At 39.2% G+C, this 72,089-nt stretch overlaps 1 long non-coding RNA gene across 1 annotated transcript; it reads right to left on the bottom strand.

The window, feature by feature from the left end:
- Positions 1-51,819: 51,819 nt before the first annotated feature.
- LOC135457814 (uncharacterized) lies at positions 51,820-65,857 on the bottom strand. The gene is made up of 3 exons (XR_010442773.1): positions 65,742-65,857; positions 53,919-54,002; positions 51,820-52,048 (listed from the first exon to the last, which is right to left on the bottom strand). It is a non-coding gene; the product is annotated as an uncharacterized LOC135457814 (long non-coding RNA).
- Between the last annotated feature and the right edge of the window lie 6,232 nt (positions 65,858-72,089).

Below are 72,089 nucleotides of genomic sequence, written 5' to 3'. Positions count from 1 at the left end.
TTTCAGCACTGGTGAGGCCACACCTCAAATCCTGTGCTCAGTTTTGGGCCCCTCACTACAAGAGGACTTTGAGGTGCTGGACCACACACAGAGAAGGGCAATGAAGCTGGGGAGGAGTTGGAGCATGAGTCTGATGAGGAGTGACTGAGGGAGCTGGGTTTGTTTGGCCTGGAGTAAAGGAGGTTTAAGGGAAACCTTTTTGCTCTTTGCAATTACTTGAAACGTGATTGTAGCCAGGTGGAGCCTCTTCTCCCAGGTCACAGGTGATAGGATAAGAGGAAATGGCCTCAGGCTGGGCCAGGGGGGTGGGGTTGAATTTCACATGAAGTAAAATTTCTTCACTGAGAGGGTGGTCAAGCATTTAAATAGGCTGCCAAGCAAAGTGGCAGACTAACAGTCCCTGAAGTTTTCAGATAAAGTGCAGATGGGGCACTTTGGGCACACTTAAGGCATGGTTTAATGGCGAACTTGGCAATGGTGGAATAATGGTTGGACTTGTCACGTTAGAAATCTTTTCCAGCCTTAATAAGTCTATGAATAATAGCCTCAAGTAAAATTAAGTAACTCTGTTAAAGCTCTTAACACCTATGGAGTCATACCCTCCAGCAAGGGAAAATTATATGTTTCTGTCTTACTACACTGTGGAAACTCGTCGTGCATTGCTGCAGAAGAGGACTGATTACGTGTATGAATATGATAACATTATTGAAATGTTGGACCCTTAGATTCTTTTATGGACTCTTATACTGCTTTATTTCAGTACTTTACTATTTTACAGTGATGGTGATGAGCATTATTACCAGTTTTTAAGACTGTGCTATATCTTTAATATATTTAAAAAGTACATATATTATCAGAGAGCACCAATGCAACCAAAGTCAATGGGGAATCCTTGTTAATCTCAGTGACTTGGGGTCACACTGGGACAGAATTACATTTTCGTATATGTGCTTTCCAAACTGAAGTGAGACTTCCTCTCAATGGTCTCACTTCACAGCTCATAAGCACAATAATTTGAAAAGAATGGCTGCTATACTTATGGAAGGAAATTAAACTAGTTATTACCTCTGGTAAGTACTTTCTATTTCACATAGCTTCAGAAACATAGTGTCCATTAAAACCTTTTATTATGAACCTGCTAATTAAATACTTCACAACTATTGTTTACAGTTTATTCATCAGGAGGCTGATGCAAATTTGCCTTTGTTTCCATTAATGCTCTTTGATGGTAAGGTAGGTCTGCGTATATCTGCCCAAATTAAAATTTAAATTACTTACTTGTGTTCTCCCATTTTAGTTGTTTGGTGAAGCAGATTATTTATATGTGGATTTCAAATGGTAAAAAAATAATTTAAGTGCATCAAAATCATAGGAAGGAAATGCATTCTGAGACACTCAACTATACAGAGATCTTGAATCTCTTGAAAACCTGCTATTGTCTGCAAACAGAAAAAAATACCATTGTATTAAAAGTATTGATAAAATGAAATAAGTTCATTTCAATTATTTAATAATTTGAATGTCCTTAAGCCTTTCACATCTGTAGAGGGTTTTCCAGTAGTCGGCAGTCACTAGGAAAACAGCTTCTTTTAAGCCCTTTGATGGTAGGTATGTGCATGCAAGAGAAAACTCTTCATATAAATGAGAAAGGAAAAGATACTCAGTCTGAGAAAATAAGATAAAGACAAGGGTTTATAAACCTGAAAAGAAATCTGTAAAGATCTATGCAAAAAATCTTGTGTAGTTACATTAATTAATGTATAATTTTGAAAACTCAAAGTTTTCAATTATCAAAAGGAAATGTATTTAGAAATGGGTTGAGATTTTGGAAAGAACAGCAGAGCAATTTAAACCAGTTCCCTGTAGCCAAATCTTTTTGTCATTTTCATAACTTCTTTGAGTACCCTCCTTAAACCAGTTCAACATAAAACTGTATTAACAACAAAGTGTTCAGAAAACTTATTTCTCAGCTTACTAGCAACCTTATTCTATTTCTCATCAGTTCTCGTACATTTTCCAGATAATATTTTTCTTTTTCATGAGCAGATGTCCTGCCTTTTTGATGTTTACCCAGGTGATCATTCATCAGAGAAGACTCTGGGAATTTCTGCTTTCCAGTAGCTCCACTCTCCAGGAAGCTGCTTCTCATCTCCCTAATTCCATGTACCAGGTTTACAAGCCAGGAAGAGGTTGTGGTTCTTACATGCAGGGAATGCTCTCATTCAAAGGAGAGAGGAGATGGGGCTTATCACTTCTGCTCATGTCTTCTCCCTCCACCTCCCCATGGCACAACTCGTGTGAAAGGAGACCTCAACAAGAATCACAAGTGGCCACCTACTTGATTTCTATTTTTTTACCTGTAAAGAAGAATAATGTCCTCTGGCAGACTTCACAAGGCTAAACAGGCCAAGATCTTTTAACCTGCTCAGGCAAGAGCCTCTCATCACCCTCTTTATTCTCCTAAGAGAGACTCATCAACACCTCATGCCACACTTAACATGTTCTGGGTATAGGAAGGACCCATCTTATTTCATAAAAATATGACCACAGTGAGAGTGCCTTTTTGTCTTATCCTACCCAAAACTAGACACTGAACATGGCCAATAAAATATTCCACATAATGGAAAGAACTCCTTGTTTTCAGTAGCCTTCAAAACAGGATTATTGTCCAGTAAGTAATATTTTTAAAAGTGTTAGTTGTTTCAATTGTTTAACATTTTCCATGACCACAGTAATAAGCATTAAGTATTTCAATAGCATGCAAATAATATAATGCAACTTTCTCATTTTCATAATAATGTACATATCAGCCATAGCCTAATTGCTAAGACAGAACAACATTCCTAATTATATCCATTGTGAATTTTTGCTTTTGGATAGTGTATGAAGTGGCTTTATATATTTATAAATTGCTGGATCCAGGTGTGCTTCAAATTTCTAAAGGCTGATCTCACATTAGTCCTTCGACCTGTACTTTTAATTTGGCATGAAACTACTGTAATCTACGTGAAACTAATTAGGCTGTTGTAATTGTGCAGGGCAATAATCAACAGCTGCTGTTGGAGAGTGTATTAAATCTATGCAAGATATGAACTGAGGAAAGTTTTTTGTTTCAAAAAACCATCTGATGTGTATACACACATTTCCTCAAAAAAATAAAAAAAATATTGTAAACAGACATGATAAATGAAAAAGGGCTAGGATCATCAGTTATTTTGATCTAGTCTTTTGAAAATTAAAAAGAAATAATTCTGCACATTAAGTGCTAAGAGAAATATAAAGCTGAAGTATAATCGACAGTAACAAACAGCAGCGGAAAAACAGCAATCAGTCAACTGTATAGGGGCTTTTCACCATACTAAGGCAGAGCTAGAGCCTTTCTCCCAAGCTGTGATTCCATGCACAAGAAAACAGCTGTCTGTCTTGATACACTCATAGACTGACACAGGAAACCTGTGCTGCAGTGTGACAGAGAAGCCAAAGGCTTCCTAGAAGACACACTCAGATGCATTCACCAATGGCATGAGGGCAAGCATCAAAGTAAAATGTTTATGTTGAGATAAGAACAGTTTAATAATTGAAATTAAAGTAAAATACAGTAATAATTCTAAATAATAATAATAGTGATGATGATGATGATGATGATGATGATGATGATGATGATGATGATGTAAAAAAACAAGTGATGCTTAACACTAGGTTTCACCACCTGCTGACTGATGCCAGACCCCCCTTCCCAAAACCAGACTAACCCCCACTTCTGGTAACTCCCCCCAGTTTATATACTGGGCATGAAATTTTGTGGTGTGGAACATCCCTCTGATCAGTTCCAGTCACCTATAACAGTTTTGTTCCTCCCCAGTTTGTTTTTATGCATACCACCTTACTGGCAGAGCATGAGACAAGAAAAAATAAGTCCTTTACTAAAGATAAACACCACTTAGAAAATGTTGTCAACTCCATTCTAATTCCTAAGTCAAAACACAGTACTGTTAATTACTGAGAAGCAAATCGCTCAAGCCTAGCTGAAATCAGGACAGTGATGATGACTCCAAAGAGGTAAAGAGTGGTTCCAGTTCCTTCTTTTGCTGGTATTTTACCAAAATATCTTTTTTCAGTAACATTATATTAAGCACAATATATGTGGCACCTAGAAATATACTTTGATTCATTGCAGTTATTTGACTCATCAGTTAAAACTGTCGAGATCCGTCTTTCTTCTTTCACAGGGCAGGAAAATTAATTACTAGAAGTCCTAAGTTCTTGTTTTAAAAGTGCTGGTATATAAATTACCTTAGTGTCATATGTTAGCATTTGAGGTAATGCATATGGTAATATCTAGATATACTAAACTATCCACATGGATTATTTTAAGGCTGAATAAATTATTTGATCCCTACTGTCCACATAAGCTGTTAACTAGATATTTCGTTCACTTGAATCTACGTGCTGTTCTACATTGTTATTCCCTGTCCTATTCCTTTGTTCCTATCCATGCCAGCAATGTGCAACAAGTAGGTGTTGAAGGCAGGAAGCAACTGGTCAGGAACACACAGGCAGTGCTTTATCATCTTCAGGGGCTACACCTGTAAAGGCCAGTAATTGAATTCACACACGAATGCGCTCCAATGCTCTCATGCAGTGCTTCTAAAAGAGAGCAGTGACACTCCTGGCCCCAGAGTTTCCCACTCATATGGCATGCAATGACTTTCATTTCTCCTGAAGTGCCATGCCAAGCAATAGTGGTTCCAAGCGCTTAATGAGAGGGGCAGACCAGGATACAGCTGAATGACAGAGGGTTGTATCGACTCAAATCTCCAAGTTATTTAATATTCAGCATTTCAGCCCTGTTCATTGTTCAGACTTCAAGGGAACTTTTTGCAAAGTCATATGTGCTCTTTTCAATTTGCCTTTCAAAGCCAAGTTTCAAATTAAAATTAATGATGCCAAAAGAGTGTAAATGACCTACCCTCTTCATGCTTCCCCTCTGTGATCATCACCCACTGTGTACTGAGTGTACTGTACTTTTAAACTTAGTGACCCCTGTAAATGTATCTCCCTTTATGAGACCTAAGGTACAAGGTTGTTCAGCTACTAAGTCTGTTATCTCCAAAGTTAGCAATAAATAAATGATGTACAATACAGTTTGATGTATATAGTGCTTCAGAGTGATTCTGCCACCTAACAATACCCAGAGACCCAGTGCCCAAAACAGATGCGCCCTCTCCTTCACAGTGTCTGTATTCTGTTGCTATTGCAGTTAAATGCAAAATCATGCAATTACAGTGCATTTACAGCTTTGCCCTTTGATCCCAAAACTACATTGACCTAATTTTTTGTTTGGTGAGCTCAGGTTTTTTTCAAGCTTCGTTTTTTTTAGCACGGAGGTGAGAGGGTCTATTTACTCATGTATATTAACGACAGCACTTTAAAATGTATAATGAATATTTTTTTCTAAGAATTTTTTTTAAGTCTACCAGAGATTATGAAGTTTGTTCACTCTGCCCCAAGTAAACATGTTCGCTTTCTCTTTGTAGACCTATATTTCTGTTCAGGACTGAGAAAGAGAAGCCTCTCATCAGTCTTTTGAACTTGCAGAAAAGAGCAGGGTAGAATTACACATAAAGAGCAATAAAGTTCTTCATATACAAATTTGTGTATATTATAAATTTTTAAGTCTCTTTTATCTACTCCAGAACAATGCAGAGGAGCTTTAGGAATCTGAATGTTGTCCCAAAAATGAAACAGTTTTCTTTTTTATTTCCACTTCCCATTGTTATTATCTATGCACATCATATTAAAAACCTCTTAGAGAGATATTTAATTTTAAAAAAGACCTTAATAAAGAAATAAAGTTAAGTTACATATGACATTATCTGGCGAAGACTCTAGAGTACATGACAAGAAAATAAAAACCATTGTGTTTTAGAGATTTTTTTAAATGTCTAGATTTGTTTCTGATACCACATGCAAATTGTGCATTAGCATACACTTATTCAGTCAGAGTGGTTTCCACTTGAGCCATGACTGTCAAAGAGCAGCATGTCTAACACAGAAAATGTGCCAGAGTACTGAGGAGGACTGAGTTAGCCATGTGTCCATGGTAATTATTAAACCACAATGCTGTGCATTATTCAGGTTATTTAACGAGATTATTACAGGCAAAAAGGGTTAACATGCAAAAACAAAGGAGCACAATGGAGCGATGCATCACTTGTGACTGGAACCACTGCCCATGTGAACAGCTCTTGCATGTGTTGATGTGATTAATTTTTGAAGCACAGAGGATATGTAGCAAGATTATTCATTCAAAATGAATATGAACTTAAATGTGCTACTATCCTTAGACTTTTCTTTTCATTTTCACTGAGGATTTGGATTATGTCATCTATGACAGCATATTTGCTTTACTGAAATGTTCAAATACATGCTATACATTGTACGTTCACTCACATACTTCATAAGATATTGTCCATTTTAGCCATATGAATGGCACAATGTAGCTATACTGAAATGAGCCAAATTTACAAACAACTTCTGACACAAAAGGTGGGGTTTTGGTGACATAACTGAATTCCAACACTGAATGTCTGAAAAAGATTTATTTAATTACTCTCACTTTTCTGGTGTTACCTACAGTGCGCAGATTATACTAGGTTACACAGTCAAATTTTAAAGGATATCTGAGAAGTAAGACAAAATTAAAAACATGGAATATTAGTAAAATGAGTTTCCTGATGCCTTAAGTTTTAGCTTTCATATTTTCCAGATTCTGTACTGCATTAGTGTATAACTGTGAACTTCATATAAAGTGTTGTCACAGACATCTTTTGTGAAAAATCCTTTCTTTAGGATTTTTCCCCTTCTGGGAAGCTGAGGCCCCAGAAAGAGAATGTAAACAATGGTTATCTGCTGCTGTGGAATGTAGCAGGTGCACCTGTGATTGGTCCATGTTCCATGTTTACAATTAAGGGCCAATCAGAGATTGAGCTCTCTCTGGGACAGAATCAGAGAGAGCTCCCTTGTTTATTGATTCCTATTCTATTCTTAACTTAGCAGCTTCTGAACTTTTCTCTCTATTCCTATTAGCATAGTCATAATGTATTATATATCATAAAATAATAAATCCAGCCTTCTGATCATGAAACCAAGATTCTCGTCTATCTCTCTCACCCTGAAAAACCCTTGCAAGCCTTGTAACAGTGTCAGCAAGTTCTCTTCACAGTTTAGTGAGACAAAACAATCCTTTTCCAGCCCAAGAACCAAGGACACCATTGCAGTCTCAGGCCCAAGAAGTGTAAACAACAGGGAATTGAGGAGAGCAATCTGGAAGGATGGGACTTTATAACCTGAAGCTGTAATTGGACAATTAACCCCAATATGTAAATGGACCAAAAGTGGGAAAAGGTGTGACCCAGCACCCATCTTGGGTGTAGCCTTGGCCAGGCTCTTGTACTGCCCAAGGTGTGTCCTTTGAAGGCCTTTTAATAAACACCTACTTTATTCCTTTAACACTGTCTAGCCTCTGTTCTAGATAGCCTCTCAAGGCATCATTCCAAGAAAGCCTGTAGCTTGCAGGAAGTCTATGTGTTATTTAGTGTTACACAGAGTGCTGGGGAAGAAATTAATCAGCCAAACAGCTTGCCTGTACAGATTTATAGGCTACTTCTGAGTAATATGTAGTTTGCTCACTTTCTCTTTGCCAGCCATTATCTAACAGTGCTAAGTCTTCCTAATTAAAGAGATAATCCTTTAACTGTGAAATCTATATTCTATTATTTTTCTCTATTTATTGTTCAAACTCTCTTTTTTAAAGATGAGCCTTGGTTTTCACTCTAGGTTGATTATTAGTTTCATCAAGGGAACTCTTTCAAAGCTTCTCTCTAAAAGGAAAAATGTTCAATAAAATTAAATTACTTATCTGGAAAAGGATAAACAGCTTTTTAATATTAAAGTAGATTGACATAAAACAGTAACACTAATCCTAATGTAAATATAAAGCATACTAAAATTTTCTCTAAATTCTGATTTGACTCTTTTTCATGTATGTTTTCAGGACAGATATTTCTGATCAAAAATATTTTCAAATACTGATGATCAAAGAGCTCAATACTGACAGTATAGTACAATAACTTTGAACACTCTGGAACTTCAACTCTCCCTTCAGGGACAAGTGAAGCTAATTCTAAAGAAGAAATACCTGGTGTCCAGCCTTGCTCTAAAAAAAGGCCTTTTTCTGAGAGCAATGAGTTGCCTGTGTGACAAGAGTGTGCTGAATGCAGCAGGAGATTCACAGGTTCTTCACACTCTCATTCACTGGATAGCAACTTCCAGTTTCAGTTAGGAGTTTAATTAAAATTGAGACTTACACGGTACCTCAGAGATACAAGGGTTATTGAGCCACCAACAACACTTATCTCACGTACCAGGGACATGGCCCAGTGGCTGAGCAATAACACATGTAATGCTTATTCATTGGAAAGGTGAAGGTAAAGCTCAGGCAGCACAGTGACAGTGTTTGTCATGGCTGAAAGTCAGAGCTACAGCCACAGGAAATGTTAACTGACTTGACAATTTGCATTTGCTCAATTCTCTCATGACGTTAACATGGCACGTTTCAACAGCACTTACCAGTCAGGCAGCCAGACAGGCCATTAAAGCACATCTATTCTTCCTCCTGTTTGCACCAGCTGTTTGCTAAAATAATACTAAGTAGTAAGATGAGGCAAAAATAGTGCTTGCAAGTAACCCTCACTAGACATTTCTGAATGAAAATCCTTGCTATTTTTATTTTAGAGTATGTGTTAAAATCACTGAAAATAGATTGCAACTCCACAGCAACAACCTTAGAGGCTAAATAAGTTTTTTAGAGGAAATCTTTGCGCTAGCTGCAAGGCAGGAAGAGAGGGTTCTCACACGTGCTTAAAATCTGTGCATTAACCTTTCTCATCTGTGCCTTATAACTGGAGCAGATAAATATATTAACAAGGCCCGTAAATGAGACACATGTCAGTTTTTTATTTGGGCAGGAGACAGAAAATGAGAAAAAAAAATATATTATTCATGTTGAATTCTGTGTTTGTATGATTGAACCGAAGAAGTAAAGATACATTAACCTTGCTTTCTTTATTTAGGATTTTGTCACTGTTCTTGTTTTTGCCATGGGGGATGAGCTAGTTTTATTTCATGAAGCCATAGTGAATTTCTTCTTTGCAGCGCCTTCTTCTTTTTGTTTTAATGAGAAAATGTTTAGAAACATTTTCTCATGAAACAAGTCTCCTCCTTGTAAAATAAAAGGTTGTGGGGTTTTTTTAGTGAAATTTGATATCTTGTGCCCTGTCTGTTCCATCCTTTAGACTCATAGGTTATTTCACATCTCAAAAAAGCTACTAGGCCTGTTTTCTGTGCATTATTCCAAAGAACACTGTAGCCAGTTGCCACTTCTTTTAAGTTCTTAGTCTTTTGACTAGCTTTCCTCTTATTTTCTCTCACTCTGAATCTTAGAACAGTTTAATGAGCTGTTGTGAGGTGATAACCCCATATGAAAAACACTGTAGGCTTCAACAAGAGCCTTTATTACAAGAGCAGACACCTTAAGTGTATTTTTATCCTCCTGCTCTTTTTTCTTCTTTTTTTTCACCAAAAAACATCTGTTATGTTTCTGAATGAATTGGTAAAAAAAAGTTCTGGCTCCTGATTTTTCTATGGCAATGTAACTCCACTGGGATTTATCTTTTGCTTATGAGCATCCCCTACTGTCCCTATGAGAACTCACCCTATCAGGATTCTGCATACAACAATAATGCTTATTAAGACTGACTCCATAATATACATATATACCATAACAGTCACATGTAATATAATCCATATAATATTAAATTAATTTTACCCAAATCTATGATTATGGACCCAAATGCCAAAGCTGTCAGAGCCAAACTCTTTAAAGGGAAGTAAGAAAATGTTCAGCAAATGTGACCAAGGAATTTATTAATCAGAAATTCAATTCAGGAGCACTGTGAATAAATCTTTCTGTAAGAAATCAATAAACAGTAATAGCTGTGCCTTTCAAGTTTATACTTTTACACTAGTGTCTGTGAGATTCTTTAAATAGCCTTAGTTGTATTTCTTCTGTTAGTAGTACCTCTCTCCCCAGATGGCTGAGATACAGCACATCAAAACAAACTGCTGCCTTCTGGTGCTTTTGCTCTGTCAGCTGCCTACTTTGCAACACTTGCATGTGTATGCCAAATGCCTATCTAACACATATGAGATATGCCAGTACAATACACTGAGATCTGCAATAAAATTTTATTAATGGGTACAAAACCTATGCTTACATTCTGAAAACAGATATCATTAGGCAGCAGGGCCTATATATACTTTCTTCACTTCAGGTTTAGATTTATAATTATGAAGATCCCTGAAAATTTCCAATAGACTGGTATAATATACATAAAAAAAATAAGTAGAGCTGGATCTTACATAATTTTAACAACTCATTTTGATACTGACGAAGAATACTTCAACATTTATTTTGGCTTCAGTTATGTCCTTACTGGGAAGGGAATGTTATGTCATGTTATGTTATGTTCAGTTATGTCCTTATGGGAAGATTATCTTTAATGACACAGAAATCAGTGAATACAGAAATCAGTTTCTCAGTTGCCAGGTAAAAATATCTAGACCAAAACTGACTATTCTATAGTTGTATAATAGATATGCATTACTTGAGTACTAAGATGCACGTCGATGACTTAAAGAGAGTGATTGATTCCAGTGCAGTGAATGGATGTATTAGAGCACAGCATAAATGGCCGGATGACTCTCATTTTCACAATTTTTCTTGACCTGTCAAGTTGTTGTCTTTATGAAGATCAAATATTTATTGTTTCTCATCTTACTCAACATTGCCTTCATGATGCATGCTTCAGCCTAGATATTATCGTGTCATCCTTTGTATCTCAGAGGTCTGACGGGTATAACAATAAAAATCTGAAGATTAAACCATTGTCATGCCTCTGACCAAGTCACCAAAATACAGTTATGAAGATGAAGGTGCCTTACATTACAGCTGAATAAAAATATATAAAGACTTTTTCCTTTCATGAAATCTGTTGAATAATTGATCAAGGGAAAGTTTAACTTGGATTTATCCAAAGGACCATGCAAGATGCTTTGTCACGAAACAGAGTTGTTGTCAGCATTACTCTTTTTCAGTGTTGCTATTATTATACAATATGTGCTTACATAGTATAATGACAGTTTAAACTATTAAGTTTTCCCTTTTTTTTTTTCTTTAGACTTTCTGTTATATATGTCATAGGGAAAATAACAACACGATCAAAGCAGCTGAAATTATTTGAAGTGTTTTTGCCTCCAAAACACACTAATAATTTAAAGCGTCTTTCTTTAAAAGTTTAAAGGTAATATACTGGCACCAGATGTCCCAAAACATAATATTGAGGTTATGAAGGTTTGAATTAGAATGGTTAACTGTAAGCTTAGTTGTTTTCCTTTCACTCTTTTTGTATTAAATAAAAATATTTTCAGTCATACAGTGTCAAGCCCTGTATTCATGTGCCCTAGTTTAGGCATTTAAAATCTTTGTGCCTGAGTCATCTTGGAAACTCCCTAATGCAGGTAAACCAGCACTTTCAGAAGGTGATTCATGTTCTCTATCTTAGACAACTATCAGGAAAACCAGCATACCCTTAAAAAGTGTTAGTTTTTTCTTGATAATTGATTAACATACGTCTCTGGCTGTGTTAGACGTGAAAGTCTAACTCCTGTAAGTCTAAAACTAGGTGAAAATTATTATCCAACCATTCTATCCTCAGTACAATAAATTATCTTCTGTGTGTGCCCCTCTGGAATATCTAAAATGTTTGCTAACATATTCGCTAAAATTGACTTTACACATGGTTAGATAAAACAATAATCCAGAACAAAGATGTGACTGCCTTATCCATACCAGTATTTTTTTAATTCCAAAATCTGCCTTTAAGTGAACTGGGTTTGAAAGATTAGAATGGGAATTTGATAGGATTAAACAAATCCTATATGTATTCCATGTTGTGCTATGGGATTTCAGCTATTTTGTAAAAACATAGAAACACTAGTTGGAAGTTATATCTGTACGTGGCCTAGTTTGAGCAATAATCAAGCAAAAGTTCATCTGTTTCTCCTGCATGGAGCAGGACTGCGAGGGAGCTAGACTGGTTCAGTCATGGCATTGCGTAACGCAGTCTTGAACACCTCAAGCATGGAGGAAGACTCCCTGTGTCTCTCCAGGAACTTTTGCAAAGTGGAAATGTACTTATAGTGAAGACTTTTTTCCTAACCTGCATCCTGAATCTCCCAAGATTCTACTTGTGGCTGCAGCACTCAGCCCCTCCAACAAGAGCTTGAGTTCACCACTTCTCTGGGTCCCCTTCCGTCAGCAGCAGTCTGTGATCAGAAAGATGAAGTCAATGGCAATGTATATGCAGTTCACATGTTTTCTATATACTAGTTAAATGGAGGATATTTCTGTTTCTGCTTTCTAAATTTGGGGCTTCAAGCAAAAGAGTAGAGTAGCAGTTGCAAACTTCTTTCATTTCTTGCTGAATTCTACAATATAAAGTCTTTGCTGGAACAATTTTACTTGAAAATTTCTGATTTTTTCTGATTGAACAGTTCAGACCAATTTAAAATTAAATAAATCCATCTCAGAAGTGACAAAAAGTGCTGAAGTATGAGTAAGTGAGTGAGTCAGTATCAGCTGGCTAAACTCAGCTATACACTCATTTTCTACAACAAAATTCAATCAAATTCCCCATATCCTGAGTAGGCCTGCTGCTATTACTGCTGTTAATTCTACTTCTGATGTAAATAAAGAAGATAAAGGAAGTGTTTTATCACCTCATAATGATGGTGCTGCTTGCACAGCAAGGAGCATTTATTCTAGTTCAAAGAACAGTATTTCAAATGTACAAAATGCTGCTTTTCATAAGAAGAGTAAACCTATATGAAATGCTTTAGCAGATGTAGGTAGTATGTTTCTACTAGATTAGTGTCACACAGAAATACAAAAATAAGAACATTGAATAAGAAAATAAAGGTACGGCTGCCCTGAAATGTAAGTTGATCTTGAGAGCAGCATATTTTTTATTCAAGGATTATTTTGAAAACACAGGATAAATTTTATATGTAAAATAGACTCACATTACACTCAAAATTTTGTCTGTCTTTGTGAACATTGGAACAGTACTGTGTGTCAGAAGTGTTCACAGAAAGGGAGGTTTTAACTTTCATGCTGATAAATATAAATTATGTGATTTTGTAAATCTTTAGAGTACAGAATCTTGAATATCAGACTAAAGAGTTTTGAATATTTTTTCCATTCAAGTGATAGAAATCATTCTAGTTGGTTTATCATACTAATAGCCAACAAATAAAAAATGCTACCAGGAAACCTAACAAAATACAGAAATATATATTTGTTTTTAAAATCATATTTCTTTTGAGTGACTCACTCTTCTAAAAAAACTGTGATCTTTTCATGACATTGTACAAGGAAAGAATTAATGAACTATTGTGTGCTGTTTGAGAAAACACAGATGTGATGTCATAGCTAGAAGAGATGTTTATTTTCACCAAGCACACTCCTCCAGTGGTGACAGGTATTGCTACTGTGTAACATGATTTCCTTCCTAACCAAGATAAAGAGAAATTGTGTGCATGGTCTAGAAAACAAAAACACTAAGTGAGTTATTTCAGCAGTTTGGGACTAAAGGCAGAATTTACAGTCCAATCAATCCTTTTGACCATGACCATTAATAGCTGGCACTAAAATGGACCATGGCTGTCAGCTGGTCCTGAGGGCAAGGAGCACACCATGGCTCATATCCTCGTGGCTCTAGTCTCACCCCTGCCAAAACAACATGGCCCCGTCTTCACTGACTTTGGGAATGCACCCTGGTAAATATTTCTTATTTAAAAACTCAAAAAAATTCAAAGGTGTGTAATATCTTAATGTCAGCACCCATCTGCCACTTGTACCCAAACCACACAGCAAGAAGCAAGTCTACTGTCAGAGACAAGGGCAGGTGCTTTCACTGGGAGCACAAAAGCAAACCCCTGCTCTTCTCCCTGAATTATGAATATCCCATAACACTGTGTGAAAGAAAGAGAACCTTCAGTCATTTTGCCAAGAAAAGCTCGGTTTGGGAAAGTCAGAATTAGCAATTAATGCTATAATTGTTGTATCACCTTTTTTTTATTGAGAATATGTCTTGGAGAAGGTAGAAGGGATAAAATCAGATTGCCAAGAGCCTAAGTAAACCAGACTTGGTCAAAGAAACTTGGATTCTCTAGTCATGTAAGTTAATTGCTCACTTGAGTTGAAAACTTGAGCTGAAAAATTTGCAGGTTTTAGAATATTAAATAAGTGAGATTTTGAAGACTTTCAGACACAAAAGCAGGAAGTTGATGTGGAAACCTAACACCATTTCAGATAGGATTATATGATGACGCTGCCTCCTGTAACAAGGCATTTGGATTAGGATCAAAGAGGTCTCTCACACATCCATGGTTTTTTCCTTTTCTGTTTTTAAAAACACACTTCTATTTCTATGTAGAAAAAAAAAATTCCTCATCTCCCCTTCAACATGAATAGAGCCTGAAATAGTAGGAGCAGTATTTTGGTTTTGATTTTTCTATCAGTATTACCCAATAATTTATGTTTTAAATTATATGCGAAGTGAACAGTCTCTCAAAATTAATGCACTATTTTATTTCTAAGGACTACATTACACATAATGAGCTAAACTCTATAGCTCTTATAACAAACCAGCATTTGCATTAGAAAAATAAATTGTTTCTTACTGATGACTCCCTTTTTTCCTGAGATGATTTGCACACAACTATTTCTTCTAAGGAGAGGAAGATGTAGTTAGCTAATGTAAGCTAAAGCAGCTGGATTTTAAAAATGCACACAATAGTAGACAAAACTTCATTGTCACAGGGTGATTCATTCTATGCTTTATTTCCTTCTAACAATTTTCTAATTAAAGTCTGGAGCTTTAAGAGCATTTTTCGTTCTGAAATTGCATAGCAGTGATGGAGCCACAAGAGGTTTCTAAGGTGAACACTATGAATGGCTCTGTGAACACTTCAAACTTGCATAAACTTGTATAGTCTCTAAACTTACCCTCACCATTCCTCAGCAGTCCTTTGCTCCCTCTTCCTTAAACCAGCAATAGCACTTAAGGAACCATGCAACAGCCAGACTGAGCTAACTTAAGCTTTCCACCACCACCACCTTTTTTTTGCTGGGTTTGTTTTAATCTGGATCTGTTCCTGATCTTGTTCTCTGTCCAGCTACATGGATACCAATCAGCACTAATGAGCTGTAGAAAAAAGTAGGAACAAGCACCAACACTCACAGAGTGCTAATCCAGTTCTTTCAGTATCAGATTAAAAAACCTCAATGAATCCCAGTGTAAATTTTACAGAGGACATGTCTGTAAAAACATGCCACTGAAAATTAATAATGTTGTGTCTCATATGACAGTCAATAATCTTCACATATTCACTAAATTAATAATTCAGTTCATAATTAAAAACAATTGAATTGCATTATGCCCTCAAAAACCAAGAAATTTCCATATTACATTCAAGTATTTGTTCAGAACACATTTCTCCCACATTATATTGATGTATTTCCCTGTGCAACCAATACTCTCCAGAGATTTCTATATGCAGCCAAAGCAAAGTGTGACTACTTGGTGGTAGTCAGAGATGAGAATATTGTCTTCAGATTGTGGTAGAGTTAGAGTTCAGCAGAAAGCTTTGTACTTATCTCCATACCATACATTTTGTTATATTTCTAATTATATTCTTGTAAATTTGATTCAATTTTATATTCACATTATGAAGCTTATTCTTTTTTTCTGTGTGTTTCCTGATTCTGTGGCCCATTCACATAGATCATTTGTCTAAGCTAACACTAATTGTGAGTTTAATTGACATGTATAATGAAAATGTCAATGACAGAGTATTTTTAACACATAGTGGCAGCTTCAGATTTACTCCTCTTCAGTATTAATTCCTGACAGTCATTGTCCCATTTAACTTAGGACAGAATTTTAAATAGAGATGTTATCATCTGATGACTAAATGTTCCTTTTTATCTCATTTGTATCAATTGTCAGTGCACAGAGGCATTACCATGATCAATTCAGATGTATGAATAGTTGTGCCACCCATGAAAACAGTCTCAACAGAATAAAGCACTGATGAAATGCCTGTTCTTTGTTTTAATTTTTACTGACATTCACTGCTAAAGCGTCTTACAGGAACTTGCATTTTAGATTGTGAAGTGCTGCACTGTAGAATAATTCAAAAGTTCCCATTGATTAGAAATCTTTTTTAGTAGCCTGGAGTGGCAAGCTTTTGAATATTATATCTGAGTCACATATTTCACTGAACCATTCTAAGGGGTGAAGATTAGAATTTTAATTTTGATTAATAGGGGAAAAGGTACAAAAGGAAACCTAGGCCAGTATAACAATAAATTCCTTGAATTACAAAGCTGATACAATGATCTAATCTCACTATAATTATTTTAAAGAAATTAATAATAATCTTTTATTTTACACACATTTTTTTCTTTTTTTCCTTTTTATTTTTCTTTTTTTGTACACAGCTCACACCTGTGCCTGTGTGTTCCACCTCACTGCCTGCCCAGCCACTGCTGCCCCTCTCCCCAGGAGGCTTGTTCTCTCTTGCACTCATGAAGGTGGGCAAATTTTATCCTTCAAGAGCTCAGAGACTGAAGCAAAGATTTTTATCGAATCAATTTGTCAGATCCTGGGCTCTCACAGAAAGCACCCTGGTTGAGGAAAGTTGTCTTTTTATTGGCTGAGATGTTTCTAGAACCAAAGTAATTCTTCAAAGGGAACCTTGAAAAGTCCCTGTCTTCTCTCCTCACTCCAACACTGTTAATTTATGTGCCATAGAAAGCTGTCAGACTTTTATCTTCCTGCCCTCATTTTGTCCTCATGGTTCTCTTACATTTGAAAGGCATCCCAAGTGAGCTAGGGAACTGCCCCCACAACACAAATAACAGGCCAAATTTAGGAATTAAAAATGCATTCTCGTGCACCCTTGAGTTTAGGTGTATACCTCAGGATCGTTGTTAGATCTCAGTATCCGTAGTTATTAATAAACAGTTATCAGATACTGGTTTTGTTGCTCTTTGGTTCTTTCAGAATGTGGAAACCTCACCTCATGCACCTCATGCTGTAAAGATATTATTTCTGCTTAGAAGATAAAGATTTTTAAAATTATGTTATAAACAAATAAAAGTAGCTGTTTAAAAAAAAAGAAAAAAAATAAGCATTTAGCAAAAAAAGTGAACTGTTGCTGTTAAAGTTCTACTTCTTTGAAAGCAAAGACTTACTTGCATAATTCATTATATAGCAAAGAACAAGGAATTTCATTCAAAGCTTCCTAAAGTGAGTCCAGCTTGCAACCTAACTGAAGTATGAAAGCTTTATAGTCTGGTTTTTGTTTAATACTGATGTTTGGTTTTAAGGAGAACTGTCTCTGTAACTAGCTTTTGCAATAAAAATTTGAAGCTTAGTGCACCTCTTAGATATTTCAATTTATACTTATAGCTATTAATTTCAAATAGCTATGTAGATATAAAATCTGTCTACATCAACTGGACCTGTCATAGCAAATAAACTAATGCAAGGAGGGGTTGCATATTTTTGATGAGTTAAAATCCTCTCTTTCCAAAGTATGACAGCAATAAATATGATTATACAGCTCAAAGTTAATTTGGGGATTATAAACAAGTGCACAGAACCAAACTTGTTTTTTTTACAACAGAATTCCCAACAAAACAGATTGTTAAGGAGGTGAATTATTTTCCTGTACTTTTTCTTTTCTTGTAAATGATGATTTTCAAGAACAAAAATCTAATTTTTTAACTTTTTCACAACTTCTTAGAAGTTTTTCAATACATAGCTTATCATTATTGTTTTGCTTTCTGCATAACCTGTATAAAATTGCTTCTGGTGCATTGCTACCTATACTTTACATATATTATTAAAATGATAGAGGTTAAATAAAATAGCCTTAAATTATGTTTCCCTATTGATACTGAATGTTTGAGAATCAAGTAATTATATAATTGGTTCTCATTGCATAAAATGGAACCATTTAATGTTGATTCAAAGTAAATATTAGTATTGTAGTAATTTAATTTATTAATATACCATAAAAGCAGACTATCTCACCATTACAGTAATTCACAATAGATTAGGTTAAACTTTTTTCAACTCTTCCATGCAGAAAGTAAAAATAACTGCACTCAATATTTTTCTTTTCTGCAAGTGTTTGGGTTAAGGAGTGTAGTCCCAGATCTGTACTACCATGGATTCAAGCAGGATAGGTATTCCAAAAGGATGCACACTTTGCTGCAAATTTGGAGGACAGTTAAATTCCATTCCTCTCCTTACTAATATCACAAGTGCAGAGAGCAAGGTGGGAACTGAGGTGTAGTCAATGGAGCTCAGGTCACCACAATCAGTGTACTTTGGATAGTGGGTTCAGCTTTCCCCAAAATATAAACGTAAGCTAAATCAATTAGATACAAGCTTTTAACACTTTGTCTGGTACAAATGTTTATAGTTTTCCTGAGCTAGTCCGAAAAAACATTCAAATACTTGATATACATATAACTAACAGGACAGATCCTGAGCTCTGAAGAAATCCCATTAGGACCTATAAGAGTTCCCAAAAAACCACCACCCACATTTTCCTTTCTTCTTTATGCTCCCAAACCATCTGCATAGTATGATTTGTCTGATTCATTAGTCAAGTCAAGGAGTTTGATAAATTTGTTATTATTTTATTAATGTTGATTTAAAATGTATTCTTGTAGTGGGCATGGAATATTAGAGTTTAATAACGTAATGGCACTATCTGTAGATAACATTCTAGGAGAAACTACTTTGCTGTCATTAACTTGCTGACAAAATCAGTGCTAATTGCAGTCACTTTGATTCTGGTATGCTATTTTCTATAAAAATTGGCCAAAAGAGAAGTTTCTTTTCATTTTCAGCTCACAGTATTCATTACAATTCTATTTCTAAATTGTCTACACCCCTGAGGGAAATTTTGTCCTTTTTATTGACATAAGAGTTGTTTTAAAACTGAATCTTCAATAGTCACTTTTGCTTCAAATTGGGGAACAAAGTTTTTCAGGTATTTAGCACATATTTTCTTGTGACATCTGTAGCTTCAGAATGATCCCTAATTACCCTGCCATATGTCAAGAGGCTTTCCTAATTAGTTCTATTTGAAGATCCTTTCATCACCCATTGTCATAAAAGGTTATTCATTTTACATAGATGTCGGTTTTGCTTCATGTTTGGTGAGCTAGCTGGAGAAGCTTAGCATCCCTTCTAGGGTACCATGAACACGCTGCTAAGGATTAAGACATATGAATAGAGGTATGTGCTGATATTAGATAAACAAATTAGTCACCTTTAACAAACACCAGTGCAAAGTACAAGTCAAAAGAATTGTTCACATACTAAATCAAGATGCAAACTGTTTACAGAGATTTATCAAGAGAAATACACACAAAATAATGAAATTAAAGAACCCTCCATCAGTCTGGTATTCATAGCAATTTAAGTTAAAATAATTCAGGACACACATTAAAACACCTCTGTTCAGGGTATCAGAATTGATCCTTGTAAGTTTAAATGTTTTACTAGTACCTTACCATGCCTAAAACACCCATTGGCAGGCAATTATTTTGAATATTTGTTTATTTAATTAAAAATTATAGTGTACTGGGTTTGACTGGGCTAGAGTTAGTTTTCTTCAGAGTAGCTGGTATGGGGCTACTGAAAACAATGTCGATAATTCAGAGATATTGCTAATACTGAGCAGGGCTTACACAGAACCATCAAGGAGGTGCACAAGGAGTTGCAATGGGACACAGCCAGGACAGCTGACCACAACTGACCAAAGGAATATGCTATACCATACGGTGTCATGCTCAGCAGAAAAAGGTGGAGGAAAAAGAAGGAAGGGGGCAGACATTCAGAGTGATGGCATTTCTGTTCCCAAGTCACCACTGGGGATGGGCTTGGGACTCTGCTCTCCTGGGAGTGGTTGAACACCTGCCTACCCATGGAAGCAGTGTATAAGTCTTTGTTTTTCTTTACTTCTGCACTCAGCATTTGCTTTCCCTATTAAACTGTCTGTATCTCAACCCACGAGTTTTCTCATTTTAACTCTTCCAATTCTGTTCCCCATCCCACCAGGGAGCGGCTGGGTGGGCCTTAATTGTCAGCTGGGGTTAAACACTGACAGATGAAAATGGATTTACACTGCCAGTTGTTTGGGAGTTTGCATGAAAACAGTGTGTTTATTCTCTTGAGCTACACCTAGAGTCATAGAATCATGGAATGGTTTGGCTTGGAAGGGATCTTAAAGATCACCTACCTTAAAGAAAGATCATCATTCCAACAACCCCATAAGGAATAATGGAATCATTCAGATTGGAAAAGACCGCTAAGAGGCTGAATATATAAAATAATAAATACAATTTTTTGTCCAAACAGATTGCCTAGTGTTCACTAGCAGCCACATAGAAAACAGGAAATGAAACTTTAGGGAAAATCTGAGTCACCACAAAAAAAGTTTAGGGCATATTATCCATTCCCCAGTAACATATTATTTGCTATATTTCAGTCAAGAAGTCTCATCTCTCTCCAGGTTAGAATTTTCCTGCTTCTTTTTCTTCAGTATTTGATCTGATTTAATATAGAGAACAGACACAAATCAAAACCAAAACAAAAAAAAAATTATAGTAGATTCTCATCTTTTCTCAGTTGTTTTCAAAGTTCCTTGAAGCCTTGCTTTTTCAGATTAAATTTTTCAAGTTCTCCAGGATCAATAACAGAACTGAATGCTCAGAGCTGGATGAATATGGCTTCTTTTTTATTTCTTCAAACAATACAGATGCTTCTGACACTTCTGATACTTTTGTCCTCAGAAGGGGTGGTTCATTATGTAGGTTTATATTTTTAAAAGGAATTATTAAGATGTGATACTCTAATTTTGTGATGAAATTCTTTTGTGATAATATTATTACTACTTCACATGGAAAATTAAATCATCTTTGAACCCTTCACCACAAGCTAGACAAAGCAGAAGTAGTTTCCAGCATTTTTCAGCACCTTGCAGTGTCACAGCATTAGTGTACTGGATATAGGGACTGCACCAAATCTCTTACTGATCTATGAATCAACTCAAAGAGGAATTTTTGTGTGTGTGTATATATATGCATATATATATATATATATATATATATATGCATGCATATACACACATATCTGGGACTAATCAAAAGTACTCAAGCTATTAAGTAGGTACTACCAAATGTGTATAGAGTCTCGTGTTCGCCAACAAAGGAGGGAGAGATAATAATTTTTAAAACATCCATAGGTCCTCCTAAAACCAAAAGGAAATCACTGGAAGAGTCAAAACAAAATATCCACTCATTACTATCATGGGAAAAAATACAGAGTCTGATTGTGTAGTGCTGCTACTCTGTTGCCTTTGTTGAAGTTGCATTCTACTGCCAGGTGAAGGAGGATTAGGTCTTTATGACTATATAGTATTTAGCAGATGCCACTACCATAGTCAAACAATGTCTTTATTATTTTAAATAATTTTAGAAACATAAATTATCATATAAAAAACTCAAAAATTATTTTTAATCATTTCCTTTTCTATTTTTTTACAATCTTTATTTCCCAGTCTTACTTAGAGGTTCTGGGGAATAAACTTGAAACAGATGGCTAGGTTTACAAAGCTTTACCTTATGCAGTAAAATGAGGCTCTGTGCAGATGGACCTGTAGATACTAGTGCCAGTACTGTACTTTATCCATATGGATTGCAAGAGTTATGGCAGAAATAATTATTTTCAAATTCATCCTTGGGTACAAGCTAATACCTCCCTGTTCACATGGCTCTACTCTTTCTAGTTAGTAGCATTGGAATAGCAGATAAAAAGTGAAATAAATATTGACGTGTTTTCATGGTAAGTCAGACACAATATGTTAACTATACATTAATACTTTTTAAGAAAATACTTTTTCTCTGGGCATAGCAACATAAATCATTCAGGGGAGCAGGCACTGTGTCAGATCAGTGTTTTCACATCAGAGGATTCAGGTTGCTGCAGACAAAGTTTTATGGGATGAAGTCTGTGGAGCTAACATGCAAGAAGCAGTGAGTTGATGATGTTAACTATGACAGGAAAAAGTTGTTGCAACACCTTTATGAACTGAACTCCATTTAATCCTCCAGGACTTACTATACTCAATGGTATAGTGGGAATATTCTCCAATACTTTTTACTAAATCTCATGTCCTGCTATCAACATACACATCCTTCAACATTTCAGGTGCAGATCCAGCAGGTTGGATATAGTATAGGAACCGTGGCATGGACTATTCTCATCACTTAAAAGAAAGACTCCTCCAGTGGTTACCTTAAAGACTGATAAAACCACAGTCTATATTGAGAAAGATTGTGGAAGCACAAAGGCAAAGGCACCAGCAGGATTTTTGGACAATCTTGTAGCAAAGGCTTTTTCAATGGCTTGCTTCATATATGGGAATATTCCTATTTCAGACTTAATTAACACAAATTGTAAACAGTTAGGAAAAAAAAAAAGGAAATGCAATTTCTAACAATCACAAACACAAAGACAGAGGTGTCCTTTCCTAGATGTTGTTATGCTCTCTTTTAATGAGTATGACTTAAAGTGTTGATGCTGTCATTTACAGATCTCTAAAGAAATAATGCAGAGGGCTTCCAGTTTCTGCTTTATCTGAAATACACAAAGCCATAAATAAAGTAAGAGCCCATGATCTTTACAGAAAGAAAATCATAGATGTTATTTTTTTCTCTTTAAATATTCCATTGCTCTTCAAACACTCTAATTTTCCCTATTTTCTTCTTCAGTGAAATTTTCATTGTGTGATCACAAAATCACAAATCAATTAGGTTGGAAATGACCTTTGAGATTACTGAGTCCAAATTATGATCTAATACCATCTTTTCAACTAGACTATAGCACTGAGTACCACATTCAGTTTTTTCTTAAACACCTCCAGGGACAGCAACTCCACCACCTTCCTGGGCAGCCCACTCCAATGCTGAGTCACCCTTTCTGTGAAGAACTTTTTCCTAATGTCCAGCCTAAACCTCCCCTGGCCCAGCTTAGACTGTGTCCTCTTGTCCTGTCTCTGGTTCCCTGGGAGAAGAGGCCAACCCCCCCCAGCTCAGCCGCTTTCAGGTGGTTGTAGAGTGATAAGGTCTCCCCTGAGCCTCCTCTTCTCCAGGATAAACAACCCCAGCTCCCTCACAGAACTTGTGTTCCAGACTCTTCACCAGTCTTGTTGCCATTCTCTGAATGTGCTCCACCATCTCAACATCCCTCCTCAACTGGGGGGACCAGAGCTGGACACAGCACTCAAGGTGTGGCTTCACCAGTGCCAAGTACAGGGGAAGGAGTCACCACCCTGCTCCTGCTGGCCACCCTACTGCTGATCCAGGCCAGGATGCCATTGGCCTTCTTGGCCACCTGGGCACACAGTGGCTCACTCTGCGGTCATTCAGTGCCCCCAGGGCCTTTTCTGCCTGGCCACTGTCCGGCCACTCTGTCCCCAGCCTGTAGCACTGGACGGGGTTATTGTGACCAAAGTGTAGTTCCTGGCACTTGGTCCTGCTAAACCTCATATTGTTGGATTTGGCCCATCCATCCAGCCTGTTCAGGTCCCTCTGCAGAGCCCTCCTACCCTCCAGCACACCAACACTTGTACCCAGCTTGGTGTCATCTGCAAATTTGCAAATGAAGTAGGCTCAATCCCCTCATCCAGATCATCAATAAAGATGTATTAAACACAACTGGGCCCAAAAATGATCCCTGGGGGATGATACAGTATTGACATATTCCCTAATTCTAAATATTTCAAGACTGTGGTTTACCTTCTGGAACCAAAAAGTTTAACTGATTTCCATTTGTAAAGTCATTTGAGACCCCCTGCTGAAGGGTATTACAAAAAAATACCCTTATAATGAGTTACTAAAAAGTGATCTCTTGTAGTGTTTAACACATCAATTTACATAAATCATATCATATTCATGATAAGTTTGCAGATTTTATACATTTTGTCTTCAGGACTGACAAAAACCCCATATATTACAGCAACAGAAGTACATAAAAATCCATCTGAACAACTTAATAAAAACTCCTGACAGAACAAAACAATATAGAACAATATAAATGCTTCCACACAAACTTTTACTTTGAGTATTTCAGACTAACAGCAAAGCAATAAAGAGTTAGCTTGAAATACTCGCAGAGGTAATAACATTTTAGAGAAATTTGTTTCTGAAGGTATGTCAAAAATACACTGGTTTCAGGCAAAGATTTTTTATCTAGCAAAAGAAATAATTTTCCATTTAAAAATAACTTCTTCTTTCTACTGATCTAATTTTGCCCTTGGCTACCACAGGCATTATTTGCTTAAGCTGAAAGGAAATAACAGCTGTGAAGTTGTTCATATATGATGAATGAGAGCATAATGTAAAACAAGGTATCAAAACCACAACAAGCAACAGAATATTGCTCAGCTTAAAGCCTAAATCCACATTACATCCTTTTTATATACTGAGGACAATTTTGTGCATTTTCCTCAGAGGCCCAAGTTTCTTGCTTAACATGCCACTAAAATTGTAAAACCAATCTATCTTATGAAGAAAGTCACAAAGAAACAAGTAAGCATAATATCAACTGATAGATACATGGAATATAATGAATAATTTCTTAAAGTGGAACCACCACTCACCTTTGAAGATTGCTAATCTGACTGTGAAGTATTTAGCAATAATCCCAGCTCCTTCAACTGTTCCTCATAAGTACTTGTGCTTCAAACCCTCATCTGGCTTTGTTGCCCTTCTCTGGACACACTCCAGCACCTCAATGTCTTTCTTGTAGTGAGGGGCCAATACTGGACACAGAGCTTGAAGTGTGGTACCAGTGACAAGTACAGGGAGACATTCACCGCCCTAGTTCCCTGGCCACACTGTTTCTGCTCCAAGCCAGGATGCCACTGGCCTTCCTGGCCACAGGGACACGCACATTGGCTCACACGTAACTGACTGCCAAGGAGCATCCCCACATCCTTTTCTGCCATACAGCTTTCCAGTCGTTCCGTCCCAAGCCCGTAGTGTTGCATGGAATTGTTGTGACCCAAGGGTAGGACCTGGCACTTCTCCTTGTAAGACCTCATCCAGTTGTCTCAGAACATTAATCCAGCCTATCCAGATCCCTCTGGAGAGCCTTCCTGCCCTCCAGCAGCTCAACAATCCCGCATAATTTAGAGTCATTTGCAAAATCACTGAGCAACCCTTGACCCCTTGTCTAGGTCACAATACAGATAATAAATCAGGGCTCACCACAGCACCAAGCCCTGGGGAGCACCACAGGAGACCAGCCACCAATTGAATGTAACTCCATTCACCACCACTCTCTGGGCCTCAGCATCCAGCCAGTTTTTAATCCAGCATAGAATGCGCCTGTCAAAGGCATGAGCTGCCAGTTTCTCCAACAGAATACTATGGGAAACAGTGTCAAAAGTTTTGATAAAGTCCAAGTAGAAAACATGCACAGATTTTTGCTCACCCACTAGCCAGTCACCTTGTCAATGAAGGTGATGGTGCTAGTCTAGCAGGACCTGCCTTTCCTACATCCATACTAGCTGAGTCGATCCCCTGGTTGTTCTGCACATGCTGCAACATGGTGCTCAAGATGATCACATGACCCTAGCCAGCACTGAGATCAGGCTGAAAACCCTCTAGCTCCTGAGATCCTCCTTTCAATCCCTCTTGTAACCACAACTGCTAATAAATCATGGAATCACAGAATATGCTGAGTTGGAAGGGTCCCATAATGATCATCCAGTCCAGCTCTTGGCCCTGCACAGAAGGGTCACACCACGCTCCTGAGAGCTCTGTTCAAACACTTCTTGAACTCTGTCAGGCTGGTGCTGTGATCACTTCCCTGGGGAACCTGTTCCAGTACCAAACCACCTTCTGGGTGAAGACCCTTTCCATAATATCCAACCTAAACCTCCCCTGACACAATTTCAGGCTATTCCCTCACATCCTGCTGCTGATCACCACAAAGAGATCAGTGCCTGCTCTTCTTCCCCTCATGAGGCAGTTGTAACTGCAATGAGGTCTCCCCTCAGTCTTCTCCAGGCTGAACAGACCAAGTGACCTCAGCCTCTCCTCACACAGCTTCCCCTCAAGGCCCTTCATCATCTTCATTGCCCTCCTTTGGCCACTTTCAGATAGCTTTATGACTTTCTTATACTGAGGCACCCAAAACTGGCCAGAATATTCCAAGTGAGGCTGCAGGAGTGCAGAGCAGAGCAGGACAATCCCCTCCTTTGCCCAGTTGATGATGCTGTGCCTGATGCACCCCAGGACACAGGTGGCCCTCCTGGCTGGATAGGCCAGGGCACTGCTGACTCAAACCTGCCATTGACCAGGACTCCCACGTCCCTTTCTGCAGCACTGCTTTCCAGTCTCTCATTCCCCAGTCTGTCCATGCATCCAGAGTTGCCCCATCCCAGGTACAGAATCTGGCACTTTCCAATGTTGAACTTCATACGGTTGGTGATTGCCCTGCTCTCTGTGTTGTCAGGGCCTCTCTGCAGGGCCTCCCTGCCCTTGAAGGAGTCAACAGCTCCTCCCAGTTTTGTATTGTCTGTGAGCTTGCTCAATACCCCCTCCTGTACGATGTCCAAGTCATGTAAGGATGTTGAAGGGCACAGGGCCAAGGATGGAGCCCTGTGGAACCCCACTAGTGACAGGTCACCAGTCTGAGGTCACCCCATTCACTGTAACCCTTTGGGCCTGACTCATGGGCCAGTTGCTCACCCATCACATAAAGTGTTTATCCAGTGGAGTGCTGGATATTTTGTACTAAGAGTTAGCTCAAAATTAGCTCTTTGCTTACTGTGGGCTACTATTTGATAAAAAAATATTAATTTTGTTTCTTTTTAAATCATAGGATTTAAATAGGAATGGTTTTCTTCTGTGCTTCCCCTTACATTTTTGTAGTTATGCAGAAGAAATGTGTCATAATGTTTTAACATTAAGTGTTTTACAGTAGCAAGATTGACTTCATGCTAAGTAAATTTTATTCCTTTACATTAGCTTTTGGAAACTAAAGTAAACACATCAGTGGTTTTATGTCATTCTCTGCAAGACAGGAAAGAAATGTGCAATTAACACTGCATGCAGCTTTAAAAGCTTCTCTCCTAGTAACAAACACAACTAATAAAATCAACAGCTCAGTTTCTTACAAACTTAAGCATTTTCAGCTTACATCTTTGCTGGCATAATTTGTAATGATTTGTAATAATTTGTAATAATTTGTAATAATTCTGAAATTGTTGTCATGACCAACTCCAGAATATGATGTTGTGATACAACTGTGTCTCATGCTTCATATTGTAATGAGAAGATAGCTCAATTTTTTACAGTCGCAGATGGATCTTATTTACTTTATGCCTCCACTCCTTCCAAATCAGCATGTTCTAGTTAATTGTGTATCAAACACAGAAGACTTGATCAGATTTTCTGCATTGTCCAGTTAATGAACTTCCAATAAAAAAGATTTTTAGAATGTTTAAGACTTGAGGTATGAAATAATTATTCCATGAAATAAAAATTGCAACCTAAAATAATAATAAAAAGCAACAACAGAAATTAACTTTTTAGCAGAAATATTTCTTTTAGCATCCATACTGTCCTTTTAAAATATTATGTTTGAAATGGGTACTAGAATTCAAGGTGGCTGCTTAAGGAGACTTTCCCTTTTAAGCAAATCAGGAAAGTACAAGTTTCTCTTTTTTTTTTTTTCTTTCATGTTTATGGACTCTAACAATTAAAAATTGAATGCTTCACTGGAATGTAATGATATCTTCCATATGCACAAGGGGAAAAGCATGCTGAAAACATGCACACTACATTCTGTAAGGAGGAAAAAAATACCAGTACTTGCAAGTAAAATCTGTTTAGCCTAGAGAAGAGGAGACTGAGGGGAAACCTCATTGCAGTTACAACTTCCTTATGAGGGGAAGAGGAGGGACAGGCATTGATCTCTTTGTGATGATCAGCAGCAGGATGTTAGGGAATGGCCTGAAGTTGCCTCAGGGAGGTTTAGATTGGATGTTAGATAAAAGTTCTTCATCCAGAGGGTTGTTGGTCATTGGAACAGGCCCCCCAGGGACGTGGTCACAGCACCAGCCTGCTGGAGTTCAAGAAGTGTTTGGACAATATTCTTAGGGACATGGTGTGACCCTTGGGGATGTTCTGTGCAGGGAACACAGGAGCTGGACTGGAGGATCGTTGTGGGACTCTTCCAACTCAGCATATTCTGCAATTCTGAGATAGCACAAATACATTGCTAGCTGAACTCACCAAAATAGATTACTCATTGACTGTACAGACCAGTACACAATGGTAAGAGTTAGAATAGGCTAAAAATTACAAAATTGTTTAGCTTTGTTCATAAGAGACTGGGGAAAAAATTATATCAGCCATATCATAATGACATCATAAAGCAGGAAATTAAGTGTATTTCCTTATTAGTGGTGGTCTTCCAAGCTTACAATGTGGAAAAGCTAGAACGTGTGTGTATGGTGAAGGTCAAGGTGAGTAAAATCAAACAGCTACTGAAAAAACCCTTTACTTATAGACATTTGCTTTAGAGCTTCAAGTTACTGGTTTCTGTACTTGCAAAATATCACTACTGTAATTTTGCTTCTTCTGATGTGTGCTCCTGTGAACAAGAAGCATAGGGAGCTTTGGCACACATGCTCCTTCCTTTTCATAGACTTTTCATAATACATGCACTTATGCCCTAAATACAGTCACAAACTCTGTAATAATCAGTGGACCATATCACTCTGGAAAGTTTCTTGGTGATGTCTCTTACCTGGGCCCCAGGAAGACAAATAATCTTCCTTTATTAATTATAGAATTTTTCCATGATTCTCAACAGTTCACTCCAAAGGCCATTCTCACCAAAAGTAACACCCCAACAGGCTGTGAACTGCAGCAGAATGGATGAATGTGCACCATATGGATTGTTTTCCCTAAGTAGAAAACTTGAGAGACCGACTCCTCTTCTGTCTTAATCTTCTCTTCTGAAACAGCTGGAACCTACATTTGTTTTTTGACATTTCGTTTATTGTCTTCAACAAGATCTTGCTGTGTATCAATTGTTTTCTCCCTTAGTCTTTTCCCTTCTCTGTCCTTTTCCAAGATCCCTATGCTTTAAAGTGATTTCCTTCACTTTATATAGGAGATTTTGTCTCTTTCACACCTTTTGTTGAAATTTTGTTGAAATTTTGCTAGACAGAAAAATATAGGCCACTTCTTTTGCAGCTCCACAATGGGCTAGGGTCTAGATATTGAACTGCGCTGACATCAAAAAACATATTTTGGTCAAAGGATATCTGTGATACTATAGTATTTTTGAAGAAATGTTAAGACTATTAAGAGGTAAGAATAAAATATCAATTTCAAAGAGCCTGCACTTTTCAATAAACCTGACACCATGCAGATGAACACAGGTTAGCCAACGCACTGTGAAAAAAGAATTCTTGTATATTGTGAGAACAAACCAGACTTTGAAACTTGCAGTGTCTGAACACAATCATGATATCAAACAGCCAGTCACATGTGGGTACATACATTAAACTGCAGCACTTCTACTGAAACTGTTTGAAAAAAACACTTTCTTCTACCTCCTCTACATCTGTTTCCTCTACATCCTCCATGTTATACCTGCATGCTCCAGGCAAAAGCTAAGTTTGCTACTATTGGGCTTTGAAGTGAAAACATAGCAATGAGGAAGTGAATTAGATTCTAAATCTTTATGGACCTCCAAAAGAATTTGCATTTTATGTTGCAGAAACATGATTCAACCATCTCTATTGTTTCATAATTTGGCATCCATGAGACTATGCCTTGAAGGCATTTATTGATCAATAGAACTGTTATTACAGTTTATAATAATTGAGAAATACATAACTTTAGGGAAGTCTGCAGGCATGTCAACTAGCAAATATTAAACACATCTGCTGAAGATTCGTTGTAAAATAGCAAAGACAAACCCACAGGTTTTGTCCTTTATAGCCATTTTTTCTACCCAATCCTTTCCCTTAGAAAGGAAACAGTGACATGAATGGAACACTGAGCCACTTAATAACCTGCTGCACTTGTTCTACAAAGAACAGCTGTTGACTATCTCATAAAACAGAAAATTCAGACCACTTTAATTCCCATTGCAATGAAGGCCTCACACCTTTGTTCTGAGAACTTCTTGTCAAATATAAAATACCAGCTAATTAATCCAAATATTTTTGTGTCTTTAAATATGTAGTTGGCAAATTTTTTACAATGTAATAGAATAACTTACTGTACACTGTCTGCTACTTGCCAAAAGAACAGACAATGTATAAACACTGAAAATAAAATTGCATGTGTCAAATCTGAGAGAAAAAATATGTTGCTTGTTGAAAATTGAATGAACACTTTATAGAAATGTAGAACGTTCTTCCCCAGCAGGTTTAGTTATTCAGACTTCATTTTACTATGGTGTGCTAGGACAAAGATTTATGTCTCCATTAGAATAAAATAGAACTAACACAGACTGCATCGGTTTTAAAGTAGAAAAATAGAGAAAGTAACATATTGCTAGGGCCAATGTTGAATAGCACCAACAGACACAAATCCATTGCTAAGCATTTCTGGAAGACTATTGAAATACCTCAGTCAGTTTTGAGCTCTATTGCAATGACTTATCAAGCTTTCCTCTTCCCTGTTTCACAGCAGGGACACTCTGGTTCCAGCTACTGTTTTCCCAGGTTAATCCTGATCCAGTGACTTCTCTTCTTTTCTATCCCAACCAAGCAAAAAATGTTTTTTTTTCTCAATCAAGTTATAATTTATTTTGTGCTCTGTATGCATCCTAAAGGTCTTTGCATATTGAACAAATAAACATAAGGCTGCTAAACACTATTAAATCTTGTGGAAAAAGAAAGTATTCCCTCTAACATTCTTCCCAAAGTGGGACTCCTGGACTCTTGGAAGAGGAGAGCTGCTGCAGGTAATGAATTTTAGCTATCTGAAATATAGACACCCAAGTGTGAATTAATTGTGCTATATTTTTCTATAGGGATGACAAAAATATATAGGCAATTCTAGAGTATGATTAATTTTAGATGCCAACAGCAGGATGAGATGAAGTGCACCCCAAGGGTAACTATTACTCTTTTCTGAATCTGGAGAAAACCTAAGTTGTCTATCCAGGCAGTAGAGAATTCTATGCTCTACAGTCACTGGGACTATGTACGGAGCACCATGCAGTGTATGGTTTAAATCTGGATCCTCTAACATTTGGTAATCCTGGGACAGGGAATATCTGAGAATCCAGCATCTTTACAATTCCTTGTAGCTAGGAGGTAAAGTTTGGTTATTTGTGATGTCAGTTCTGAACACAGATAATTTATACAGTCATCCAAAGGCAAAATTTTACCTATTTCATTTTTTTTTTCCTGTGGTAGCAATTCAGTACCAGTACATACTGGATTAAAGAACATGGAAAATCAACATAACTGCAAATATAGCTAACACGATTACCAAAAGAATCAAAATAAAAACCTGTGACAAGAGTTTAAAAAACCTGTAGAAAATATAAATTCCTACTGTCTGAATATCATAGTACTAAACGAGAGCAGCTTATAAAAGCAAAACTGAGAAAAAAATGCTGTGTTTGAAATAATCCAATTACTATATTATTTTATTAAATGTGTTGCCATGTGATATAATATTTTATAAAATGTGCTGTTATATGGTGCAGGCAGCATTCAAAATAAAAATGGGAAAGTTTATTTATAGAACAGATTTCTCTGCAGTATATACAAAGTTTTCTACTAGTTCATTTTTAAGCAGTGTTTACATATATTTTTCCACAGAGTCAGAATGCATTAGAATGTAGATTTGTGAGCATGTTTTCTATGCTGGAATGGCTCACCATTTAAAGTTAGGTTTGTTACTTTAAGTGACAGATTAATATTTTAGAGTACCATATGTCCCTATTCTATTGTTCTCAGTAGATCAGGATGAAGACAGCAGAGGATGAAATGGGACAAACCAAACTACTTCTGACCACTTTTTCTTTGTGTGATGGCAAAGGCCCCAAGTTCATCTATTTAACCTCTCCTCTCCAAGGCTCTCAATCACATCTACACCCTTTCTTTTGCCTTTCGTTTTTCTAAGATGGCTTCTATATCTCATATTCATTGTTTGATCAACATCAACTCAAATTCCACAGTAATTTCATATATATTGTAAAATTTAAAAATCTATTACATTATCTTTAAAGAAATATATGCCTTAAAACATTTTAACACAGTCTACCAATGGCAGTTCAGTGGAATAAAATACATCTGTTCACTGGAAGGCTTCTGTTCCCTTCCTTTGCAGTGCAAAGAGAAAATACCATCTTTAAACAGGATGTTGAACAGAATGTTGCTCATAATTCAGTAAGTAACACACTTCCTTCTGAGCCAGAATTGGAGTACTGCCTCAGAAAAGGTTTCTTTTTACTGCAGCTGCCATCTTTCAAAATTATTCTTACTGGTGACATTCTTTGCACTGGTGGACTCACTCTTTCCTCTCAAACTGTCCATTTTATCTTTCATTCGTGTAGTTATTTATTTCTTAAGCAATTTCCTAACATTTCTATGCCATATTTGCAATAACACATAGAAAAATGAAAATAGCACCTGCTGGAACCATGAACAATTTTAAATTAGTATCTATTTAGTATGTGCTCCATGCAAACACTTTGCAACACTGGGCCTCAACAGACTTGCAAAATGACCTGGCAAGCATTTCACAGCATGTAAATGGTATCAAAGGTTACTGTTAAGGTTCTTTCTCTGCTGTCTCTTCATGAAGATTTCTTCTTCACAGAGGAATAAAACCTAGCTACAAGGAATGGCAGAAGAATTGAAAAAGATTCTGACAATGGACCTTTAACAGGTCATAAGCACAGCCAAACTGACACGTAACACTTTGTGCATGCCAGAAGAAGGTTTATGGTTCAAACAATCACAAAAGTTCAGGGTTTGGATGGATTTCTGAGAGTGTTGTCAGTCTCTTCTCTTGTCTGTAAACTCTTCCATAGCAAAGGCCACTGTGGAAGTTAAAGGAAACATTCAAGTCAAGATGGTGACAGCCATTCAGCAGAAGGTCAGAAACTATTATCTAAGCCCTGCTGACTAAAATATGTCATTCTTACATAATAAAAATTGTCAGTAAAGTATATTTTTCAGAATATTTTTTCAGTTAGCTAATTTGAAATTTCCTTGGCCAAGTTTTCAATCCTGCATAAACATGAACCAAAGAATTAAAACAGTAAACAGGCCAGTTTAGTTGTTCTTTCAATTTTTTTTTTTTGGTCTTATCTATTATTTTGGTAGTCATCTGTGTACATCCTTCAAAAGTCATAAGTTTGGACAAACATTCTACATTTTTCCTTCCTTATTTCACCTCAAGGGTCACAAGGAGTTTACTTGCTGCTCTTGTACCCCATGAATGTCCAGACCTTTGAGATGTCTCCCCCTCCATCAGTAGTCTTGCCAGTACTGATGCGGCATCATTCTGTAGAAACAAAATGTATGTGACCCTTAAGACTTGTGGTCTTGTTCAGCTTTCCTTCCCTTAGTCTATTTCTTCCCTCCTGTATTCTCATCTGTACAATCCATCTCAACTCCTTGCCTGCATTTCTCTTCTTCTATTTTTTCATTCTGTTCACATAGTTTTCAACTTTTTCTTCCTTGTTCCTTTTTATTCACCCTCCTTTTCCACCAGTTCTATCTGTGTCATCTCCACATGTTCTCTAGTATTAGTCTTCCTTTGTGTTTTTTCTCACATCTTTGTCCAATTTTCAGTGCCAGGCTGTTCCTTTTCCCTTTGTCTCACAAATTAGAAAGCTCTAGAAGTGCTCCTCTCCAGCTTACAACTAACCTATAAGAGCATTTATTCACTCTTAGTTCATTGGGATTTTTAACTGTTTTTCTTTCCAGAATGCTTCTGTAAATTAAAAGGCCAAGACTAGCCCATTTTTCTCTTGGCTAGAAAAAGGAACAGATTCAGATCATGCAGTCTTAGTCCATTTCCATCACCAGCAAGCTCACAGGGATCATAACTGAATTATGATTCTAGCAGCTGCAGCTGGCAGATCAGGATCCAAAATTTATATGAGCCCTGATGGACTCCTATGGGGTGAGGCTGGCATGATAATGTATATGATTTGCCATAAGGAGAAATATAACTCTAAAAAACAGTATTAAACATTGCATCATGGTGTGTGTTGCTCTGGGAGAACTGAAGGGCTTTTTTCTCCTACTAGATTGCACTGTTATAGCCAAGACAATCATTTGACCATAGTTTTTTGAGGATTTTTTCATGCAATGAATATTATTGGTGTATAATTCAGTAGAAGACACTAGAGATCCTGAGGATCAGTGCTTTTTGTTTTCTTATCCTTCTACTACTATTCCTTTTCATATTTCAGAAAGAATATTAATATATCCCTGAGTAAGAGCACAGGGTAAAGTAATATCACTGGGGAAGGAAGTTTATTTACTAGCACAGTCTCTGCAGATGTACATTCTCTCATCAGATGCAGCTGTACTTCTAACTCACAACCCCAGAATTTTACCATTTACCAATTTTTGCTGCCTCTCTGTAGCCAGCTGTGCAGTAACCACAGGTCAAAGAGCCAGACATCAAAGAGGTAGGGCTGACAACAGCTATACATTGATTTTGCAAGGAGCTGAGCAAACCCCTACATACAGCTCTTGCCATTCAGTCATTTCAGCAGTGTTAATGTTACCAGCTCTGTGTAACTCAGTGGGACGTACAAGCAGCACCAAAGTCCCTCTGGACTGATCATACAGGAAGACAGGCCCTCTCTTAAAGGCATTACCACATCTTTTAAGCAAGACACAAGTGACTGTGACAATCCAAGTGAAAAGACAGTGATGAATGGTTAATATACTGCAATCATCATAAACCTACATATGTCTGAAATTCATTATTTTTTGTGCAGTATTGATTTATTCACATTCCATCCACCACAGAGTGTAGTCACACTGGCTTGGTTGATGCATTGCTGACTGTATGCAGGTTCATTCATTTAAGCAGTAGTTACAGGCAGATGGTATGTGCTTTTAGCAAAGATTAAGGCCACAGTTTTGTGCATGGAAATGCGTATAATGCTGTAAGTACGTCACGTACGAGTTCCTTAGCACGTCACATGCATATATGCATGGCTTTCCAGAAATCACTTTTCCAGAACCAGATCCTTTCTATACACTTTATATAAAGACCACAATTTTAAAAGGAGACATTGCTCTTATTTATGAAGTTTTTTTATTATTTTTACTCCTCTATTGCTACTGTAGCTTTCTTTTTAAGATATTTCTTTTTCTATTAAAAGTCCATGTAAGTGTATTTATAAATCTGTGATGACCAAAATTTTAAAGCTCTCATGATTCCTTCAGCCAATCCTGCATATTTCCACCCATCCTGGCTGGGAAAGAAATTCTCTTTCTATATAAGGTATGTGAAGCACTGCAGTTACCTTCCTGTACTTGTTGGAATTCTCTCATTTTCAAATCTAAAAATTAAGGACCTGTCCTGGGTAACCCAAAATGTTATTGTATTCCATAGCTATTTGTGCTATTGGCATATGCCCAAAACTGTTATTGTCTCTTAAAGACCAACAGCCAGAAACAGACTGAGGAGGTCAGGGGGTTGCCAGCACATGTTCTTAAGGTCAGGGCCACTCAGGCAGAAGCCTCTTGCATTTCTCTTTTGTTCTCACAGGGAGGACGGGACAGTCGAAAGCAGAAGCCTTCTTTTGTTTCTCTCTGGGCTCTGGGGGAGGTTGCTTCATGGGAGGCTGCATTTTGCAATCCAAAACTGTTTCAGAGTCAATTTACAGCACCTGTTGTCACTAGGGAGTGTGACAGGGCACAAAGCACCAAGACTCCATCAGAAAGGTGTATAAGCGAGATCTATTATAGCAACATGTTGCCTTCATAGTTTTTCAAGATATTTACATTTACTTAACAGACACATTCACTGCCCATTGGTCATAAAAAGAAACAAAGTTCTCAACAGGTGAACAAGGAGCCACGTCATTCCGTGAGCCAGCTAGAGTCTGTATCTTTTAACTTTCTCTCTTCCATCACGTTGTCATGGGGATAGCCTTGGTGTCTTCCTCGAGAGAGATATGGGGCTTTCCTTACCTTCACAAAGCCTTCACTGGCTCACAAGAACAGCACAAAATGCCTTTCCTACAACCTGTCTCCAGCATGGAGCTGGTCAGGGCCAGGCCACCATTCCATGGTGCTTGGCTGGTGGATTTTCTTCCTCCCTGCACTGAGGCAGTGACTTGAGCACCAGCACCTGAAGAGCCCAGCGGGCAGCAGGAGGAGGCAGCGAGCAGCAGCACTGACCTCACACACACACACACCCCCACACACCCAGCCACGGCCACCAACAAGAACTGGGGAGGCTGACATGGCAAGGCTGGAGCTCCCAGGCAGTGCCAGCATCCCCTATCTGGCACCAGAACTGCTCGTAAGCTCTGTCCTGCCTGGGTTTCTGTTCCCGGGAGAGGGCTGAGCCCAGCAGGATTTGTTTGCCACCTTTGCCTTTGTCTCTTGGGCCATGCAGCTTTCTGCACAGTGCGCCATCAAGGGTTTGCTGCTGCTGCACCTTTGTCTCCTGCAGGACATCTACGGAGCACAACACCATGGGGGAGAGGTGATTCCCAGGTGTGGGAAATGCAAGCACAGAGGCCTCCGGCATATAAGCTCAGAGATAGAGATGGATACAGTATTTGACCTAAGACCTTGGAGAAGGCTTGAACCTTTGTAATAGAATAGTGAAACGGACACAAAAGAAGAATAAAGATTTGTAGTTTATTCAGAAATATGTTCTAAACAAGTAGATATAGGCCTCATATAAGTGAACAAATATGCTAAGCAAGATAGTAGAAGATTTTAAAGTTTAACAATAGAACTTGTTATAGAGTTTATAAAAGGTAGAAGATACAATAAGTTTCTGTACAGTTATGTGATTGGATAGAAAAATACACCTTGCAGTAAATCATGTAAAACATACCAATTAGCAATTGATAATGAAGGTGCTAGCAAGTGGAAGTAGCTGATTGGATAAGGAATTTATAGACATTTTAACAAGAATTATAATGGTTTCTGATGCAAGGCTTCTAATGTGATGGTTTTGGATGTAACAACCTTATAGTCTCACCCTTCCATGAGACAGATTTTGCAATAAACCATCTTTAAAATGCCTCCTCAGTCAACCCTGTCTTTATGTAACTCAAACAGCCAGGGAGTCAGGGAGATACAGCAACTTTACAGCTAGTGATGATCACCATTACTTTTTGGCTGTTGCCTGTTTCATTTCTAAGTAAACTGTGACTTTTTTCACTTATATCTACTCACATTTGTCTCTCCTCATTGGTGAAAAAGGAGTGGTTAAGACTAAAAGGGGAGATAACTCATTTTATACCATCCTCCCCTGAAACTGTCTTAAACCAGCACAGGATCACACAGGGAAATTAATCTTCCTGGCCTGAGATACATTTGAGAGTGACATGTATCTACACTTAAAGATATTCAAACTTCACAAACTTTAGAAAATTCTCCTGATGCAGGTGGAAATGCATCTCGTAGTTAAATCACTACGTCAGTTACCACACTACCATATCCTTTTTCAGGTATTCTCTCCCATTCCCTTACTAGATTATTCATCACAGAGTATATATTATTCATATATGTTCCTGCTAATTAAAAAAAAAAAAATACATTAGAAGTAGACAAGTTGAAATTTCATTCCTTTAAACTCTGCCATCTTAGCCCATGACTGTTATCAGATTTCCACTTTAGTATTGCACATCTTGCACAGCAGGCTAGAAATATGTGATTGCCTTTTGTGGGGTTTTTTTGGGTTTTTTTGGGTTTTTTTGTTTGTTTGTTTGGGTTTTTTTTTGCCAATGGAATGATTTTCAGCAAGAAGCACAGACCCATTTTAAGAATCCACTTTTAGTTCATTAGTATGTCTTGAAATGGAAGTCCTAAGGAAGGCTATACTACCCCAAAATTAATTAATTAAATAGTTTAATGGCATCTGATTCTTTTCCCTCCTCAGTTTTCTTTCTGTTGCTGCAGGGAGTGACTACTTCATGATCTCACTGTGACCCACCTGTAGTGCCATAAAGCACACATGCTTAGCATTATTAAGAGAGAAGGGTGTCTCACAAACAATACCAAAAACTCACTCTGAGGTTTGCCAAAGTCCTGGTTCAAGTACATGGGCTTCCTCCAATCTTAAATTTTGGGAATGCATTCCCATCCCACAATCCACATTTTATATATATATATTTTTATATATATAACACATATAATTTATATATATTTCTACAGCCCATCACCACTACTGCAATTAGTTTGCATTCATGGGGCATGATGCAGCATGGAAGAGGGCAGAGAAGTTTATTCTCAGCAGCAGTGATGACATGTGAATATAAAATACAGACATCAATTTAGGGTAGTGCTGACATGTCTTATACCTCCCATATATAAAAAAGAGTGTAGGTATACAGCAGAGTAATCTCTCACAATAATTTTCTTCTCATCTACCACCACTGATTTTAATGAAGTTACTTTGGATTTACATTGGTATGCTAAGACAGGGAGGTCTACATTATAGAAATATATAAATGTGAAATGCTTGAAAGAGGCAGACAGCTTAAAAGCTCAGAGACCTTGAAAAATGTGATTATGTAGAAGTACACACTAAATCAAGGTAATTTGTGTGTACTTGTCTCAGATGATAGCCATGTTTGAATGTTTGAAAACTTATCTCTAGAAATATATGACAACAATTGCTACAGCTATATACTTTCTGGATATATCCTAGTGGTAAAAAAATGTACAGATAAACAAGGCAGTATATCTGTGTACAACTGCTGTTTAAGTGAATGGAGTAAATATTACAGTCTACTAGTAAATTCCATACAACTCTGTATTACTTACAACATCAAGCTTGATATATCATACACCACAAAGAAAAACATTTATGATGGACACCTCTGATGTGAGAAAAATAACATGTGCTAGGGATCAAGCCTGAGGAAAATCAACAAATATCTCTCTTCAAAAGCACTTTCAGCTACAACTTGTCTTTTTCCAGATTATTCACAGAAATGCCAATTCTCAAAGTTAGAAAGTTCCAGACAAGAAAATATTAGTGCAAATTCAACTTTAAAAAAAAACAAGAAAACAAAACAAAAAACCAAAATTAACAAATAAACAAAACTAACAAACACACACACACACACACACACACACCACTGAACCTTTTCTCATTTTCTTTCCAATTCACCTTATGAGCCTGTGGTCTCCCAGAAACCCTGCAGGTTCTGACAACCTCTCCTCATGACTGTGATATAGATAACCTTGCTTGAAGGCACTTTAAAAAAATCATAGAAAATACTCACCCAGCTCTACATAAAAAGCTGAAAAATATATAATCTTATCTATACTCTCTATAATATCATTTCAGTAATCACAAATCTTGAATAGGAACTGGTAAAAAATAAAGAGTCAACAAGGAATATTTATTACCCTAGTCTGTAATAGGAAGAAGTGAAGGTTTTCTCATAGTCTGCTTTCAGTTAATCTGAAAGAAGTTGCCATCTTCAATTTATTACTATTTTGTTTAGTGTGCCAGACTTAACATAAAGATAACTTCTTTTACACTGGTGGAAATTTGAGTTATTCAGTGAATACCAAGCTTGGCAGCTTAAGGATCCCAGTTTTATGATTCAGTTGACTACCTCTGAATTCACAATGCCTCAACCCCAAAATGAAGAAATTTGAAAGAAATCATATATGGATTTATTTAGGCTATTTCTTTAGGCTATTTCTTTTTTGCTGAGGTAAATTTGACCTTTTCAAATAAGCTATTGTTCTATATGATATTTCTGTGTCTACATCATTGTTGCACTTGAGAACTGAATGCTAATGCCACTTTATAGACATAAATAGCAAAAAGCTGTTCTCCTGGTCAGTTTGGATTTTTGGTGAATTTTTTTTCTAAGAACATATGTTTAAATGTTCTATATCAATATCTAGCTACAAAAAAACCAGATCATTAACTGGGAAGATGAAAAATTCTTATTTTTTCACAGACATGCCAGTTTTCTTCTGGCTATACACAAGATAATGCTACGAAAAGCTCACATTATGCTGTACAGATGACTAACCACTTGCTTAATCACTTGCTACTGCTAGTTAAATATAAAACCAGGAAAATAGTAAATGAACAACTTCTTCATATTCAGAGGCAATGACTTACCAATCCAATAGGTATTTTTAGTTATATATATATACATATATATATATATAAACACACCATATGTGAAGGCCTACAAAACTTTAAATAGGCCTCTGGGGTGCTAAGTTTCATACAGCCCAATTGGAACTTCCCAATAAACACCTAATTTCACTGAACTTTCTTCTTAGCTTTATTTCTATTACAATGCAAGTTGCTCAAGAAATTACAAGTTTGCTATGTTCGTAGACAGGAAAAAATTGAGATCTTGGTGGCTGATGATGAACAAGGTAGCTAGGTCAATGTCCATGGGCTGTGTTTATTATTTATTTTTAGGTTTTATTCAACCATAAAAAAGAACAATATCAAAAATAAATCTGAGCAAATATCCCAGTTTACATAGCACAATTATTTACACAATATATAAACATCTCCCAGCTCACAGAAAGTCACTGGCAGGACCTACAAATTTGTCATTTAGTACAAGGGTCTTCCTCAGCTGATGACTGTATTGCACCCTTCCCAATTTTCCAGTCTTGCTTTTTCCTATTTACTCATCCTGTTCTACAACAATTATTTAAGAACATTACTGATGATATATTTTTTTAATTTGTGTATTTGTAATCTATAGCATAGCAAGGCAGCACTCTGGTGCAGATTCCAAGTTTAAAGCTGGTTTTCAGCGAAATTTGGTGCAGGGATCTACCAGCCCTTATTTCACAACTGATTCACCAGATAAATTATGCTGTGTTAGGAGTACTTGTGCTCTCTCAAGGAAGGGAGACAAGAGCTGTTTTTCTTACTCAGACCTTCCACACAATCAATGGGTATCAGTAGTCTGAGAGAAAGAAAGCAGAAAGAAAGCAGCAGAGATTGCTACAGGCCATATCTGTATTTCTGAACAAGAAAACTAGCTTGCATTATTTGTTACTTCTTGGCTCAGGAGATAGAAATTCATCTCCTTCCTTGTATGTAAATAAGATTGTACCACAATTATACTTGACTCTCATCAGTTTAGCTTCTTGAAGAAATAACCTGTCAATTCCTTGTTTATTGGCCATTTTGCTGATAATGCTTGCTATTAGTTTAGTCAATATCGGTACAACTATATATTGGTAAAGACATGAAGTCGAAATACTGACTACAAAACACAAATATTTCAGCATATTTAGTTTGGAGGAAAGAAAAAAGCTTTGACTTTCCTTTGAACAAAAAAAATGCTGCATTAAATTTAGCAGTCATGAGACAGTCACATGTCCCAGAAATTTATCTTGGACAGAAATACTTTTTAGCAGTCCATACTGATCACAGTCCATAGAATTGATGAAAATCAGAGGTTAGGAAACAATATTCTCCAAGTGTTCTTTATGTCAAGTCTCTTATTCATGACTTAGGAAATTATTTATAATTTTTTCCAATTTACTTTATATTGATTCTATTCTTATAAATAGCCAAGACTTTTCTTGTCTTTTAAATATTAAAATAACAACAACAAAAATAGTACAAAAAAAATCCAAAAAACAAGACTTCAGTACTCCGACTACTATCAGTTACCAAATTTAGAAAGCCAAATTTGCATAAAGAAGTTTTTATATAGACAAGAGAATTGTAGGATTTTTTAAAAAACCTCTCTACTAGATTAAACTGGATTAAATAGTCATCTAATCAGGTAGCATCATCTGGTAACAGAAAAGGTCACAATGGTGACAGAGCTCCATTATCACACACACCAGCATTGCCCACTTTGATTTTTGTGACACCCATAATACAGAATCAGAGAATTGTTAGGGTTGGTAGGGACCTCTGGAGGTCATCAGCACCTTCCACTTTCACATGTGCTCCATCATTGCTTGGTCAAATCCTTGTGTGAACCACATGTTTTATAAGCTCTCACAGCATATGTTTTACCTTTTTGTCTAATTTCAAAACATGCTCTGAAATGCAAACTGAGTTAAGATTACACTTATGGTAAGAGTTAGGATTTGCAAAATGGGCTGAACTACTGTTTTTACAGCTGATGTCTAAAGGACCAAACCTTGATATGCCAGTACTAATAACTGTCAAATGAAATAACCTGATACACTCCCAGATTAGGGGTCAGTGTGGGTTAGAATTAGCACTCAGATAAGTTAACAAACTTTAAGAGTTTGTCCAAAAATCAAGTTTGGATTCAAAGAGCAAGTTAAAACCTGGTCCCAGCTGGTTCAGGTAACTTATCCTGAAGGTCAGTCTGTTCTCTGGCCAGGATTAACATTAAAATTGGAGAAAATGCAGACTTTTCCATTTTGAAAGAAAATTAAGATCTTTTTAACTCTTATAGCTAATACATATTTAAGATTAAAAATAATGTGAACAGAACAAATGATATAATGTTGGTATAAAAGTAGAAAGAATTTTATGTTTAGAGGTGTCAGTAATATATAAGAAAGCATAATATGAGTTACTCTGTTCATAAAGCCTGAAATGTTGTCAGCTTTCAATAAGGGCAGATGTCAACAAGTTGTCTGATTTTTTTGTCTGAGATGTTCTTGGTCTCATTTTAGGGTTAGAATTACAGTTTAGCAGTCACATCAAGGAGTTGTATGTACTGACACGTTCAACAGGGCTCCCACAAGAGCACTGGCTCCTCATGGCACACTCAGAGATCTTGCTGACCTCCTGCTGCAACACGACTTCAATGCCTGTGATCCAATGTCTATCTGGGAACATCAGGGCAATGTGACCTTGGCTCAGTTTTACTGATGAAAGTCTTGTAAAGTGAGAAAGTATGCAATGAAGTCCAGCAAGGTAAGGAAAACAGGACAAATATAATTGCTCAAATGGTAATAGTTGGCAGATCAAGAGTTCAGGAGGAAAAATAAAACTACTGGCCCAAAAGGTATAAAACCTTAAAGAAAAAAAAAAAAGATAATCCAAAGACACAAACTCAAAAAGAGTGAGGATGTGAGGAACAGCCAACTGAAGGGTGCCAGCATTTGCACTGGTTAGCAAAGGCTTGGGAAATACCAGGATCATGAGCTTACCACTAGTAGTTGACTCATGTTAGGTATCTATTGTGCACATTATCCAACCAGTAATTTCTCAAAGATGTTTCCTGCATCTGTCTCTGCACACCGCAAAAGTTGCCTACATACAGCAATTAAGAAAAAAAGGGTTACATGACTAAGTAAACAAATCTGATTAATGACTAAGACCGCTGCTAAAACTAAAATTTGGGTTAAGTCTTCATTATGATGGTCTGAAACTTTTAATGAATCTTGGAAAGGGATGAAACAAAGATAAATGCTAGCCTAGTCAGGTCAAAGGAGAACTGAACTCTTGTTACTCTTTCTGCTGGTGTTATAAACTAAAACTCAGCTTAGAATTGCAATCAGATTAGGACTACTTAAAGAAATGATGTTATAAGTGATGAACTTACAGAAGGCGAATAATGTTTCTTATGATACGCTATTTTATGTTTTATATCCTGGTTAGTCTTAGAAATAAGGTTAGAACTTGGGAAAATTTAGATTGAATAATTAGTTTTATGATCTATTCTAGGAATCTTATTGTAATTTAAAAAAGAGCTAACAATAACATGCATTTACTTGTCCTGCTGTGTGTGTAGTTATCTTAACTATAATTAATATAAGCGTCAAGGTCCCAAGTCAGAGTCCTGGGGTGAAGGCTCCTGGGCTCTGCTGGCTAATTAGTTCTGCAGATGGTTCCAGGGTGAAATGAGGACTGCCTCAGGTAGGAAGGCACATCTTTCAGTTTGACTGCTTGGAATTTCTGATTATTCTATAAAAACTGGAAGAGAGACATGAGGAATGGTGACAGCAGGAGCTGATGCACTACTGCTAGTATTAATTTAAATTTAGTGGATTAACCCTAATTTTGTTCTAAATTTTAAACCAGAGTTAGACTGTTTTCCTAATTCAGCTCTACTTATTAGAATTTAGTGGTGGGTCCATTAAAGTTTACAGATATAATGCTGGCTGATAGAAAGAGAATTTATTTTCCAAACCAGGTGCAGTTACATGGCCTTTGAAAAAAATTCAGCACTGTGCTGAGATTACAAGTTGACAAAGCAGAAACTGAGAGATTTGTGTTTGTTGATTGATTTTCAAAGGTCTTTTATTGGTCTTATAAGGGAAAATAATAAGAGACCTATTGCTCTTTCAGACATGGGTCTGATTGCTTGATCAGTAACTTAGATCTGTGAAGAGTGAAGATTATCATGGACTATTTCAGGAAGAAAAATTATGTCTGTGTCTACCTGAAATTTTTGCCATTTTTACAGGGGGAAAAACTGCATTGTATTAAATCTTGGTTTATGGTTTGGATCAATGAGAGCATTGGTCTTAGTGACAGAAACACAGGCTGAATGTAGGGATTTTATTCTTCTGATTAATCCCAGAAGTCCTGTGGAACTAAACAAGTTACTGAAGAAAATCAGAAGCTAAACCCTACTAGAAGATCTAGCTAGTGAGGAGACACACAGCTGGTAAATCAGGCCACCATTCAGGCTAGCTTCAGGCTAAGTCTGGACAAACAAAGTGTTTATTGGAGTTTCCTCAGTCCAGCTTGTTTTGAAAGAGCCAATTTGAACAGAGGTGATAAAATTTTACTGCCAAAAAAGGCTGACTGATGTTAATTAGGCTTCAGTCACATAAATGCACATGGAAACTAATATTAACCTTGTCTGCTGGTTTTGGCTGAGCTGGAATTCATTGTCTTCATAGTAAATATGGGCCTTTGTTTTGGATTTCATGATGAAAACAGGGTTGCTAACACATTGATGCTTTAGATACTGCTGAGCAGCACTTAAATGTCAAGTCCTTTTCTGTCTCTCTGCCCACTAGTGAGGAGGCTGAGAGTGCACAAGCAGTTGGGAGAGAGCACAGCTGGGATAGCTGACCCCAGGTGATCAGAGGTATATCCCATCATGCTGAACAATAAAAGGAAGGAGGAAGGAGGAAGATAAAAGTTTGAAGCTAAGGCATTTGTCTTCCCCAGTCACTGTTATGACAAACAGAACCCTGCTTTCCTCAGGATGGCTGAACTCCTGCCTGCCTACAGAGAGTGGAGAATTAATTCCTTGCTTTGGTTGCATAAGTAGCTTTTGCTGTACCTATTAAACTGCCTTTGTCTCAACCCATGGGTTTCCTCAGTTTTATCCTTCAGATTTTCTCCTACATCCCTTTGTGGGAGAAGGAGGGAGTGTAAATAGCTGTGTAAATAGCTGTTTAATTAGCTGTGCCTGCTGGGGTTAACCCTCAAAATTTTTTAAAGAGCAGCCCTTCAGGTAGAGGTGAGAGCACAGTGAACTGAACCATTCTGTTAGCAGTAAGACTGATGACTAGTCTGGATCCTCACATAAAATAGATCTTGCTTTATAGTAAAGCTTAGCATTAGGATTCAGAATTATCAATAATCTTCTTAAATTGCATTTTCAACAAAAATAATACTTCAGGATAAAGCTTAAGCAGGTACAGCTTGAGCAATTCTCATGGGCACAGAAGGTAAAAAGTCTTCAATTTCATTGAGAAGAGACCTTTAGGCTGAGCTGAAAACAGATGTCATATTAAGCACAGGGTTAAAAGTACATTTCATTCCCTTATCTTTTAAATGGAATTTCAACAGCCCTAAACTCTGCCAGACTACAGAACTTCAGCTAAACAGCTAAAGAGTTATTTACACTTAAAAGTTAGACAGAAAATTCTGGGGGGGTTGTTTTGGTTGGGGCAGGGGGTGCTTATTTTCCAATTTGGTTTACAAATGAACTTCACACAAGGATAAGACAGCAGTCTTTTATGGATTTCCTGAATTCATTTGAATCATGTTTTCATTTAGGCTTTAGGATGGCTTCAAAAAATCAAAAAAAACACAGTAGCAAGTTAACTTTTAACAGGTATTCAGAACTGACATTAAGATAGAGATTGGTTTGATTTAGGTTGAAGTTAGGTCTCACAGGGCTAATATACTTCTAAACAAAGCCTAGGGACAGGATGATGGTTATGGTCCTGCAACCAGGGGACATCAAAACTGATGCTACAGCCTAATTGAAAGAGACCTTTGAGGCAGATGGAAACAAGCATGTGCTTGATGTAATTGACAAAACAACTTTGTCTTGAGACACAAAACAGGTAGAGAGCTAAAGTTATAGGTGGAGTTTTGATTCATTTCCAGGAAAGAAATCATAGATCTATCTCGCACTGAGAAGACCTTTAAAGAAACAACCTATAAAGGCTCAAATTTCAACTGAACAATTCTTATCAGATTGCATTTAATATCCTCGATTGGCCTAGGCAACCCTGGGCCTAGGTTGCCAAATAACTGACAATCTGACACATTTCTATCACATTTGGACAGACCAAACTATTCTTCACCTTTTCTCAGCTACCCAGGGCACATCAAATTGGTATGGTATGGTATGGTATGGTATGGTATGGTATGGTATGGTATGGTATGGTATGGTATGGTATGGTATGGTACGGTACAGTACGGTACAGTATGGTATGGTTACACCTTTTTTTTAAGCTAACATTTTAGGAGTTTGAGGAGGTTTTTTTTTTTCTTCGTTTTTTTACTTTGTTTCTTTCTTTGGAAATTGGGAACTTTTTATTTTTCTTTGGATAATACGGTTACTGCTTTACAGGTTTTAGACAAGAGAAAATTAACTTCTCTGGAGACCTTCAGACAGCATGTTTTTGCGACCTCTTCCATAATGAAAAAGATGACTTTTCCCTGCTAGAAGACATCTGCTGAAGACAGATCTTGAATATTCAGCCTGTCTTTCAGATGTCTTTTGATGCACAGTCTTTGAAGTGCACATTCCATGAAATTTTTTTCCCTGTTCATCTACCAGATATCAACAGAATGTTTCCTCCAGGTGGACACTCTACAGGTTCTCCCTGCAAGGGGGTAAAGGAAGGATGAAAGGATGGAGACTTTGCTTTATCTGTCAGCCTCAAAACCAACAATAATTCATAAGTCTAGACAGGAAAGGAAGAAAGGGAGAAAGGGAGAAGGGGAGAACCTATCCAAACCACAGATCAAAGAATATCAACCAACACCATTCACTCCAAAAAACATACCTCAGTCATGTGAGACACAGATAGAGAGCATGAGGAGTGGAGCGCCTAATTTCAGAGCTCAGAGAGGGAAAACAGTCTGGCAGAAAATGACTAGTGTTTCTCAAGTTTACTTTATTCTAATACTTTATATTAGTCCTCAAAGATCTGAAAGCTTGTGTCTTGGCCCCATTTGGGAGAATTTTCACATGGCTAACCTGAAGGCTAGCTTCAAACCAAATATCTATTGCCCAATCTAGTACCACAGGGAATCTACAGCATCTGAGGAAAGGTCCCTGGTATTTTCTCTTAATGTTGTTCTTGGAAATAGCTTTGCTGTCTTGGCTGAAGCATCCAGAAGGGAAATCCAGCTGGATACAGACATTTTTTATAGAAAGACTCAGCATTATATTGCAGTAGTTTGACAGAATACAAAATTTGAAACAAGATGCTAAAATTACAAGTACCTACCAGCCCCTCGAGAATAATGACTAGATAATTACTGCATTCTGTATGCTTTTTTAACAGGTTGAAAAAAAAAACACTCAGAAAATTAAATGAAAGTGGAAAATAAATTTTTCATTTTGATATTTTAAAGAGAGAAAACATGGAAAACTTGACACCATAACAAATCTTGCAAATTGCTGAGTATCATCTAACTCTAGACACACATTGAAAAACTAGAAAATTTCTGAGTTGAGACAGTATGGCAAACAAGACAGCATCATCTCCTCAGATTCAGGAAAGAAACAAGCATTCAAACGTCTTTGCTGAAACAAGATCCCCTCTAATCTAAAAATCAAGGCTTAAGAACAAGTTCCAGAAAGTTTTCCAACCAATGTCAAATACACTAATGGAATCACCTTCATTTTTATTCAATATGGCAGTAATAGTAAAAAACCTTTGTAATCTACTCTTGAACCAAATTAAGTATTAGAGAACCTGGAGCATTTCCAAATGCAAGGAGGAGAACCTTGGGGTCAATAGGATTAACTCCCATTTCTTCAGCTTTACTGTGCAAAGATCATGGAGAGCATGGTAGGTTTCTTCACCAATTCATTGGTAGTTTTACAGGAGCTGCCAGACCACTAATAAATCCAGAGGCACTTCTGCTGCTGTTCATTGTACTTCTGGTGAGTACCCTCAGGAAAACAACTCATGTTCTTCAAAATGCTAAGAGGGTATTTATTTATTTGGAGATTTTTAGGGGGTTGTTTGGGGGGTTTTTTTAAGGTTTTTTATCTCCTACTCTTACTGCTTTAAACTGCTCCTCGGTACTTGATCATTACTAGGGAGAGGCAAGGGATAAAGTAGAAGGGAAAAAAACTGCTTGTGATCTAACAAACACTCTAATGTTCTTTCAACAGACAGATTTTTATTAACCTAATGTTAGGCAAAAATTTCATAGTAATGTGCTGTGTAACAAACAGAAAGCAAAATATATTCTGAACTACTGAAACATGAAATTATATGGTTTTGATTCATATTAAATTTAAGCCAGTATTGTGGAAACTTTCATCAATAACCCAATCCAAAAATTTCAGCAATAAAGTAACATCCACTATAAAAAACTGAAGAAAAATGAGTTTCTATTCACAAAAAGTCTACTTTAAGATTTTATTTCTTAATTCAAAATAATCCCCTCAATATGCAAAACAAAAATGCTGAAAAAATACAGTTTTGGTGTTGTGAGGTTATTTGTGAGTGTTGGACATAGAGCAACAGAGGGAAGAAAAGGTCCTGGAACTATTGGTAAAATTCCAGAATCAGATGTAAATGCTTGGTATCGATCTGAAGCTAAGTCCTCTGCTAAATGCATTATCTGTTCAGAATAGCTTATTGAACAGAACTAAGTGTTTCAAAGCCTGAGGATGCTTGGCTTTTATGCTATCTATAGGGACAGGATACAGCTCTGAAATTAACTCTAATATTCACCAAAGCTTTGGAATTATTTTGGTGCAGAGTCCAAGTCTTACCTTACATCAACATTTTCCAAAGAAAAGGCAAGGCTAAATATGCCCTGACAGTCCTACTGCAGAGAAGGAAAGGCAAGTTTCATTCTGGCATCATCTGAGCTGCAATGGGGTGCATATATTTGCAATGGTGAAGATAATTGATAAGTGCTGATTCTCTCAATTTCATTTGCAGGAGGAGATGAAATGCCAGCATCAGACAAAAACTGTTCTTTTTTCTTAAGGGCAAATGCTGTCCCCTCCTGCCCTCTCAAGTGTTCCATGAATAAGTGCAGCGTCGTGTGGCCTTAAGGTCAGGTGTCCGGCTGGCAGAAGGGTGGCCAACACCCAACTGCAAATGTGTGAGCACCCCTTGGCGTCAGAAGGCTTTGGGCTGTGCTCACAGCGGACGGAATCGCTGCTGGCCGACGAGAGTCAAGAGTCCGGACACTCACTGGGGACTTGTCAGATTCATTGTGGAACCCAACGTGTCAACCAGGGAGTGACAGCCACCCAGACATTGAATCGAATGTGTCTGCCAGTGAGTGACATCCAACAAAGCATGCAACAGGATTATAAAGGGAGGAAGAATTCATGGGAGGGGTTTACAAGGAACCAATAGGGGAAGGCAAGGGAGTGGACTTAGGATAACGGGCATGAGAGAAAACCCAATAGAAACAATGTAAAGGACGGGCCCTGGAGCCACAGCCAATCAAGTCTCCCTATGCACAGAAGATTCTGGCAAACTAGGAGGAGTGGGGAGGGATTGACTGGGCCCAGGGAGAGAACAAATTCACATATAAGGAAACACAGGGGAGGGGAAATTATATAACAGAGAGGATTGACATAAACTGTGGCAGGAGTAACCAAGGTAACCAAATGACAGACAATACCATGGAGGGAAGAACTGGTGAGGGCAGAACTATTACAGAAAATGGGGGAGTGATACAGAAAATAGGGGAGTAATTAAATAAATTAACAGATATTGTCCCCAAAGTACATGGTGGATAACTGGCAGAAAGGACTGCTTTGCAGGCTAGATATGTCCACTATTGATTTAAAGTTCCTTCTTTCTATCTCAGGGGAAGGATTAAAGTTTTCTTTCCCTTATGTCCAAATGCAAAGATGATATTTTGCAGGAACATCAGTTGCTTCATGGTTTATAGACTGAAAAAAGCACTAAGCTAGGAGAAAGGTGAGGTGTTTTCATGCCTGTTGATACTCTGCACATGGCATACATGTCCATCACCTGATTGGCCAAGACTGAGGGAGAAATCAAGTGATGATGTGAAAGCATGGCTGCTGAAAGCCAAAGCTATCATGAGACAGCAGATCTCAGAGCTGGCTACAGGTTGGTCTTTCTTATTCTAGGAAATTACATTTTGCTGCATTGAGACATAGCAATCACTTTTACAAGGTGACTACCAAAATCCTGTCTTAAGCACAAATGTGGCCCTGTGTTCCAAATACTTAGAGACTGATTCAAACCCTACCTGTCCGGTTATCTCGGCTGTTTGAGGGGCCTGGAAAGGCCCGGGGTGGCCTTGGGGCAGCCCGCGTATCGAAGGACGAGAAGAGGCTTCAGTTCTACTTTCGGTTTTTATGTTTATTAATTGTTTATCTAAAAGATGTTCTTTCAGCCGAACAGAGATCTGCTCAGCAGTCAGCCATGAGCACACTGTCTGCCATCCCGGGCAGCCACCTATCTTTATACCCATTGTTACGTGTACAATATTTATCATTTTTCCCCAATACCATCTATTCTTATAACTCAGTGCACTCTCAGTAATAACCAATCCAAAGGTGCCACCGTGGCCAAAGAAGATGGAGGAGAAGAGGAAGAAGAAGAAGGTCAGGACACACCCCAATTCCTCCATCTTACTCCTCTAAACCCCCTGTACATAAATCCTAAACCCTGTGTCTCACCCTCTAATTAACTAATCCCTTCACCATTCACCCCGGTGAAGCCCTCATCCTTGTTGTCTCCTGTGTAGGACCAAAGTCCAGCCACCAGACACTTCTGGCAACATTCCAGGACTCCCGAGCCCCACAAGGTGGTCTCGGAGGCTCAGCATCTCAGGACTGAGATCTTGAGATCCGACACCTACCAGCATAAGAACATCTTTGAATTTATTGAGATTTTTGTATATTCTAACATGAAAGGGGAAAACTTCTAACACCAGAGGCAGGATTAATCAATAAGTGTTGAATTGATTCACATAATGGCATTTTCCCTCAGCTATTCTGAATAATTTCATTCACGAAAGAGAATGAGACAGTCATTTTCATTTACCAGTATGTCAGGGATTTCTAAACAGGCTTTGAATATGTACATTCATTTAGCTGCATCCCTGTTTGAATGAGGCTTAGAATGATTCACCAAAGCATTTGAGCAGTCATTTCCCGCTGAATTCTGGAGGTTAGTTTTCACTCTGCAATCATAATGAAAATACATAAAATAAAAGAATGCACTGGTTACAGATAAAGGCAGAAGTCAGTACAAAGTCAATACAACTGATAATTTTTTCATAAGAAATACTAATACAAGGTTATGACCCTCCCTGTAGTTTATCACTGTAGTTGTCTTTTTAAATTGCAGATTACATCACTATTTAGACCAAATGTTTTTGAGAGTTCAATGGAACCAAAAAAAGATTTATGGGTTTTGCAGCTTTCTTATACAAATTTTTTTTATCTCAGAGTCTACAACACACACTGTGGTGTTTTTTTACTTCAGGTGTAACCTTTTTTGAGATAAAATGTGGATAAAGGGTTTTTCCACTGAAAGGGACCAAATTTGTGTGGAAAAATCTGTGCTTAAAAACAAGTTTTTACTTTGCAGTAGAAAAAGAAATTATTAATTCATCAGAGGGTGAAAATGATGGAGAGAGCCTGGGTATGCCCCTGAAGTGCACAAGAAGTGATACCAGTGGTCCCCAGAAGTTCAGACTCTCTGAATGAAGTTGAGGACACCAGTACTCCCAGCCTATACATGACCTGAAAGGCATCACAGGGAAAAAGAGCGTGTGCCTCAGTCACTTGTCTCTCAGCAGAGCTGGAGCCCCTCTCTCCAGCAGGCAGGACACATCTACTCTAATCAGGACATGGACCTGAATATCCTCTCAGAAAGTGGCACTTAAGCCTCCTTGGTCCTTTCTCAGACAACAAACTAAAGTTTGTTTGTTGTCTGAGAAAAGGAAAAGAAGTGCATAAAAGAGACCATCAGAACTGTCAGGAGCACACTGACAGAGCTCCCCAGGTACACTGACACCAGCTCATCTTGAATTTCTTCTTTCCCTGGGTTAAATAAGAAGGCTCTTTGTACCAGTACTTCTTCTGGGCTGGCATTTTTGGGCACCTTCAGTGGCTGTTGGGAGGAAAGCATTAAAAGCAGAAGAATGGCGAAGAGGATGGTAGAATCATTCAAGTAACCTTGCAGCTGGGAATGCCAAGGCCTGGAGATAACAGTGTGGAAAACCACATAGATTGTGCCTTTTGCTGTTCATCCTCTGACTGTTTTGAGGAGTAGGATCTCTGTGTAGAGGTAACATAGGTGTTCACAGAGGTTTGGAGGCACTGTCACTGACCTGCTTGAGCTCCCAGTCTTGGGAGAGAGATTATTACAGCTCAGAGATCATAAAAGAGCACAGAGGAGATCACAGGATGGGCTGCACGGGCCGTTGACAAATGGGTGCAAACAGCAGCTCCCCAATCACCAGGATGGAGTAAGCCTGACAGTGCCAGCATTCCCACTTTTGTCTCCACTCAGGGATTGCTTAAGGATCCTTGCAAGGATAGTGAGGAAATAAAATAAATGTACCCTTTGCATTTTAACTGTGGTTTTGTGATTGCCAGCCTGTGTCAACTCACACAGCAGCAGATGCAAAGACTCTGAGAGCAGGATATACAGTGTTGAAGCAGCAAGCAGTGGTGGCTTGTTGGCTCAGTCACACAGAAGGGACTGGTGAGCTATAAGGGCAGACATTAGTTGGGTCCCAGCCCAGTGGGGGCCCTCAAGGTCTTTGCTGACCAGATGGGCACTGGTCCAGTGAGGTCAGGTCAGCCTGCAAAGCCCTGAGATTGGCTCCTCTGCAGTGCCAAGCTCCCATTATCCAGCTGCCCCACCAACACCAAGGACTTGAACCACTTACCAAATGATCCTCACTAGCGTCCTTTCCTCCTTGACCACTTATTTTTTGTGTTTTGTCTTTCTATATTGCTTTTTATGCTCTTGAATCTGTGAGCTACTTGGTAATCTGCTCTCGACTCTCCTACTGCTGGCTATAATTTTATCCTTCTTACCTTTCAACAGAATTTCTCTTCAGTCTTCCTCAGTAGTGTAAGCAAGGTTGTGCAGCTGAGACAAACCAGAGCTGGACCTTGGAGCTTTAGGACACAGGCAATTAAACATTTTATAACAGAGGGTGGTTCCAGCAATAGTTCTTCTCTCACCTAACATGATCTGCATGGCATATGATTGTGCGAGGGCGCGCTGAGTCCCGGGATCCGGCTAGCTAGTGAGGGGTGAAGGCCAGCACCCCCGCACATCTAAAACCAGCCCCCTTCGGCGTCTTTGGCCTTAGGCTGAGCTGGGAGGTGTCTCGGAGCGGCACGAGTGTGAGGCGAATTAGGAAGCGACCATTTGCTGGAGGTAGGCTGTCGGTTTTATTACAGAAGCACCATCAAAGAGGGAAAACACCCAGCAAAATGGCCCCGAACCGGGGGCTACCCAGGGTTTTTAAAGGAAAAAGGGGGAAAAGGTAGGGAAACCCAGCTAGCCAATAATAATACATATTTTGAGGTCCTAAACATAATTGACATACCTAAATAACCAACTAAAATTAAGCAAAGGATGGGCTTTGGGGCGGCAGCCAACCATAACCCCCAGAGAGAAGAAGGTTCTCGAAACTTGGGAGGAGAAAGGGGGTGATTGACTTAACCCAGGGAGGAAACGACTTTCACTTATAAGGGAAGCCAGGGGAGGAGCCATTATATATCGGCAACTATGAATAGCGGTTACTATAGCAACTTAGCTGGCAGACTAACGGTGGCGGGAAAGAAAAGGGGGAACGAAACCATTTTACACATAATAGGGGAGAACAATACATAAATTGGGGGAATAACACAAGAAACTTAACAACACACTACAACACCTCCCCGTTTCTTATCAAATAAAATAAAAATTTTAGCTCATCTAAGCAACTCAAAAAGCAGGTGTCTGCAGATTGTCTTGCCAATCTTTGCTTTCCTCAAGCTGGAGTTCGCTAGCCCACATCTGTTCTTGAGGCAGCTCGGTGGGCCCCTCTTCGTCTGAAGCTCTTCCGGCTTCTGAGGAGAGGTCTTCCAGCTCGAAATGTTCTTCCCGAGAGAGTGCGGCATGATTGACAGTCGTCGAAGTGGCTCTAGCTATTAGTCTTTGGATCAAACTACGGATCAGTACGATTAAAACGGAAAATACAATCAAACTCAAAACAGCTTTACAAACCGATTCTAACACAGAACTGGCCCACCCGCTAAGGCCCCAACCCTTGAATATGTCTCCCAGCCAGTCTGATGTCTCCTGCCTGACCTGATGGACGAGGTCTTGGAGTTTTTTGATGGAGTGTCTGGCGTCCTCGGCCCGAGAGGACAGGTTCAGACAACAGAGACCCTCAAACTCCTCACAGTGATGGTGATGGAGCAACAATAGGAAATCTATTGCTGCTCTGTTTTGGAGCGTTGCCTTCCTTGTAATTTCTTCGTCTTTAAGGAGGTCGTATAATGCGGCTGAAGTATAATTGGCTTGTTTAACCACCCAACACTCCAGGCGGCCCAATTCACCCAGAGATTTCGCCACCGATAACCATGGCAATAAAATGGTAAAGGCGACGGATTTAGAATGAGACCAATGGGTAACTTTATCATCACAATCTTCAGAGAGATCTTTAAGATCTCTTTTGGATCTAGCCAATTTGGATGTTACGTTAGTCTTTTTCCAATTGATAATTTGGGTGATGTTGGGGGTAAACAGCGTCAGCCGGCCAAATGTGCACGGCCCTCCGATCAGACCAGAGGGGATGCCTGCCCACGCTCGATCACCACAAATCAAAAACACCCCTCTGGGAAGGGCGTAAGGGGTCCGCTTGGTATTGGTGGGGCCAACGATTTTCAGAACAGCTCGGCACCACTGGCTCGCTTGATATTGTTTCTTTGTCTGCCGGACCACCTCACTGCCTTTATATATGGGGGCAAAAGTAAATTCGAACTGAAAACAAATTGAGGAGTTGGTTGAACCGAGTAGGTGCAGCTCTGTGGGCTCGGAGGGCGCAGGATTCAGTCTGGCCACTCCGTCTCTCCAGGCATTACTGGGTTCAAAACCGGGAAGGAAAGTTAGGCTCTTCGCCAAAACAGGGGAAAGGGCAGACTGGAAGGCAGAGGGGAACTCGTCTGGGGAGAAAGGGATCCCCACAAGGCAAGACGACATCGGGTCCTCTGTTGCGCCGGTGTCGAGGCATATATGGTCCTGTCCTAATGACTGGGCCAAAGCACGCCAGACGTTGATTTTTGGCTGGGGAATGACCCACGGCTCCACAGGTGGCAGAAGGAATCCGCAGGTCATCAGCACGGTCAACAACAAACAAGGGTTGGGAGCCAGCGTTGTCGTTTCGGATGCCATTCGGGGAGGTGAAAATTCGGGGAGATAAAACTGAAACGAAAGGAAAGTCGTAAAAGTATGCAGGATTCACAGACATGGTTCTTCCCCAAACAACCAATTTAGATAAAACATACGGGGGGTGGTGTTTGGAGCTGGGAGGGAAAAGGAGGAAAGGTGGTGTAAAAGGTCAAGGGGTGGAGGAGAAGCTGGATGAGAGGGTTCTTCAGTTACTGAGGTGAGATCCGGAGAGAATGAGGAGGGTTGATGGGATAGTTTCTTCCGCTGACGCCAGCATGCCTGCCGGACCTGTGGTACCTCTTCTTTCTTGGTCCCCTGCTTCGGGACGAAAGGCCTGACTCATTTAGATGGTACCCACTTGGGACCCGAGGGAGTGGACACGCAGGCATATCCCCTCCCCCAAGTTACCAGGTCAAAAGGACCCTCCGTCCGCCAGGTCTCCGGGTCCTTTACAAGAACCGGTGGCTTGGCTTTAGGCTGCAGCTGCTGGTGACTGCCGAAATGTCGGACCACCGGAGGGTTTTGGCTGTCAAAAGAGCAATTCAGGAAGTTGAGTGTATACAATGCCCTTGATAGCCTGACGTGGGGGGTTTCTGCCTTCATCACCGGTTGTTGCCGGGACACGATTTTCTTAAGGCTCTGGTGGGCTCTTTCTACTATGGCTTGGCCTGTCGGGGAATAGGGGATGCCGGTTTTATGCACTATTCCCCATTGCTGCAGGAAGCTTTGCAGCTCCTTGGAAGCATACGCGGGGCCATTGTCTGTTTTTAAAGTCCTAGGGATGCCCAAGACAGCGAATGCTTGAAGCAGATGTTTCTGAACATCTGCTGCCTTCTCACCTGTGTGGGCAGAAGCATAGATCGCTCCGGAGAAGGTATCTACTGAGACGTGGACGTAACACAATCGACCAAAAGATGGAATGTGCGTTACATCCATCTGCCACAGCTCGCAGCTTACCAAACCTCGGGGATTAGCCCCCGAGGCTATGGTAGGCATTTGATCTTGCTGGCATTGGGGACATGTGGCCACTATCGCCTTGGCTTGCTCCTGCGTCAGACTGAATTGACGAACTAGGCCAGGGGCATTTTGATGGAACAGTTGGTGGCTGATTTTAGCCTGACTGAACACATCTGGGAGGGGGGCCTGCGAAACAGCAGCCGCGGCCAAAGAATCGGCGCGACGGTTACCCTCCGCAATGAACCCAGGAAGATCTGTGTGTGATCTCACATGCATGACATAAAATGGATGTTCGCGGTTGGAGACTGACTTGACGAGTCTACTCAGCAATTCAAATAATCTCTTATTAGTGATCTCTTGAAGAACAGCTGACTCAGCTCGAGACACTACACCTGCAACATATGCAGAATCTGTGACCAAATTGAAAGGTCCAGGGAATTTCTGAAAAGCTCTGACGACTGCGTCTAACTCAGCAACTTGTGGAGAGGCCTCTACAACAGCAACATCGGTCTCCCACTGCTGAGTCTGAGGATCCTTCCAAGTCATCACTGACCTGTGGGATGCTCCAGACGCGTCAGTAAAAACTGTCACAGCATCCAGTGGCTTCTTGCTCTGAACCTTCTTCAATGAAAATTTAAACTCTGAATTGAATAATTTGTGGGCCGGCTGATCTACTGCGATGCGCCCAGTGTAGCTGTCGAGTGCAAACTGAAGATATTCATTAGTTTGCAGCAGTTCTTCAAAGGTCTTTAGTTTAAATTGGCCCGATTCTAATTTAATTGGGATATGTATGCATGAGAAGTCACAGCCTGCAAGCTCTCTGATCCTCGATCTTGCTTTGAGAATCAGTTCGGCCACCAACTCCTGTGGCCGTGTCATTCTTTTGGACCTATGGTGGCTCAGGAAGACCCACTCTATAATTAAGAGTTTGTTCTCTGAGCCTTGGTCCTCCAGACTATCATCCCATTGATGTATTATGCCATGCAGGTGTGGCAATTTTCCCAGTATAATAAATTTGAAGGGCAGGCCCAGATGGTATCGGTGGGCCTGTCTGGTTGAAATAGCTTTTTGTATTTTCTCCAGAGCTACCTGTGCCTCTGGGGTAAGAGTCCTAGGGGATTTAAGCTCCTCTCCCCCTTTCAACAAATTGAAGAGGGGGGCTAGGTCTTCAGTTGAAATGCCTAGCCAGGGTCTCACCTAATTTAAAGACCCACACAGTTGATGGGCATCTGCTAGGGTCTGGACTTTTGTCCGAATTGCCAATTTTTGCGGCACAATTGTCCGCTTTGTAATTTCGAGGCCTAGGTATTTCCAAGGTGGCACCCGCTGAATTTTGTCCTGCTGGAGCTCGAACCCTGCAGCAGCCAACGCATTGGTTGTCAGGTCAAGCACATGGGCAAGCAAACTGTGGTCGGGCGCACACAGAAGGATGTCATCCATATAATGATGGACAATGACGGCATCTCCGAGGGCTGTACGAATGGGTGACAGCAGCGAAGCGACATACCACTGGCAGATCACAGGGCTGACCTTGAGGCCCTGCGGGAGCACCCGCCAATGATAGCGCTTGGCTGGGGACTCACAGTTGATGGACGGAACTGTGAATGCAAATCGCGGGGCGTCCTCTGGGTGAAGAGGAATTTGGAAAAAGCAATCTTTTATATCAATTACAGCTAATTCCCAATCTTGGGGGAGCATTGCTGGGGAGGGCATCCCTGGCTGAAGCGAACCCATGTCAATTATTAATTCATTAATTTGGCGAAGGTCGGTCAGAAGCCGCCACTTATCCTTATTAGGCTTTTTGATGACAAACACTGGGGAGTTCCAAGGTGACATGGTCTCTTCTAGGTGGCCTTTCAATAGTTGCTCCTGAACGAGCTCGTTGAGCGCCTTTAGTTTTTGCTTGTTAAGTGGCCACTGTTTGACCTCTACAGGTTTATCTGAAAGCCAATTCAGTTTCCAGGTCTGGCGCTCCTCAGTGGCCACTGCCCGAAAAACCTGGGGAGCCTTCGGGAGATCGATCTTGGCTCCCCACTGGGCCAATAGGTCCCTTCCCCAGAGGGGTTCTGTGTAATCTAAAACGAACGGGCGTATAGACGCCAATTGCCCGTCGGGCCCCTTAATTTGTACAATGCTCTTCGATCGGTTTGCCAATTGAAGGCCCCCAACACCAGAAATTGTGCCCGCAGCGCTTTGCAAGCCCCAAGTCGGCGGCCATTCCCGGGAGGGAATGATCGTCACATCTGCACCCGTGTCCAAAAGACCCCTCACTATTCTCTTGTCCTCGCCCAATGAAAGTTGACATGTCAGGCGGGGCTTCTCCTTCCCTACTAACTGTGTCCAGGCAACGGTCGGAGGTGAGGTCTTCTCCTTCGGTCTCGTCCAATGGTCTTTATCTAGAACAGAAATGGCCTGGGCAATGACCTGTCCCTCAGGGAGGAAAAACGGGGGTCGGACACAGTACAGCCCTACCGCAAAGCGGTCCTGGTCGGTAGTTATCAGACCAGGGACGATACGGATGTCTCGCGGTGTGTGCTTTATGTCCCCGACAATGGTCCACCTGCAACGTCCAATTTCCCTCCAGTGACCCGGATGTTGCAAGTCGACAGTCACCAGCTGTAAATTACTGTTAGGGAGGTAAATGCTCTTAGTTAGCTGCAGCCTGTAAGGGGAAACAGAGGACATGGTGTTAAATGCAGGTTTGGGCGGAATATCACAGGTAAAGTGTTTCAAATCTGATAGGTGCGTCAATTCCGGCAAGACGTTCGGCGGTTCTCCCTCGTTTCTACTCTCCCCGGATGATGGAAAACAGCCCGCCACATTTCTATCTTCGCGCAGGGAGGGGCTGCGCTCCAAGTCTAGTTTTTTTTCTTTTGATTCTCCTCCTTTTCCCGCTTCCGCCTCCATTCCATGTAGTCTTGGCGCATCGGACACTGAGGCATCCAATGCCCCACCTTGCCACAGAGATGGCAGGGATGGGTTGCTGATGTTCTCTTGCCGGACCCAGGAGTTGAAGGGCTGGCCACGGGGGCAGCTTCTGCCTCTATGAAGTCCTGCTCGGGGCATTCAGCAAAAAGCATGGATGTTCTCTTAGGCCGTGGTGCCAGGGAGACCTGACGCACTACGACATCTATCATGGCCTCTACTGTGGGCCTAGGACTTCGAGGGAGAGTTTTTATAGCCTTGCGGCACTCAGCGTTGGCATTGCTATATGCCATCCGCTGAAGCATTTTTTCCCTATCATCATCTCCGAGCACCTGCGCTTCCACATATCTGTAGAGGCGCTCGATAAATTCCATGTATGGCTCTTGCACTCCTTGCAAAACTTCGGCATCCTCCCATTGGGAGGTAACTACTTCCAACTTGAAGAAGGCCTGCTCAGCTGCTCGGGCCGTCTCTACCAGCTGGGATGGGAATAAGGCTTTAGCTTGATTTGCCCCTTCAGCCCACTGTCCTTCACCCAAAAGATGTTCTTGGGTAATTAACTGCCCATCTGCGTCATGGGACAGTGTAAGGTTCCCCCAAAAACTTGGGAGTACTTCCACTATTTCCCTCCTCCATTCCCTCACCCAGACCCTAAATTCCATGGGTCTGAGCAGGCTAGAGAAGAGGGACCTTAAATCCGTCGGTACCAAATCTCCCTGAGCAAGGGTATTATGTAGCAAACTCCGGAAGAATTCTGACTCCCGGGAGTAATCTTTCTGAGCTTTGCATAGCTCTTTTATTCGGACCTGTGCTAAAGGGACCCACTGTGCCCGTGCATTTCCCCCCTCCCCTAGATGATATGTAACAGGAGCGGCTTCTAATAGGGGAGCTTGCTCCAGTTTCCGGCTTTCCCCCCCCCCCTCCTCTGAACACAAAGCGTGAGAGCTGGGGGGGGTGGCGTGGGAACCGAAACTGGAGGAGGTTGAGGCGGGGTTTGGCGCTGACGTAAGGCAAGGGAGTGGGCGCGGCAAAGTACCCTTCTCCGCCCCCCGGACGGCGTTCGGAGGCGGAGGGAAAAACGAAAACGGAGCTGGGGGGAAGGGAGTGGGGGGCTGAACCGGGGGAGGGGTTTGAGGAGGAGCTGAAGGTGGGGCGGAGTGCTGAGGAGTGAGCGGGACGGAGGGAGGGTATGAGAGAGGAGTAACTGGGCAAGGGGTGTGGTCAGGGTGAAGGAAGGGGTTGGTGCTTGGGAGGAACGGGTTAGCGGAAGAAGAAAGAGCTCTGGCGGCAGAGACCGCGTGGTCCCCGCCATCTTGGACGGTAAAGGAGATACTTTGTGGAATTTCATTACTAAACCGAACAAACTTAGGGGTTGAAACTGGGGACTTGAGAACTGGGGTAGAGGGTGAGGATATAGGAGGAGCCTGACTAGGGCTCCTCGGACGGGGAGGCTGAGCAGGTCGAGAGGGAGCAGGGGCAGAATGGTTTCCCTGCTTTTTGTTGGCCTTTAAAATCCCTTTCGAGGGCTCCTGCCTGTGTGAATAGGGAGAGGGCTGGGAGGTAAGGGAAGCAAAACGAGGGGAACGGGGACGTGCAGGGCTTTTTTTCGGTTCCCCTGACGAGCTGAGTATTATAAGCACTCTGCTCGCCCAAAATGTCACAGTCGCTAATTTTGTCTCCCCGGAATTTACTGCTCCTTCTAATTTTGCCAAAACGGCTCCCCAAAACCGTGGCTGCTTTGCAAGTTCTGGGGAAACTTCAGGGAACTTCGAAAAGACCCACTTAGTTAAAAATTTTAATTCTTGCTTGGGGGCCTTCTGGCCATCTCCAAGCAGTAAACCCTTTACAATATTATAAATCTCCTTTTGGGATTTTCCCAAGCTTGCACCCATGGCCACTTTCTAGTACAGAAACTGCTGATACTAGAAAGCAGGGAAATCCTTCTGGTGGTACAACCACCTGCCTGAAAACAACTGAAAACAACAAGCCACTTTCCACTAGCCCCTGCCTCCCCTACTGTCCCCAAGTCTGGGGTTTCAGTAAAGGAAAAAGGTTTTGGGTGGTGGATCCGGACTCCAAGTCTGGGGATACCGGATCCACGGGAAAGATAAAATGAAAAAGCACTGGGGTGAAGAAGAGCGTCAAGGAAATAGGGTGGGGGTGGGTCCCCAACGCAGGGCATGCACCCTAGGGAAATTTAAAAAGGCAAGGGAGTAAAATCGGAAAAGTCCCCAAAGCAGGGCCCGACCTTACCAATGTGGTGATAGCAGCAAAACGAGAAATCAGGCGGTGTATTTTCGTCTCCGGAACCGTCCTCTCTGGGCGCAAGGAGTCTCGGTACCAATCCTCAGGGAGCGCTGCCCCTAAAACGGAGCCTGCACCCCCCCTGTGGGTAGTGCGGCTTCCACTGTAACTTAAAAGTCCAACTCCGAGGGGTCTGTTTTTACAGGCCCCACGTTGGGCGCCACACTGTGCGAGGGCGCACTGAGTCCCGGGATCCGGCTAGCTAGTGAGGGGTGAAGGCCAGCACCCCCGCACATCTAAAACCAGCCCCCTTCGGCGTCTTTGGCCTTAGGCTGAGCTGGGAGGTGTCTCGGAGCGGCACGAGTGTGAGGCGAATTAGGAAGCGACCATTTGCTGGAGGTAGGCTGTCGGTTTTATTACAGAAGCACCATCAAAGAGGGAAAACACCCAGCAAAATGGCCCCGAACCGGGGGCTACCCAGGGTTTTTAAAGGAAAAAGGGGGAAAAGGTAGGGAAACCCAGCTAGCCAATAATAATACATATTTTGAGGTCCTAAACATAATTGACATACCTAAATAACCAACTAAAATTAAGCAAAGGATGGGCTTTGGGGCGGCAGCCAACCATAACCCCCAGAGAGAAGAAGGTTCTCGAAACTTGGGAGGAGAAAGGGGGTGATTGACTTAACCCAGGGAGGAAACGACTTTCACTTATAAGGGAAGCCAGGGGAGGAGCCATTATATATCGGCAACTATGAATAGCGGTTACTATAGCAACTTAGCTGGCAGACTAACGGTGGCGGGAAAGAAAAGGGGGAACGAAACCATTTTACACATAATAGGGGAGAACAATACATAAATTGGGGGAATAACACAAGAAACTTAACAACACACTACAACATATGATCATGCAGGAGATAATCTGTGGTTCACAACTGTTAAAATATATCTTCAATAGTACAGATTTATGGTCTTACCAACTGCAATATAGATGCCTGCAGAGCACACTGGATTTTTAAGACATTGTATTTAAAGTAAGAAACAGAGATCCAAACAATCCCTAGTGATTCAGAGGTGTAGGGGTTTTTTCATGTCGAAGGCAACTTAAAAGGTGCAAAATAACACTTATTTCAAGGTACATGGCAAAGGAGAAAGAGGCTTCAAAGCACTTTCTGGTGTAGTAGCTCCTTGACTTTTTCCAGCAGACACAAAACTTATAAACCCCTTGGCTTACAAGAACAGAGTTTGTCTGCCCATTTGCTCTTCACCCTTTGCTCCATTTTGAAAGGAAATTCTAGAAATGTTTGCCAGCACTTCTAGCTGCAGAAAATCAAAGTTCAGACTCCAGTACAGAAGAAAAATAATGCAGGTCAGGAATAATGACAAATATTCAATTTTCCTTTAAAGAAGTAGACAGTATCTGTAACAAATCTACTTATGCATGTTTCCAGAAAATAAATAGTTATGCTTGCTCAAGCCATATTTGAATCAGTTTCAAAAGAAAAGTTTCATTTATGTTCATTAATTCACCTTCTGTTTTAGAGGAAGGGTGCAGTTCCTATTTTCTCTGAAGTACTGACCTAGGCAATTATAATGTCCCAGAGCTGCAAGAGGTACCCAGGTGCTTCACATATTTCAATTTTTATCCAAGCTTTACACTTCAGGTAATTGACTTGTAAGGAAAAATCATAATCACAATCCATCAAAGCTGTTTCAGCATGTGCCTAGCCATGTGCACTCAAAGAAACTTCAAAAAGAATAAGTGTCACACTGAGAAGGGAATATAAGGCTTGTCCAAACAGTGGAAGTCAAGAGGCTGCACACTTCTGAGGATATGGCCTTGAAGTTACATTAAAAAATATGACTAATTTGAACTTCAGGAACTGATTTGCAGCACTGTGTTGGGTAGACCTCAGTTTACCATTCAACTTACCTTTATAATCTGTAAAAAACAAATAAAACTACATTTTCTAAGACTCAGTTAAAAGTTTATCTCTAAATTAGATCACAGAGTCAGTTGTGCAGGGTATATTTCTGTAATAACTTTCCTCAGGTTAAAAGGCCCTTATTGCAAGCTCTGTCATTGCATGCTTTTTGTTGCCTGGATATAGTGGATATAGCACATCTGGGGGCCACATTCTGATTACTGCTACCCTAACATAAGAGTTGTAGAAAACTGTAAAAATCACTGTATTTCATTCACAGACTGATCTTAGAATCTAAATCTAAAAGCAAAGTGTTCAGCTCAGGACAGCAATCTCTTATCCCCTACACATCTTTCCAGTATTTCAGCTCTTCCTTGAAAAGACAGCAGGAAAAATTACACAACCTGAAGAAGAGAGGATGCTAGCTACTACATGATATGCATGAATGCTGCTACCTCATGTTTTTAACTGTGTGCTTCTAGTAGGTTTCCAGCTCTGTGAGCCACTGGTTTATCTTGAAGCACTAGGAAAGCTGCACTAGAAGACAGCTGAGACAGAAACCATGAGGCAGCCACACCTTTCAACACAGATTTAATTCACTTAGCCAACTGCCTTTAATATCTTCTAATGCAGTGCAGCATACTAAGAATTCAGATGAAGTATCTCACATGAGAAAATCATAACATTAGTGCTAATTATTAAATATGTGCAGTCTAGAAAAAACTACACAGTTCTTCTCTGACACATTTTTCTGTAACAGAAAGAGTAAAATCAGTTTAAAAACACTGATTAATGCCCATCTTGTGATACCTCACTAATTAAGGCAGATTTCACTACATATAGTTCCACAAATTACTCTACTACTAGTACTAAGTAATTGAGGCTAAGGTACAAAAGTAAAAATGTAATAGGATTTAATGTGCTTTGTACACCTAATGGTCTCTTCTCCCAGGAAATGTTACAAGAGGCTTTTTCAGTACCATCTAGATGTCTCCCAACAGGTACAGTTCTGTGGTTTGAGGATTTTTTTCAAACTTTGTAGCTGAACCTTGGTTACAATGTCTCCATTGCAACCCAGGCATTTAAGAAATAAAAATACTGACTCTCTCCCAAACTAAAAAAGCCACTTTCAAAGGGTTGTAAACATTTAATTATTTTATGATTTAATTATTTTTTTTATCAGAGTGGCAGTTTTAAACATAGATTTAAAAGCCCAGGCTGAACAGCTGATCCAATATATCTGGCTGGTAATACTGCTTTCGACAAACACATTTGATGAGCAAACATGTCCTCCTAGCCACCTACACTCACACCCATCTGTTCAGATGGCAACATGCCTCTGAACTAGGTAAGATGCCAGTATTAGAAGGCCAGAGAAAAAAGCCAGAAGGCTAAGGAGAAATCTAAATAATATTGCACTTACCACATCTTTTTCCTGAATTTGATCCTACCTGTAAGAAAAATTAAACTATTGCACACTGACTTATAAAATTTTGTTCCTGTTGCATACAGTCAAAGGAATAGCAGCACACAGGAAAGGAGAATTGGTTGGCAGGGGATACTCACAGCTGCCAAACACCCTTGAGATGAATTGCAGCTAGTATTTGAGAAGCCCATTAAGGACATCCCTCAATTTACTTTGAAAAGGTGGAGACAGCAGGTTCTGCAGGTGAAGATAGTTCCCAGGAAGACAGCACCACCTGGGACAGTCACAGTCAGTGCTGAGTCTGCACTACAAGTTCTGTCTCTATAATGAAAGCTTGGAGTAGCAAAAAGTCTAGCATTCACCCAGTATGAATCACAAACTTTGTCATATGTTTGTTTTTCAAACCTGTGAATCGTACTTCTTAAAAAGCAAAAAGTCCGAGAAAATTTGACTTATCTGTAAGTCTGCAGCTGATGCATTCACTGCAGTTGTGTGTCTTTACTACTGTGAATTGAGTAGAAATTATTCAGTATTCTAGGGGGGAAAAGAAAGGGAAGAACTTGATTTTACATTTCCAAGTATATAATGAGTAGATGTTCCCTAATTTTAAGGTTTTTACATTACCAAAAATAATTTCTCTTTTGGTAGAAATGCTTTCATTTTTTTCATAACTATAATATTGCCTCCAACAGTTTTTAGCATACACAAGCACTTCTTTAGAAGCTACGTTTTTAAAAAAAAAGGCAAAATTGACAAAACATCTCTTAGCAAAACTGACAATTAACAAAGTATTCATTTATATATGACCTGTAAAATTTTGAGATGAGATTAGAAAAGAATTTGCAACTTTGGCACCCAAGCCCCATTTTCCAAGCTTTGGAAAATACTGATTTTAATTAGTAGGCCATATGCTGCTGTGTATATCTCTTTCTAAGCAGAATGCCTTTGCTTTGGGATCTCTCCGAGACTTGGCCACCCTGACATATCCAGATCTCCCACTGACTGTACAAACTACTTAGGAACTATTCCAAAGCCCAGTGGAAAAGATTGTTATCCAACTTACCCTATTCCCCTTGCCAGGAGAGCTGCACACACAGAGCGGGGAGGTGCAGTCCCACCCCTTGATATGGATAGAGCTAACTCTGAGATTCTTCATCCTTTCTGTAGTAGAGCAGAGACAGGTGAAGTTACTCATTTTTAAATATTTTGAACTGTGACAAATCTATGCCAAGAAGATGAATATTCCAGTTCTCTCCAGGAGGGATGGAGAGTCAAGTGTTACAATGCCAAGTGTTACAGCCAGTCCATGATTGGAGAAAGTACCCAAGAGAGGATGACTGCACAGAAAGGAGGACAGGGAGTGCATACAAAAATTTTCAGTTATGTCAAACCCCCTTAAGCTTTTTTCCCAAACTCAATAGCAATTCAGGGCTATTTTTTTCAAGGACATTGTAGAATCTGTTAAGAACTTAGCTTCTTGATGAAGTGTCATTGAAGAAAAAGAGAGCAGGAGGAAGACACCAGACAGAGATTGGATCTCTTTCACTAAATCAGAAAAGAGGAACCTCAAATACTGCTACTATGATCTCTATGGATAAGTCTGTGTTAGCATCGTGCCCTCTAAAGTAGTTCATTTGCTCTTTATATAATTAAAATTCCCTAATCTCAATTTTACATTATGAAAGGGTCTTCAGTTGCAAAAAAATCCAGCCCTTAGGTCTGCTGTAGCCCAAGAAGGCATCCAGCGTCTGTCCATTCAAGGCTAATACCATAAAATAATGTGACCAATAATGCTAACTATGTTCTTTTGTTTCGGCATTTAGAAACAGACACTGAGAAAATCAACATCTTACAGTCATAAGAACCACTCCTCAAGCAAATATACTTGAAGATCAGTCATATATAATCGACAAAAATCTCACACTTAATAGAAAAATAGTAGGGTCATTTCCCTGTGTTGAGGTGAATTTCTTATCTACTGTTGTTTTCTAAATGAGCATTGCTTTGTACATTTAGGTTCTATTTCTCAGAGCCTGAAAACTACTTTTTTTTCTTATTTCTTGGGAGCTTCTACTTAGAACTTTTGAAAAATATCCCAGTTAGATGGGGTAATGTCATTTAAAATCAAAAACGTTAGTTAGACTAGTTTGGGCTGCAGGGTTGTATGACAGAATATGTCAATTAAATTATTATTGATTTAGAAGAGTGGAGAAAAGTTCATTCTAGTTAAATCCAGTAAAATAATCCAAGGGAGTAAGTGCTCACAAAGTAAAGAAAAGAGAAAACTCAACTTTTAATATATTTTTCTGTCTCAGCTCCAGAGCTGTCTTCTAATCATGTGCTGAATTAGTAACCTACTAGCAGTATTCTTAAATTTCAGATATACAACCAGCCTGATAGCTTGCTCTTAATCTACCTAATGTACTAGACCTATCTTTAAAGCCCAGTACTATTGTTCAACTGTGCAGCAAACTACACAAGAAATAAATACAATTATAGAGACAACACAATTTACTTGTTTACATTATCCTTTGTACCTGAGCTAAAAAGGGCTTTGTAGACCCAGTCAGTTAGGTATTAACTACAAAAGGAATTTTTTAAGTGATTTAAGTAGAAGGAGTAATTCATATATCAGATGGCAAAAAGTTCTCTATTGTGTTTTTAAAGATACAAGATAGCTGTGAGAGAGCAGAAAGATCAAATGAAGATTCAAATGAAGATGTGAGTTGAAGAGAATATTGGAAAGAGCAGATTGTGAAAGCTAAGCTGAGAAAAGCCATGAAGAATTTTAACAGAGAAAAGCCCAGCATATAACACACCATTCTTCCATAAAGCATGGTATTATACTGCCCGTACATTCAGTTGAATTAAATATTAAGGCATTTCTGAAAAGTTTACTTGGTTCCCATTTACGTATTTATCCAATGGAACACTGCTGGAGATCTGATACTTGGCAAAATAGCAGTAGCACACAACTGATAAATTGTTGGAAGTCAATATGAACGTTGTGACAATCCCTGTCACAATTTCAAGGCAGAGGAGAAAGCATACAGTTGGTAAGTGGACACAAGTGGTTTTCCTTGCTTGCAATTTGCAGCTTTGGAAAAATTGTACCTGCCTAGGAGGTCTCTTAAAGGACATGGTGTATAGACAGCCCAAGAAGATTGTGAACTTAGAGAATCATCAAGAAAAGGGAAAGAACTGAAATAGTTACATTAGTCTTCTACAGATCTATTTCAAAGAATAACTAGATTATATTAAGAAAAATAACTCCCTCAAAAAAGATCCAGGAAAACTGAGAGCACAGGATTTCATCACCAAACAACATAAGAAAATGTTAGTCTGCAGCTATGGTTGTTGTCTTGTGTTCTTGTTTATACAAGCAAAATTTGGAGAAGTTGTTCTCTATAAACCTCAGGAAGCAGCATCAAAGCATATAAAAGCCACCATAGAGAGGCCAGTTTTGTCAGAGAAGGATTATCCAGTTTTTGTCCTAACACTGGGTAGACAAGAGACAGATGGTTTTCAGGTTTCAAAGTATGATAGTATAGGAAATCAAGTAGTATACTATCATACTTTGGTTTTCATTCACTTTCCTAAAATACAACAAACAAACAAGAAAAAACAACAAAAAACAGCAAAAAGTCTTCATTTTCTGTCTAGAGTTTTAGTCAGTAGCAAAATCTTTGAGGAGGAGACTAAATGTCTCTCAACTTATTCCTACAGTGTCTGAAACAAGTAAATTAACTACAAGTTAATATCACTGTAAGACAAACAAACAAAACTCACTAATTCTGATGAAATCAAAAGTTCAAAAAGCCTGCCTGAACAGCCTACATTATGCTGGAACTCCTAGTTATGTCTCTTGCCTTTTTTCTTCTCCAGAGAAACAAAAGTGCACATTTAAAAATGAATGAAGTTAGGACCAAGCAAATACTTTTTCAGCAATTGCTTTCATCATTCAACAATTTTTCTTAAGCACAGCAGTCTCTCATGAATAGTCTCAACAGTGTCCAGAGGCCTGGTGATTATTCCATGATTGAATAAATGTGACTGATGGGAAATCAGAACACTAAAACACTTGAGCATTGTGCAATCTGACCAGGCAGAATTGCTGTGAAATTGTTTAGCATGTTTCATTGTTCTTAAAATTGAAACTACAAATGCATTTTTAGACCCACTAGAAACACAATTCTATCTTTCTTTTTTAAAAAAAAATAAAGAAGACATGCCATTCTTGCAGTTTTTAAGAACCATTCCACATCTATATTTTGACTTAAATTTATAATTTCAATAAAATTAGCTCACTAACATTTAAATTCTGATTATTCCAGAGAATAGTTCCACTCAATACCAACACTTTCTTATCTGAGCAACAGGAATACATACTAAAGAAATGGATATGATTCATCCATTTTAAGGATATTCTTCTCATATCTTTTACTCTGTCACCTGAAATAAATGTCCACACTCTAAGCAAAGGTGCATATGAATCTCTATTGCTGTTTCAGATGTGTAAATAATATCACAGGAGAGCCATGGAAAGACTGCTGAGCACCTGATAGAAACACGAGGTGATGCATAGTGGGAAGGCGGCTCACATTTCAAGATTTGTGCTGAGACTGCATTTTTTTCATATATGCTCAATTGTAAAAAGATTTTTTCAACATATATTCTGCTCTAGAAATTCAATTTGGTGCATTGCAGACAATATCATACCTAGAAACATAACAGTGAACTTGAGAACAAATATTAAATCCCATTTATCCTGTGGTATATTACAACTACTTTAACTCTTCATTTTGAAAGTTTTTTAGAGCGCTCACTCAGATTTATCAGATTTAGTGTCAACCTTCTTAAGAGACAAGTTAAAAGTTTAAAATTTTACTTTAAATATAATTTAAAAATTAATTTTAAAACTAATTTTAAAACTATTTAGGACATTAAAATGAATTTAATCTATGTATTATCATTACTCCTCGTCATACTCTTATTGCAAGCTAAGAGCCAAAAATGACGAGATTAAGGAACACTGGTACTGAAGATGAGAAATGATCCTTGTTCAAATACCTGCCAATCTCAATCAACAAACAAGAATGGATGGAAGGAGAGGAATATGCCTTTCATACCAATACAGCAAAGTATGGCTGCAAGCTCCATGATAATTCCATAACTGATTCATTTTTATTTCATTACTTCACCTTTTGGGTGAGAATCACAGAAACCAGCTGCATCCAGCAGTGTCTCTGTGACTGGTTTTGTGCAGCTTTCCTTCCAGCTCCCTTCTCAGGTAGAAAATGTTATTTCTGCTTGCAAATCCAATTGTTTCCGTATTTTATGCAAGAAATAATAGAAATTTGCGTCCCTTGGAACTTTCTAGTCATTATCAAAGTCTACAACTACAGTTAGATCAAAGTCTTCAACTGCAATTAGGTGATAGAGTCAGTAAGGAATTAAGAAAATACTTCCTTTAGAAGAAACTGAGAAGTCTGGTAATGAAGGGAACTTCATAAATGACATGCTTTAGTTATTTTCGCTGCTTGCAAAGCAGAATGCAATTCTCTAGTGTGCTGTCTTCTTTCACGCTGTGCATCATACTGGAAGGGACAGAGGGAAACGGGGAACAGCTGCCTTGGACACCAGCAGGAAGTCAGAATCACCAAAAGATCCCACTGAGCTCCTGCTCTGTGGGCTACGGATGACTTCCAACCCAGATGCACACTTCTGTCACTACCCTTGCCTGCCTGCAGTATGCACTGAATTAAAAATTGTCTCCCTCCATTTCTGTCCTGCTCTCCACAGTCACCCTCACCCATCTGCCTCTTTTTGATCTTTCATGCAGTCACTTTGTGATGGTGATTGGGTTTTTTCACTGCTTAGGGTAAACAGAATCCAGAATTATAAGCAAACAGCTGAGAACAACATGAAAGTGCTCACAGCTCCTTAATTTACAGTGTCATTCAGCCGGACACAGGATATAAGTTTTGAAACAGCTTTGGGAATTCTCAAGGAGGAATACAGTCATGATGTCACAGGACACCAGTTCTTGGAACATCTATCACACCCATCTCCCGCACCCAATTAGCATTTAAGTCACCACAGATATGTTAACAGGTAGTTTTGGACAGGAAGTGTTGATTCCCAAACACCTAGTCTCATCTGGATTATGTCATTAATAATGAGTTTTCAGGTTTCCCTCTGTGATTCTTTTCAAGCTGAAAGGTAAGTAAGGAACTTCCCTCACAGAAGCAAGCCAAAATTGTCCAAAACGAAGGTCATCACTTACTTCACTATCTCACATTCCCCTAATTTAAGGAATAGTAAGAGCACTTTAAATAGAAGTGT

The sequence above is a fragment of the Zonotrichia leucophrys genome, chromosome 1A (assembly GCF_028769735.1).
Source record: "Zonotrichia leucophrys gambelii isolate GWCS_2022_RI chromosome 1A, RI_Zleu_2.0, whole genome shotgun sequence".
Lineage (NCBI taxonomy): Eukaryota > Metazoa > Chordata > Aves > Passeriformes > Passerellidae > Zonotrichia > Zonotrichia leucophrys.
The sequence above is the reverse complement of the archived record's forward strand: the minus strand, read 5'-3'. Positions and strand labels throughout refer to the sequence as shown.